Source organism: Acomys minous, assembly GCF_964271855.1.
Source record: "Acomys minous genome assembly, chromosome: 9".
Taxonomy (NCBI): domain Eukaryota; kingdom Metazoa; phylum Chordata; class Mammalia; order Rodentia; family Muridae; genus Acomys; species Acomys minous.
This window is the reverse complement of record NC_140490.1, coordinates 7,304,993-7,376,331: the sequence shown is the minus strand read 5'-3', so window position 1 is coordinate 7,376,331 and position 71,339 is coordinate 7,304,993. Positions and strand designations below refer to the sequence as shown.

General features: G+C 50.2%; 1 protein-coding gene across 2 annotated transcripts; it reads right to left on the bottom strand.

The window, feature by feature from the left end:
- Nucleotides 1-18,259: 18,259 nt before the first annotated feature.
- On the bottom strand, nucleotides 18,260-63,710 carry KCNK5 (potassium two pore domain channel subfamily K member 5). 2 transcript variants are annotated; one of them, XM_084794318.1, is made up of 5 exons: nucleotides 63,109-63,710; nucleotides 25,483-25,594; nucleotides 23,917-24,083; nucleotides 23,582-23,750; nucleotides 18,260-20,711 (listed from the first exon to the last, which is right to left on the bottom strand). In XM_084794318.1, exons 1-5 carry the CDS (start codon nucleotides 63,292-63,294, stop codon nucleotides 19,840-19,842), a joined length of 1,506 nt encoding a protein of 501 aa, XP_084650444.1. In that variant the 5' UTR covers nucleotides 63,295-63,710; the 3' UTR covers nucleotides 18,260-19,839. The 2 variants fall into 2 exon arrangements, with proteins under 2 accessions (XP_084650444.1, XP_084650443.1); XM_084794317.1 differs by lacking the exon at nucleotides 63,109-63,710 and adding an exon at nucleotides 54,698-54,899.
- Nucleotides 63,711-71,339: the final 7,629 nt, after the last annotated feature.

Here is a 71,339-nt window from a genome sequence, read left to right as displayed (position 1 = left end):
GTGGACTGGGCCTGTAGAGGCTTCGGTAGTATACGATTGCAGGGATGGAAGGCCAGCCTGGCACTGGCTTCGCCTCTCGCACTCCATGCTGGCTTCCCGGAAGCTTCTTGGCTAAGAGGTGAGTCAAGTTCCCACTCACTCCGTTGGAGTTGGCCCCTTCCACGGGCTCCTGTGTCCCCTCACAGCGGGAGAAGCAAGTGTAGGGTGTGTGGTGGGGGGCCCCCCCGCTGTGTGCTCACTCCCTGAACCAAGGCCAGTCAGGTAACCGGCGTAGGAACTCTTTCCCACCAGATAGTCTGATCTCGCAAAGGCCAAAACCAACAGCAGCCAATTCCGGAGGCTGCGGGGGACCCGCCCACCGTCTGGGCTGCTCACCCTGGCCTGCAGTTTGCAGTGGTTCCCTCTCAGGGCCTCTGCTCTCCTCTCCTGTTTTCTTTGAGGATCCGGGATGTGGGTGAAGCAGGGGGTTACCGGAGAGCAGTGTTTCTCAAACTGCTTACTATTGACACTTGGGGCTGGGAGTTCTGTCTTGTGAGGGACTATTCTGGGCCCTCTTCCTACCAGATGACAGTAGGCCCCACTCTAGCCCCGAGGTAGCAGAGATCATCCTGGGGCTCAGGGGAAACCCTACCAGGAAACCATCGGTGTGAATTGAAAGGTCGTATTTATCAAAGGAAAAATTAAGGATCAGATGGGAGGAGGAAGGACAGCACAGTTCCATGTACACAGCCCCCCGAAGATTACACAACCATTGGGAGATTTGATAAGGTAGCGATGGTTAGTCTGGGGAACACGGATCATCTTGGAATTCTAGCTCTGGCGCGCCCACCACCCTTGGCAGCCAAGCAGTTAGCAGCAGCTTTGAATGAATCAGTCCTAAAAGGGGAGACAGCGTGCCAGGCTCCCCCAGCTCCTCCCGGGCCTCCTGGTGCACCGGTTCTCCAGGGAGTAGGGAGTGAGTGTGCCGGACCTCCACAATGTCCCTCCAAGCTTTCTGTGGAAGGACTGTTTTCTCCTAAGACACACCCCCACCCCTCTACCCCCCCCCCCCACCGCCGCTCAGAGCTCAGAGACAGCAAACCAGCGCCCAGGAGGCAAGAGTGGAATTGTTGGGTGTGTAGGATTTCAGAGCTGCAGCAAGCACCTCAGAGAAACACGTTTTAACTTAAAAATAAATAAGTAAATAAATAAATGGTGCTGGGGATAGAACCCAAAGCTTTGCACAAGCTAGGGAAGCCTTCCACATTGAGCTGGGTCCCCAACCCAGAAGTGTACCCTCTTACTTTTTCTCTGGAGTTTTGAAAGAATATTTTATTAGGGGCTGGAGAGATGGCTCGGCAGTGAAGACCATTTGTTGCTCTTGCAGAGGACCTCAGTTCAGTTCCCAACACCGACGTGGCACCCACAACCAGCTATAACTACAATTCCAGGGGATCCAGTGCCTTCCTCTGGCCTCTGAAGGCACTAGGCACCCACGTGGTGCATAGACATATATGTACGCAAGTCACCCATGCACATAAATTCAAAATAAACTAATCTTTAGGTGGGGGAGTGTTAAATTTTGTTCATGTGTGATAAGTAAATAATAAATAATTAAATAGTGAGAAGAAATAATAGGAAGGTTATAGTAGATTTCATAAGAACCAAGGCATCTGCTAGCCAAATGAGACCAGGTAAGATCCTGCAGTTACAACCAAGGGAAGTTGAATATAGAAAAGATGTTAAAAGTATTAGTTATGAATTTTCACAGGTGTGGTAACAGTGCTGTGGTTACATATAGAATGTTATTAATGTTAGGATCTGAAACTGAAGTTTGGGGAGTTTTTTGGAGGGAGGGTACACTTCAGATATGGGTCTCTCTACATAGCCCTGGCTGTATTGGAACACACTATGTAGACCAGGCTGGCCTCGAACCCACTGAGATCTGCCTGTCTCTGCCTCCCAAGTGCTGGGATTAAAGGCCTGTGCCATGATGCCTGGCTTATTTTTTAATTAATAATTACATTTCTTAGTGTGTGCACATGCATGCCCATGGCAGGACATGTGTGTGGAGGTCCAAGGACAACTTGGAGGAATTGATTCTCTCTTTCCACTTAAAAAAAAAAATGTTGTGGGAGGGGGGGACAGGCGGTGGTGGCACACGCCTTTAATCCCAGCCCTTGGGAGGTAGAGGCAAGTAGATTTCTATGAGTTCGAGTTCGAGGCCAACCTGGTCTACAAAGGGATTATAGGACAGTAAGGCTACACAGAGAAACCCTGTCTTGAAAAACAAAAAAACAAAAACAAAAACAAAAATTTTTTTGTTTTGTTTTGTTTTTGAGACAGGGTTTCCTGGACTCACTTTGTAGACCAGGCTGGCCTCGAACTCACAATGATCCAGCTGCCTCTGCCTCCCAAGTGATGGGATTAAAGGCATGGGCCACCACGCCCAGCCGCTAATGATGTTTACAGTCAGTGCACATAGAAATTATATTGGGAGCATGTGCACACATGTGAAATAAATGTATAAACTCCCACAAAGGGCCAGGCGGTGGTGACGCACACCTTTAATCCCAGCACTTGGGAGACAGAGGCAGGTGTGATGGTGCGTACATGTAATCCCAGCACTAGGAAGGTGAGACAGGGAACGCCTGGGAGTCACCTGACGGTGGAGCACCAGCCAATGAGAGACCTTGTTTCAAGTAAGGTTGGGAGGGGTGTTCCTGAGGAACAGCTCCAGAAGCTATCCTCTGGTCTCCACATGCATGTGCACACACAAGAGTGTGCACCTGGGGGCTGCGGGGATGGCTCCGCGGTTAAGAGCACTGACTGCTCTTCCAGAGAACCCAGGTTCAATTCCCAGCACCCACATGGCAGCTCACAACTGTCTGTAACTCCAAGATATGACACCCTTACACAGACATACATGCAGGCAAAACACCAATGCACTAAAAATAAAGAAATTAAAAAAAAAGAGTTTGCACCTGCACACAAACACATAAACACCTACCCATGCAGGCACACACATACAAGAATTAATTTTAATGATATGTTATTTACTTTAAAATATAGTTTCTTCTAAATGTAAAAATTAATATTGTGTGTATGTATATGTACATGGTGGAGGAGTGCATGGCTCTCATGGAGGTCAAGGACAATTTGTGGGACTGGATCTGCCTTTCTACCTTTCTTGGGGATCGAACTCAGGTCATCAGTCTTGCATGGTATGTACCTGTACCCACTAAGCTTTCTTGCCAGCCTGTTGGAATTTTATTTTTTTATTGTTTTTTGGCTTTTTGATACCAGGTCTCTCTGCATAGCCTTGGCTGTCCTGAAACTCACTCTGTAGACTCGGCTGGCTTCAAACTCACAGAGATCCACCATTCTCTGCCTCCTGAGTGCTGGGATTAAAGGTGTGTACCACCACCACTACCTAGCTCCCTAGGGTATAGCTGATTGATAGTATTCTTCTTGCCTAGGATATAAGAAGTCCTGAACTCAACTCCTAGCTCCACCAAAACATAACAATAAGCTTGCATAAATGGTTCATATATTGTCAGAGAATAGCATTGATCCAGATGGAGGGGAAAGATATAAGTGTGCTACTTATTTTTTTAAAAAACCCAACTCTTATGGCTGGGCAGTGGTGGTGCATGCCTTTAATCCTTGCACTCAGGGGTTAGAGGCAAGTGGATTTCTGTGAGTTTGAGGCCAGCCTGGTCTACAGAGTTCTTGAAAAACAAACCAAACAACAAAAAGCTTTTACTGTATATTTATGATTCTTTTAATTAAACAGGAGTAACAATAAAAAGAAAATAAGCTAGAAAATTTTCTTTTCAATCAGGAAAATTGGGAGAGAAAGTTTACAATTGGAGGAATCATCTAAGTAGCCCACTTAGATGGCGCTTAATAAATGCAGAAAGGAAGCAGGGCGTGGGGTGGGGGGCGCACACCTTTGCCCTAGTACTCGGGAGGCAGAGGCAGGCAGTCTATAGAGCAAGCTCCAGGAGAGCCTGAGCTACACTGTCTCAAAAAATAGATAGATGATAGATAGATAGAGAGATAGACAGATAGATGTAGAAAAAAGTGACAGGTGTAAGCTTCTGAATGGAAAAATATGTTAATTAAAGCACAAAATAAAGAAATTTGGTGGGCATCCCAAGACTAACAGTGTCTCTGAACTTGACCACTACATCAGAAGCTGGAAAACAAAGAGGAAAGGCCTCAGAACTCTGCAAAAAAAAAAAAAAGTTTCCAGCTGAGCATGGTGGTACATGCCTTTAATCCCAGCACTCAGGAGGTAGAGGAGGCAGGTGGATCGCTGTGAGTTCGAGGCCAGCCTGGTCTACAAAACGAGTCCAGGACAGCCAAGGCTACACAGAGAGACCCTGTCTCAGAAAAAAAAAAGTTTCCAAAGTAATTAAATACCCGGCTAAACTATCAACAAAGATGTAGGCTAGGGAACTGGAGAGTTAGCTCTGAGGCTTAAGGACCTTTGCTGCTCTTTCAGAGGATCCAAGTTCGGGCTCCAGCACCTACACTACAAGCAACAGGGAGAAATATGATACCCTCTTATGGACGTCAAGGACACTTGAACTCACACACACACACACACACACACACACACACACACACACACACTACAAAATAAAATAAATATTGGTGCTAGAGTCAGTAGTTAAGACCACTTTTTGTTTTTCCAGAAGATCTGAGTCCATTCAGTTCTCAGCACCCACGCCAGATGGTTCACAATCACCTGTAACTCTGGCTCTAGCACACACACGGACACGCGCGCGCGCGGACACACACACACACACACACACACACACACACACACACACACACACACGTAATTAAGATTTAATTTTACTCTTCTACATCATTGTTCAGGAAACTGTCTTAGAGAGTGCCCCTTCAAACTAGGAAGCAAGACAAGGCACTGAGTTATGAAAACAGGCTACGGTGGAAGGAAGCGACAAAGGGAATTCCAAGTTAAAGGCGAAGGGATCTTCTGGAATAGTTAGGTACAAAACAGGCCCAGAGAGTAGCCATCCAGCTGAGAGCAGAAAGACGACAGAAGCTGGAAGAGATGTTTCTGTGGAAAGAGTGAACAGGACTGACAGAGAACCATTTACAGCTACAGCAGGACGTAGGGAGGGGATGCTCAGAACGTGCAGATCCAAGCCAACAGGAAAAACAGCAAGAAGAAAATGTCCTGGGAAAAAGAAAAAAGAGGGTGTAACCAGCTTTTTTTTGTAATATACATATTAATAACAATGTAAACACCGAATTGTGATCCAACCATAAATTAACATCTTAACTACACTGGCTAAAGGAATTTTGGGTGTGTATGTTGGGGATAGAATGGAGCTACTTCTTAGTGGTTTTGTTTTGTTTTGTTTGTATTTTTATCATATTGGAATTGTGTGTGCTTGCGAGCCAGTGTATGTACACACCAGTGTGTGTGTGTGTGTGTGTGTGTGTGTGTGTGTGTGTCTGTAGATAAACTGGCAGCTTGTAGAAGTCAGTTTTCTCCTCCCACCACGTGGGCCCTGGGGCCCTGGGGACTGAACTTCATCAGGCTTGTCAACAAGCCTCTTCCCTTTTTTCTTTTTCTTTTTCTTTCTTTCTTTCTTTTTTTCTTTTCTTGGTTTTTTGAGACAGGGTTTTTCTATGTTATCTTAGCTGTCCTGGAATTGCTTTGTAGACCAGGCTGGCCTTGAATTTACAGCGATCCGCCTGCCTCTGCCTCCTGAGTGCTGGGATTGCAGGCGTGCGCCACCACACCCGGCTTACAAGCCCCTTTTCTTACTCATCTCACCAGCTCTGACTGCGTTTTCTTTTGCTTAAATATTTTAGTTGTTTTCTGAGAACTTCATACAATACATTTTGTTCGTATGTAATCTCCCTCGGCTGCCTCTCCCCAGATCCATCCCTTGACTTTTCATCCAATTTTTTATCTTTTTCCTCCTACTATTGTCAATTTGTGCTACCCAAGCATCCTCCTGCGTGTGGCTTTCCATGGGAGCATGGTCGACAGGGCCTACGCTCTTAGGGAAAACTGATCCCTGCTTTCCCAGCAACTAGGAACTGCCAATAACTCTTCATCTAAGGGTGGGATTTCACAACCAACCCGCTTCTCCAGGCTGGTGTTTGGTCTGTCTTGGGCTTGCACGGGCTTTGTACACGCTGTCACAACTGCATGCTCATGAGTTCCTGGGTGTCACCCATCACCTCTGACTCTTGCACTTCCGCAATGATCTCTGAGCCTTTAGAGGTGGGAGAGCACATACATGTTGCATTTAGGGCTGGGCTTTCTGCAGTCTCTTAGTCTCTACACTTTGGTCAGTTGTAGGTCACTGGGTTTATCAGCATCTCCTACAAACAGAAGCCTCTCAGATGAGGCCTGAGAGATGCATTGGTCTAGGGCTAGGAGTTGGCTTATATTACATTCATTTACCAGGATAACGGTGGTAGTTCTTCCCTAGGGCCTATGACCTGTCTAGCTACAGGTTGTCAGCTCTACAATGGTGCCAGGTAGGAATTTAACCTTGTGGAGTGGGCCTTTAAATCCAACCCAAAAGTAGCTGTATACTTTTTATGTTGGTGAATGAGCCCAGGGACTCTCACATCCCCAGCCCTCATCATCTAGACTACCTAAAGTAGAATAGCAAAAGATCCCACAGGAGGCGCTAGAGAGAAGGCTCAGTGATTAGGAGCATTGCTGTTCCTGCAGAGGTCCTGGGTTCTCCAAACACCCGTATCACAACTGCCTGTAACTCCGTTTCCAGGGGACCTGATGTCCCCTTCTGATCCCTACAGGTCCCCCCACACACATGGTGCACATACCTGCACTCAGGCACACTCGTACACACTAAATAAATATATATATTTTTTAATTATCATGAGAATTTTTTTCAGGAGCTGGATGTTGCTTAGAAAAGTAAAGAGGAACCAGGAATTAAAAATATATATATATATAAACCTTGGACGTATAAAGGACAGGGCCTCTGGGACTGGTGTTCGGGAAAGGTGAGGAAGGCAGCTGCTGTTTCCCATTGTGTGGTATAATTTGACTTTCTGAAAATGTCTATGGCTATCACTTTGCTAAAAATAAAGGTTGATTTTTAAAGATTAAAAAAAAAACCCTGACCATCCATGGCAAGCCTGGGAAGCAACGGTTCCTCAAGCCTGCGTCAGCTCCCCTGGCGGCTAGAGGGAGCCTCGCTAGAGAAACTCCATCCTGCCTTACCTCATGACTCACAGGCTTCCATTGTTCCAGAGGCCTGCCACTCTCCCTCTGTGGGATGTGCGTATGCCCAGGTGGGGAGGGGGCAGCAGGAACCTTCTGGTACCCTTTGTTTGCTGTGCTGCTCCACAGCTGTCCCCAGAGGTACAGGCTTCCTTGCCAAGTGTCAGGCTTGGGGTGTCGAGTGCCAAGAAGGAGCAACAACAATCTTAAAATACCCCCTCCCCACCCACTGTTGGAAACTCAGGGTCACATGGTGGAGTGAGACCTTTGAGATCAGCTTTGTCAGCTTCTGTGATGGGTAAATACCTACTGTTAAGCTGAGCGATTTCAATGACAGAAGACTCAATACTTACTGCTGTGGGTTGGGTGCCAACTGAAAAATGCACTGGGTTTTCTTTGGTTATTTTTCTTTTTACAGTAATAGGTTTGTGACATTCCCTGTAGGGCAAGACCTTTGGGTATGCTAGGCCCTCTTGCATGCGTTGCAAACACTTTACTGAGCCATCTCCCCGACCCCTTCCTAACTGACTTCTATGTGACATGCTTTCTGCTCCCCTTTAACTCAACAGTCATTAAAACACTCCTCAGACATCTCCAGCTTCTGGTCAAAGTCCCTCAAACCCACCCCAAGTCCGTGCCCAGGCCATTGGTGACTGTCCGCAAGGGAGTGAATGCACCAAGAAGGAGCAAAGCACAGGCTTGGGACCCTGTGGAGCCCCTTTCGCCTGGAGACATCTCAGCAGCCATAGGCTATTTGGCCCTCTTTGGCTGCACAGTACTCTGGGATGCTTCCACAGGAACTTGGAACTCCACCTACAACCCAACAACACAGGGACCTATCCAGTCTCTCTCACAAAAGTTACTTGTGAGTCTTTCTGGTATAGTGCCACCATGGCATCTGCCTCTGGGGGCCAGGACTAAACTGGAACACTTCTGCTGAGTCATTAAAAACTCATGATTCCATGGGCTGTCAGGATGGCTCAGCAGATCAGGCTACCAAGCCTGATGACCTGAGTCATCCCACAGCTGGTCCTCTGACCTCCACTCATCTGTGTGCCACACATGTGTTGCCTCCCAAATAAACAAATAAATAAACAGGATGTAGAGATCTGTAGTTCCAACTTGTCTCTCCTGTGGACATAGACAGACAGACAGATGCACGCAAGCATGCATTTCGTTCACGCACACATGTACATATGAAGAAAATAAAAGCAAACTTTTCCCTAAGTTCCCTTGTAAAGAGCATGGCCTCTGGCTGAACTATACCATCCTAGGCTTATTTGAGTCTCTTCAATGATCGCTGCACCAGAAACTTCTCTAAGGACCTGGTTTTGAGCTGCTAGGGGCAGAGCCTTGGGGGAGACTCCAGACTCATAGGCATGGCATGCTTGGTGCCATGGCTGGGGGTACAGTCTTGGTTCAGGTGGGACAGTGGCTGCTGAGAGGATTCTGGGGTGGGGCTGAGGATCCTGCCCTTCTGCTGTGGCCGTGTCTGCCGAGGGCCATCAGCCTGTGTGGTACCAGATGACCCAAAGGATCAAATCCTTTTGTGATTAAGCTGTTGGATGGCAGACTCAGCAGGCAGCACAGGCATGTGTGGCACTGCCTTTTGCCTATCGTACCGCTGCTTGAGCCTGGTGGAAGAGGGGAAGGTGGGACAGCTTAATTACATACTTGTATAATTCAATGGAATTTTTTATTTTTATTTATTTTTATTTTTATTTTTTATTTATTTATTTTTTTTATTTTTTATTTTTGGCTTTTCGAGACAGGGTTTCTCTATGTTAGCCTTGACTGTCCTGGACTCACTTTGTAGACCAGGCTGGCCTTGAACTCACAGACATCCTCCTGCCTCTGTCTCCCGAATGTTGGGACTAAAGGCTTGCGCCACCACACCCAGCCTCAATGTGATTTTTTGAGACAAGATCTTGATACATATAGCCCAGGATGGCCTTGCATTTACAATCCTTCTGCCTCAGCTTCCCAACATGGAGACGACTCCCCATGTCCAGGGTTGGTAGAATTTTTGTGATATGTGTGTGCACACATGTGTGTGCAAGTGTGCAAGCAAATGGGTGTGCATAGAAACCAGATATAACCTTAGCTGTCATTCCTTGTGTGTTATCTACTTGGTTTTTTGAGACTTAGTCTCTCACTGGCCTGGGACACGTCCATTAGACCAGGCTAACTGGCCAGGAACCCCAGGAACCTCTATTTCCCCAGTCTTGGGATTACAAGTATGAGCAATCATACCATTATGGGGAACTGGGAATCAAACTCTGGTCCTACCATCTGGGCCGCTTCTCAGTCTTGTGGTTTAGTTTTCTTTTATTCTGTTCTCTTTTTCTTTAAGGGGCTGGTTTGATAGGCAGTTTGAAAAAAGTTCTGAAAAGCAAACCATTTGTTTCCCGCGAGCTGATGTTAAGCAGACTCCAGGCTCCTGGGTTAGGGTCTTTTTCTGTGAACTGTTGAGGGTAAAAACTTGAGTGTCTAGAGAGATTGAGGCGTTCTCCTTCCTCCCCAATCACCAACATCAGGTGTCCTAGGCAACTTCCATGCGATTTAACCAACACTCGTCATCTGTGTGATGTCAACAGCTCTGCCAGGGCAGCTCAGCTGGCCGGAGGCACAGGTGAGGGAATCAGAGAATAAAGACGTAAACACGGATTTCAATGCAGAGGGGAAACACTGGGGAGAGTGGCTTGGCAGGGGTGCAGGAACCACAGAGGCCAGAAGAGAGTGTCAGACCCTCCTAGAGCGAGCTGGAGTTACAGGCAATCCTGAACCCACTAAATGTGGGTTTTGGGAATTGAACTTGGAGCCTCTGGAAGATCAGCAAGTGCTCCTAACCTCCCAGCCAATCCTCCAGCCCCAAACCAACTTATTTCGGAGAATAAGGTCTCTCACTGAACCTTGAACTCGTGGATTCATTTAGGCTGAGCGGTCATCAAGCCCGAGAGATCTACCTGTCTATACCTGCCCAGTACTGAGATGACAGGTGCTCATTGCTGGGGATCTGAACTAAGGTCCTTGCTTGGACACCAAGCACTTTCCAAACTGAGCCGCCTCCGGAGTCCCCTGGTGATTCTTGAGTTGTCATCATTGCTGAGCTGGGCTGGGCTGCTGGCTCCACCTCACTGGTTTTGCACGCTCTGTGGAGATGTGGCTGGGACTCTGTTCTGGGCACTTTTCTCTTGGAGCTGGTGAGTTGTGGCCCCATCTAGAGCAGCGGATAAGTGCAAACTCAGGGTTCCCAGCTGAGAGCCCAGGCTCTGCCTCTCCCTGTGCGACTTTGAGCCTCGGTTCTCTGCTGAGGATGATAGTATGGGCCTCATACAGTGTGGTCGGTGAGTGAATGAGACCCTGTTCAGAGCCCACAGTCAGTGCCTGAGTGGAGATGCCACCACAGTTGTTGCTGTCGGAGCCTTGGCAGCCCTAACAACCCAGGCTCCACCTCTCATCTTTATTAGGCCATCTATACAGTTTATATGCACTTTGTGTTTGAAGGAGCCCTTGAAGGCCGGAAGAGGAAGTTGGAGCTCCAGGAAATAAAATTACAGGTGACTCTGAGCCACCATGTGGGTGCCGGGTACATGGAGAGTTCAAGGCCACCCTTGGGTACATGGGGAGTTCAAGGCCACCCTTGGGTGCATGAGGAGTTCAAGGCCACCCTTGGGTACATGGAGAGTTCAAGGCCACCCTTGGGTACATGGAGAGTTTCAAGGCCACCCTTGGCTAGAGACCCTGTTTCAAAAAATAAAATAAAGCTCAGCTTTCTTGGCTTGTTCTCTTCTTTTGACTGTCTCTCTCTCCCCCTCCCCCTCCCATTCTTGCCATGTGATGTTATCTACCTTGAAGCCCTCACCAGAAGGCCATGCCATTACTATGCTGAGATCCCCAACACTGAGATGAATAAACCTCTTTCCTTTATAATGTACTCTAGCTCAGGCATTTATGTATTTATTTGTTGGTTTATTTTTGAGACAGTTTCTTTGTGTAGCCTTGGCTGGACTGGACTGGCTCTGTAGACCAGGCTTGAATTCAGAGATCAGCCTGCCTCTGCCTCTGCCTCTGCCTCTGCCTCTGCCTCTGCCTCTGCCTCTGCCTCTGCCTCTGCCTCTGCCTGTGCTGGGATTAAAAGCATGCACCACCATACCCAGCTTAGCTCAGGTATTTTATTGTAACAAAACAAAACAGCCTAAAACCCAGGCTCATTACAATAGCTATCATTTCTTTGCTCATAATTCTGCAATGTATAGAACGGCTGGCTGTGTTCCTTGCAACATCATCTAGGGTTGAGATGGTCGTGATGTTGTCCAGCTTGGCCATGTACTCACATGATTGGAGTTGGGCTTCACTGCTCAAGGAACTTGCATTTCTTAGATTGTGATCTTTCTCCCAGAGCATGGAAGTGTCAGACCTTCCTAACATACATGCAAAGCCAACAGAAATCACCTTTTTTATTTTATAGACCAAAACAGCCAAGGTGGGCTAGTTCAGTTCTAGAGTTCCTCTCCATAGAACAGCAAAACAAGCAAGCAAATAAAAATTAGGCACATTTAGGGAGGCTCTTTTTGTCGGGGAAGTAGCCAGTTCTCATCGCTAACAAGCTAGCAGGGAGAAAGATGCTTGTCTGAGGCATCTGGCCAGTACAGCCTGTCCCACACATCACGTGTGGAGGAAAGTAAGGACAACTCCCCTGGGGCCCTTCTCAAGCACTGGAAGTGGGCACTGGTGGGAGAAAGAAGTCCTCATCCTTAAAGAAACCCGCCTATGGGGAACGTCCTCCTGTGTTTTTACAGAGGAGCCCCTCCCCCCCAGCAAGATGGAGCTCTGGCTTCACCCAACATGACTGGTTCAAAAGTACATCTCCAGATGGCCACTCCAGCTCCACCAGGGGTCTGACATCTTCTTCTGGCTTCCTTGGCCACACACACACACACACACACACACACACACACACACACACACACACACACGGCATTTAAATGCATTTTTAAAAGTGTATCTCCGTGGCCTCTTCTCCTTTCTCGGCTATCAGCCCCACCTCCATTTCTGCTACTTAGGACCATCCCTCAGATCTTGCCTGAGGCCTCGCTCTCCTGGGCCCCAAATGAAGGCACCAGATTCCCTAGTTTGCAAAAGAGCCTTCAGTTGGGCTGTAAAACACTGCACCTATCTCTACTTTAACTTGTTGAGCAATCTCCCACGTAGGAATGGGTGTGATAGGGCTTTGTAAACAGTCGTCCAGGGCTAGTGAAAACAGAAGAGATATTTCAGAGACCCACTGGAATTTGGGGGCCATGGGGAGTCTGTTTCCCAATCATCTGGGGAAGGATGGGGAGGTGCACAAAAGAGGTTTGGAGCAACAGCGCTCTCAGGAGGGGAGAAATCAGGCAGGCTGTGTCCCGGTCCTGCCCTCTAGACTCAGGTGACTTGGTATAAGATGAGGTGACTCATCAGGCCACCCCGGGCTGCCACAAGGTCCCTCAAGTTCATCCACCTGTCTTTGTTGGGACTCGCCCCAGCAAGCTTTCCCTCTGGTTTGGCCTCTGCCCCAGCAACAGAGGGACACAATTGCCAAGGCAAAGGGTGGGACTCGCTGGCCATTCATGGGGCATTTTTCAAATACCGGAAAGCAGGGTCCATCCCCATGCAGCCAAGCCAGGAGAGTGGGTGCAAGGGTAGGAGAGAGGGGACTTGAACAGGCAGCAGCAGTTTGAACAAAGGTGGTTTCCTGAAGGGACACTGCCAGACAGGGAAAGACACCCAGCCCAGACTCCCCAGCCTGATTGGTGGCTATGGAAAGTTTATAGCAGATAGCCCCTGCAAAAGGGAAGACCAGTGAAGAAGTGGAGTGTGATTTACATGAGCATCCTGGAGACTCATAGACTAAGTACCGGGGCCTGCGCCAATTGTACATGGGCTTCAAAATTGGGAATCTTGGACCAGCAAGACAGCGCAGCTGGTAAAAGCGTTTGCTGCCAAGCCTGGTGCCCCGAGTTCAATCCCCAGACCGCACAGAATGAAAGGAGATGTCTGTGTCCTGTAAGCTGTCCTCTGACTTCCACAAGTACAATGTGGCCACCCTCCTCCCCAAATAAATGGGTTTGTTTGTTTGTTTGATTGTTTGTTTGTTTGAAATCAAGAACTTGAGGCTGGGAGTGGTGGCGCAGCCTTTAATCCCAGCACTAGAAGGTAGAGGCAGGCAGATGCTGCGAGTTCCAGGCCAGCCTGGTCTACAAAGTGAGTCCAAGAGAGCCAAGGCTATAACACAGAGAATCCTTGTCTTGAAAAACAAACAAAACAAAACAAAACAAAAACCCAACAAAAACAAAAACAAAAAAAAAACCCAAAAACGAAAAAAGCCAAAAAAAAAAAAAAAAAAAAAAAAAAAGAAAAGAAATCGGGAACTTGCTATTCAAACCTGCAGAGCAGATGGGCAGAGCTGAGACCACACTTCAGGGGTATCCCAGAGAGAGGTTGTCTTTGCCGGAGACCTCTCCTAGAGCAATCTGCCAACCTGGCCACTATCTTCCCAGACTGTACCTTTGGCTTCAGGAACTTCCCAAGCATTCCTGCCCTTGCCAGGCCCATTCCAGAATGAGGTGACACCCAAGCTGTACCTGCACCCTGGCAAGGTGACCCTTTGGGGGTCTCACAGAAAGACAGAAAGGCAGCTGGGGCAGAGAGTATGTGTGTTGGTTTCTTCACTTTTGGCCGACTGCTTGAAGGTCAGAGCCTCAGCCCCTTCCAACAGATTTTCAGGGCCTCTTCCTTATCAGATTAGGGGCTTGCTGGAGGGCGGTGTGAGGAACAGGGGCGCAAGTCTGGGCAGGTGTTTTCTGCCACCTCACAGTTGTTTGAACTCAAGAAAATTACTTTCTTCAGCTTCTTCATTTGTAAAATGAAGTTAATAACACGTTAGGATTAAAAGGTACAGATAAAAGAGCTCCTAAGGCTTTTTAACGCAGTGGATGCTGCCTAATGCAAAAGCTTACAACCAATCAAAGTGCAGCGAGCAAGTGTCCGTGGAGAGCTCAGGCACAAATGAGACGTATACAGCAGAGCCCCGCCCACAAGGCTCACGGCCCATCACGGAAGAGCCCAGAACTGGGGCAAGCAGTGCTTTTTGAACATGACAGGACCACTGCACTCATGAACACAACAGCTAGGGTTGCCTGCGCCAGATCAACCCAGTCCAGCACCCAGCATGGACGGGGGATGGGCTCACCAGCCCCATCCCTAACTGAGCAGCTGTTGACAACTGATGACTACAAGGGAAAGCAGAGTCAGTTTTCTTTAAGGGTGTGGCCCTGGTAGGTCCAATGCATGGCCTCCCACCCATGTGCGCTAACTGGACTCAATGGGTTGTTATTATTATTATTATTATTATTATTATTATTATTATTATTATCATCATCATCGTCGTCGCCGTTGTCGTCATCGTCATCGTCATCATTTTCGAGACAGGGTTTCTCTGTTTAACAGCTCTGGCTGTTACTTAAAAAAAAAAAAAAAGGATACCAGTGCCCATCACACTCTGAAAGGTGGCCTGCAATGGGACATAAAGACGCCACACACACCCCTTGATGCAATCCCACACCCAGCTGCCCAGAAAGGCCTGTGCCTCACCTAGCACAGGGCAGGTGACTGGTTAACTGTGGCTGCAGAGCAGAGAGTGCAGCAATACTGATGGAGGGTAGGGAGCTGTCTCTGGCTAGGGCGGGAAGGCTTCTGGAGGCTGCTGGGAGGGACGGCCTCCTGGAATAGGAGAGACACCATGGACTTCCTGTTGGTGTCATTCATCTGGAACACTGACCCAGGCTGAGGATAATTCAGTGGCTTCACTGTGGGGCTGTCCCTGTCAGTGTCCAGTGACTTCTGAGCCTGCCTGCCTCCCCCAGTACTTCTCTCCCCTCCCCCCACATCTATTCCCTCCCCCCTGTAGTATTTCTCTCTGATTATGACTTCTCAGGAACTTGGGGAGCCTGGCTAGGGCTCTGCTGTAGCTGCTGTCCAGCCTCTCCTATTTATTCAGAAAGTTCCACATTAAGCTGGACGGTCTTCAGCGTGTTGATAATCTGCAGTGTGCCCCTGAAAGCCCTATCTCCAGTGCACAGTGCCAGGTGCGGTCAGGGCAGGAGGGCTGTGGTTGTTTTAAATGGCAACTGTCAGGAGTGTGAAGCAACTTGGTGCTAACCCAAGGGAGTTGGTGTTAAGATGCTGTTATCTTCTACCCTGGGATTAAAGGGGTGCACTGCCACGCCCAGCTTGATGCGCTTAAGGTCAGGATCAAACCAGAAATCCTTGGACTTACATATCTGAATGCCTGCCGGGGGCGCGGGGAAGGCCATGAGGCAGGAGGGAAGAGGGGAATGAGAGGAAAGGATAGGCAAACAGAAAAATTTCCAATTCAAATGTTTATTTTTGGTTTTTTAGTTTTTCGACACAGGGTTTCTCTATGTAGCCTTGGCTGTTCTAGACTCACTTTGTAGACCAGGCTGGCTTAGATCTCACAGCGATCTGCCTGCCTCTCGAGTGCTGGGATTAAAGGTGTGCACCATCACGCCCTGCTCAAATGATTATTTGTGGGAGTTGTTTCCAGGGCCACTCTGGACACCAAAATCTGAAGGTCCTTTCTAGAAAATGGCACAGGGGCTGGGAAGATGGCTCAGCGGGTTAAAGTGTCATAGTTGGCTGTCTTTCTGTGGACCACACCCTCACAAAGTGTTCATTCCCAGATGCTTTGCCCTCCTGAGTACTGGGGTATCCGATGTGGGCAACCATACTAGACACATTTTTTAAAAAGGTGTGTGTGTAAACTTGGACACAGGCAGAGTTGACGGCCAAACTCTGCCAAGACAGGGTAAGCAAGTCTTCAATAGTTAGTTCCTGCCTCACAAATATGTCTGTCAGATATATCGGGCCAGAAGGCTGAAGATGCTTCAACATTATGGAGAGTTCTGGGACTATTCAGGTAGAAAACTGTCTCTGTGATCTTCTGATTTGGAAGGCTACTAACCTGTACTCCCAGCATACTCAGGTAATCAAGTTTATTCCTTCCGCAAGTCTCAGAAGGAGTTGAAGACCAGGTAGCTTAGTTTTACAATGAAACTTAGTTGTTTAGGAGTTAAGATGTTTTTAGGTCTAGCAGATGTTTTAAGTTGATAATGACAAGATGTGATGGAGATTGATTTACATTCAGAAGTTTAGGCTCACCAATATAGGAAAGATGTTTTCTTCAAGGCTGTCAAATACAAATAGCCAAAACACTAAGAATGTAACAGTTATATAATTCCTGATTGTGCCAGGGTTCTTCTTGCCATAGGTAGTTTAGTGTGTGTGTGTGTATATATATATATATATGTATATATATATATATACATATAAATAATATAAATGTATATGTAAAAAAACTGTTTAATACAAATTTTAAAAAAGATGTGTGTATGTGTGTGTTTTCTCATTAACGTGAGCACATCATGTACAGAGCAATTCTCTCCAACTTTCTATTTTTTGGTTTTTGGAGACAGAATTTCTCTGTGTAGCCTTGGCTGCCCTAGACTCACTTTGTAGACCAGACTGGCCTTGAACTCACAGCGATCCGCCTGCCTCTGCCTCCCGAGTGCTGGGATTAAAGGTGTGCGCCACCACGCCCGGCTTCTCCACCCTTACTTTTGAGGGTCTCATTATTATTATTATTATTATTATTATTATTGTTGTTGTTATTGTTATTATTATTATTATTATTATTATTATTATTATTATTATTATTCCACTGTGCTAAGCATAAAGCTCCCACCTGATTCTGCTGCCTCCAGCTCCCGTCTCACTGCAGGAATGCTGGGGCTCTAGACACTTCATGTGGCTTTTAACCTATGCTCTGGGGATCAAAACTGCATTCATGGCCACTTGGCAAATGTGACCTGTGAGTCATCTCTCTAGCTCACTTTTTTTTTTAATTAAAAACAAACAAACAAGCAAACCGGGGTGCTCAAGCCTGGTTGCTCAAGCCTGGTTATATGTTTTCTGTTTCCAAAGCTCCCTGACCTGGGAAAGTTCTGGAGACAGGAGGCCCTTCCAGTGACGCCAGAACAACAACAAAACACTAGCCACTTTCTCATCCCATCACCATGGCTGTGGACAGGCTAAGATCTGTGCTGCCTGGGTTCAAAGCCAACCTTCCTAATTTTACTAATATTTACCCAGCTTTTGTGCTTTAGAACTGTCTGCTTCCTGCTCCATCAGCTTCTAGGACAGGACTGCTGCAAGGTGAAGGGCGCTACTTTATGTTTTATTGGGTGAAAAATCTGTAGAAAAAGTATCTGGAGCAGGGCGGTGGTGGCACACGCCTTTAATCCCAGCACTCGGGAGGCAGAGGCAGATGGATCACTGTGAGTTCGAGGCCAGCGTGGTCTACAATGTGAGTCCTGGAGAGTCAAGGCTACACAGAGAATCCCTGTCTCGAAGAAAAAAAAAAGTACCTGGAAGCTAGTGAGGGGCACACTTGGCCACCACCATCCTACCTGTTCTGATTAGAATTGTCAACTTGACACTCCTTTCTGACAGGAGAGCCTCCCCTGAGGAACTGCCTACATCAGCTTGGCCTGTGAGCACAGCTGAGGGAGACGCCTTGATTATAATTAAGGAAGAAGAGTTCAGCCCACGGTGGGCAGCACCATCCCTAGGCCCAGGTGGTCCTGGGCTGTGTGAAAAACTCAGCTAAGTGAGAGCCTGTAACGAGGCATAAATCAAGCCAAGCAAACAATGCTCTTCCACGGTTCCGGAAGAGCATTGCCCTGGCTTCTTTTGACCGGAAGTATGTGAGCCAAATTAACTTTTGCTCAGGTTGCTTTGGGGCAGAATATTGTTGCGCCATCAGGTAAGTCAGAAGGAACACCTCCTTTGCCCTTTCCTAGATGCTCTTGCCTGAGTTCTTCCCTGTCCTCCACTTCTGCTCTATCCTAATCCTTCTGACTCTCCCTTGCTCACCCCACCCCCCCACATACCACACAGCAAGAGGGCTTTGTTCATGTGTTTTATTGTAAAAATGTTAAAATAAATTACATCTGCCTTCACCACCAGAACATGCACACAGTGTGGGCAGGGTGGCCGGAGGACCTTCAGCTTAGGACACCTCACAGGCGTCAGTCAGGCTGTTCCTCCCACCCTGAGGCTGGCGTGGCCTCTACAACCGCTTCGAGAATGGTGGAGGTACGGACACACACCTCTCACTGTCATAATATGTGGAGGGCTCTGGCCCTACATGCCCCTCGGCGGAACCTACGTGGGGCAGGGGGAGGGGCTGAGGCAGGTTATCAGGCGAACTGGGAACTCGTGTCTCCAGCCCTGCACCCAGTGACCTAGAGTGGTGCTCCTCCCTAGCTCAGCATGAGACCCTGGCTGATGTCACCACAGAAGGACAAGCTGAGCAGGGAGGGTGACAGAGCGCCCAACAGACGTCCATTCCACTTGCCAGGAGCTTGTACTTCACAAGCTCTGAAGCCAGTGACAGATTCTGGGTATAAAAACAACAGTTCAGTTTAAAAAAAAAAAAAATTTAATAACAGAAAACCATTTAGGCCAGAGCGGGCTGGTCGGAGGTTGAGCATCAAGGACTTAACACAGCAGCTAGCTCCCAGACCTCACCAGGAACATCTGGCCCAGTAAGATTCACATTTTCTTTTCTCCCCAGCCCAGATGTGCACACACATTGCCCATTGGCACCCGCACACGCTAACACCGTACAGCGGCTGGAGGGGGAGCTCAATTCACAGTTCTACCGGCCAGGAACAATTTAGCTTCACCCCACAGGCCCCACTAAGCGAGGAGTGAGGGGGAGAAGCAGTGAGGGAATCCGCAGGGAGTGTGGGTGCCCTGGCAAGGGCCGAGGGGCCTGCACCTCATTATCTGAGCTCCGTGACAATGCCCAGGGTTTCCATGGTAACCCATCTTTCTCTTGCACTTCCGGGGCATAGAAAACCTTGGGCCTGCTGTTGCTCTACGGAGGGATTCTGAGGTGGGACATACCCCTGGGACACACATCCCCCCTCTCCCACAGCCCCTGCCCTGAGTTTGCAGTAAGGGGCGTGCTGGGTAGTGATGAGTGGGTGGGCAGAAGGGTCCTGCAATGCCCCAAATCCCATCCTATCTGTGCCCTCCCCCCTCCCCCCCTCCTAGAACATTTGGGAACTACATACCAACCCTGGGTCTCCTTCCAATGCCAGACACAAGGGGGGGGCGCTGCCCGTTAATACTGGTGAGCGCAGCTGAAGCTCCTGGCCTCAGAGAACCGTGTGACAGTCAACCACCATGGTGGAGGGCTTTAAGCAGCGGACCCAGGCCCTCCAGAGTGAGTGCTGCGGCCTACATGCCTCCAAGTGAGCAGATAGACTCAGCAGGGCAGGCCTAGGACAGCAGCCTCCCTACTGAGCCACTGAATGGAGGAGGCTTGTCCTGGGCCAGCCAACTGGAGAGAGGACAGAAGGAAAGGCAGGTCCCTGGCTCCCCATCATCTCCAGGGCCCTCTCTCCGGGATCTGGCCATCACAGGACAACCCGGGCGAGGGGAAGCCACTGGAGAGCGGGTGGGGAGCCAGGCCCACCTCACGTGCCTCTGGGGCTGTCTGCCTTGCAGTCATTCAGCAGCTGCTCGTAGGGCACGGACAGCTCCGACTCAGTGCTGGTGAAAGTGGACTCATCGGAGGAAGGGAATTCGCCCGTGCTGCTCGAGGGCGCCTCGGCCATAGGCCCCGGCTGAGGCTGCTCCTTTGAGGTCAGGTTGTCCTCCACGGATGACTTGGAGGTCTCCTCATCCGAGAGGCCGGTTTCTTCATTTTCGAAGGTAATGCTGGCATTCTGGAAGATGAGCGGGTGGTAGTCCAGGGCTTCCCAGGGCTCACCCTCCTCACTGATGCGGTCCAGCTGGTTAATGAACCCTTCCGAGGTTGGGTAGCCATCCTTGGGGGCCTGTGCCCTGGCCTCCTCACCAAGCGGCCTCGACACGTGCCCTTTGTTTCTTAGAGTCTGAGATACCTCCTCCAAGCTGGGCACTTGACTCTTGGAGTAGACCACCAGGGGTGCCAGGGACGCGGGGATGGTGGGCAGCTCGTCCCCTGGAGGTCCCAGCCCCCGTCCAGGTCCTGGGAGCTTCGCCCCACCCCCATTTGTTTTCATTGCCTTCTGCCCAATCTGCTTGATGAGGTCATTGTAGGTCTCCTCCTTTTTGGATAGGAAGCTGAAGATGTTGACGTCCTTGGAGGCCGCACTTCCGGCCATCTGCAGAGCCTTCCGGGAGTGTGGGGAACTCTCAAACGACTCCTTCCGCCGCCGCCGCCTCTTCTTAATGGCTTTGTGCACTTCCACAAACATGCTCACCTTCCAGTTGACGAAGAGGGACAGCCAGGCCAGGCCCAGGTAGATCCAAAGCTCCACAAAGTAGCGGTACAGGGCATGGTAGCTGGCACTGGGGTTCACACCTGTAAAGACAGGAACCCCAGAGGGTCAGCAGGAGCCTACCAAAAGCAATGGCCAAAGCTGTGCTGTCTGATAAAACCCCTATATGCAGGGCACAGTGTCCAAACAGGGGTTTGGGAGCAAACTTTTAATCCCAGCACTTGGGAGGGAGAGGCATGTGGATCTCTGTGAGTTCAAGGCCAGCCTGGTCTGCAAGGGGAGTGTAGGACAGCCAGAGAGGTTACACAGAGAGACGCTGTCTCAGGGAAGAAGGAAAAAAAAAAAAAAAAGAGGTGGGGGGTGGCTATAAGATTGCTCAGGAGGTAAAAGTGCTTGTAAGACAGGACCCGGAGTCCCAACATCAGAATCCACAGAGGGCTGCAAAGATGGTTCAACAGTTAAGTGCACTGATTGCTCCCCCAGAAGATCCAGGTTCGATTCCCAGCATCAACATGGTTACTTACAACCATGTGTAACTCTAGTTTCAAGGGGCTCAGACATTCTTTTTCGGCCTCTGAAGGCACCAGGCATATACATACGGCACACAGATAGACATACAGGCAAAACTTCCATACACTTAAAAAAATTAAAAGAATCCACATAAAAGGCCAGGTATAAAGCCGGGCATGGTACACACACCTGTAATCCCAACCAAGGCTACACAGAGAAACCCTGTCTCGCCAGGTATAATGGAATACAGTTATAATCCAGTGCTAGACAGGGGGCCCCCCGAGCTTAAACACACACACACACACACACACACACACACACACACACACACACACACACACACACACACGCCTAGACTGCCCTCACCTATCTATCTTTCTTCCTGAATGACTATATGGTTCCAGCCTAGCGCACCTCTGAGCCTCAGTCTCTCCGACTGCAAAACATCAGAACCGAGGCCACTTTAAGGGCTGAGAGGAGTTAAAGGGGCTCCCCAGAATGACTGTCAAATAACTGGCTCATAGGTACTCCCGTCATGTCTCCGCTCCGCCCAGCTAGTGAGTGCATCACAGCTCAGTTACAAACGGGCTGGAAACTCGACATTGGGGGTGCTGGCAGCCTCAGCACTGGGGAGGGACTAACTGATTTACTAGGAATGATGCCGGTGGTTGGGTCAAGACGACCCAGGAAGCACTGACCTGGCAAGAGCCACTCTGAACTGTCTTTACCCCCTCCAGGGCGGAGTCTGCCTCCCTGCCTCTGCCCTCTTCTTCAAAGTAGCACTTTGATGATGGATTGACCTGGGTGGCCCCAACGTTCTGCACCCCTCTGTGAGGACAGGCCCCTCACAGAGTCTTGCCTACCCTCACCCCACAGCTCCAGAGGTTCTTTTCCCTTCTAGAAGTAGTTCCTTCAGGGTTGGGTGGCACAGCTCAGTGGGCTAAGGTGTTTGTTGTGAAGCCAGAGGGGCCAAGTTTGACCCCTGGGACACACGCAGTAGAAGGAGAACCAACTCCTGAAAATTGTCCCTGACCTCTACATGGGCTAAGCCACAACATACACATAAGCAAATGTGATTTTAAAAGATACCCTAGACAGGCAGTGGTAGGGAACGCTTTTAATCCCAGCACTCAGGAGGCAGAGGCAGGTGGATCTCTGTGACTTCAAGGCCAGCCTGGACTACAGAGTGAGTCCAGGACAGCCAAGGCCACACAGAGAAACCCTGTCTCAAAATAATCATAGATAAATAAATATATACATAATATGTATTAAAAATAAAACAATACAAAGATGTCCTTTATAACTTTATATTTGCAGCCACCCATCTGCACCTTGCCTTCCAAGATGGGAACTAAGCTTAAGAACCTGGAAAAAGGACCCTCCAGCCCTGATTAGGGTCTCCCCCAGAGCAGGAGCCAGCGCCCCTGACTTAGGAGGTGGCCTGCTCTGAAGGCAGTCCTGCACAGGGCTCCTGATCACAAGCAGAGTCTGAGAATGGCAGCAGTGACGACACAGGCTCACATAGCTGGCTTCTACCCTCGGCCTCCAGGAACTGAGACAGATTCAGTGTGCTGTATTCCATGCGGTGGCTATTGTTACAGACACTAAAGATGGGTAGATGGGTCTGGTGTCTCGCTGGAGCTCCAAAGCATGGCTAACGGTGCCTACCACTGGGCTTCGTAATACCACAGGCTTTCCCCCTCAGCAGCCTCTGGGCCCCTGAGACTAAACAACGATAGGGTTGTGCCTTTTAATTTATGTCCAGACAGCAGGCAGGCTTCAGGAAGCTGGGGTCAGGAGTGTTCACTGAAGCAAGCGTCCTGTTCCCTCCACCCACTCAGCTGCCCCCTCACAGCATTCCACACAAAAAGGGGCAGAGGCATGACCTCCACCTGCCCTCTGGGCAAAGCAGCTGGCGCAGTGACCTCTGGGAGCAGAGGTGGAGGTCAACAGGGAGGGCACAGGCTGCTACTGGCTCAAAAGGGTTTCAAGAAGATTAGGTAGCAGGCGGCTATGCCGGCTACAGGAGCCAGGCACTGAGCATGGGTGGCTGGGACAGGCGCAGGCCTTCACACAAAGGGGACAAAGAACCTCTTCATTGCCTGTGGGGATTAAGCAGAGGAGGACGAGGAGGAGGAGGGAAGGGCTGAGGGGGCAGGGCAGCCGAGAGAAGGCCTCCCTTGTCTGGGAGTCACTCTCACTGTGCGCGTGTGTGTGTGTGTGTGTGTGTGTGTGTGTGTGTGTGTGTGTGTGTGTCTACCTCTGGAAAAAGGCTCAACCCTACATGTATGAGGGTGAATCCAAGTTGAGTTTGGGGGCGGGGTGGCAAGGAAGCAGGAGAGAGATGCAACCAAGAGAAGAGAGGACACCTATCAGGTGCCCCAGCAAAGGCTTGTCTTTATGGTGATGTGGCAGAGGTCAGAGGAAGGGGGCAGGGACTCACCAGCCACAAAGTCCCCAAAGCCAATGGTGGAGATGGTGATGAAGGAGTAGTAGAGGCCCTCGATGTAGTTCCATTCTTCCGTCACCATGAACACAAAAGGTGGGATCACCAGGTGGACCAGCACGCCCCACACGATGAAGATGGCCGTGCATGTGATCTGAGCCTTCCTCTGGCAGGGTTGGTGGGAAAGCAAGTCAGCTGTGGGGAGAGACTCCAGGGTCCCCGCTGGGACAGAGCCCAGAGTGCTGCAGTGGATCCAGCGGGACAGGCGTCCTCCCCTCCCGTGTCACGGTCCCTCCCACCCCTTAACTCCGTTTCTAGGGTTAGGGACGTACCAGGCTCACTCCTCTCCTGGTAAGAAACTGGCCCAGCCTCTTGGCACGTCCCCCGAAAAACTTCCCCAGGGCACTGATCCATGTAAGGCACAGCGGCACTCCGAACAGACCATAGAAGACACAGAAGAGGCGCCCCGCTGGGGTCTTGGGAGCCACGTTGCCATAACCTGAGGGAGGATAGAATGAAGACAGGGACACGTCACAGCAAAGATCATGGAACCACTACCTCCAATCCCCCAACAACGACAACACACACACACACACACACACACACACACACACACACACACACACACCCCAGCTTGAGTAAGATTAACAGATCCTGTTCTAGGATAAGTAGTATTTGCTTTGGTCATGCTCTGACCCTGGTCACTGAACCAATTATTCCTAGAATAGGGGCTCTGTCCCCTCCATTATATTGGGATCTCCCTGTGGGGAGGGACTAGGCCCACCATCATTAGGTGCTCCACTGGTTCCTTGCTACTGCTATGCAAATGAAACAAAGATGCCCCGCCCTTGCTGAGTAGGTAGCCACTCAGAGTGCCCCTCCCTGCCCTTATGCAAATGTTCCTGAGGACGTGTAGTCTATGAATCTGAGCATCAGTGGCTTGGTTGGGCAGAGGGGCAGCAGTAATACAGGCGGGCGAGTCTGGAAAAGTCCACTGCTGCTCCCTGCCTTCCTGTGCTGAACTGCTCACTTTGGAGACTCTTCCTCCTTAGAGGCCAGCTGCACATGCAGTGGTCCTGTGCATTCAGCCCCAGGGCCAACAGTCAGTACCAAGAGTCAAGCAGTAGGTGGGAGTAGCTAGCCTGGACTCCAGGCCAGTGTGAGCAGCCACGATTTGATTACCGTATGCCAGAGGGCATGCACTAGAACTGTTGGCTGAACCTAGCCAAGCCCGATAAGGTGGAACACAGTACCTGCTTTAAGCCACGTACCCACGGAATGCTGGAGCTTTGTGCACTGGGCAGTCTATCTAACCTGTACGGCCCTGGCCATCAGGCTATGCCAGTGCGTCGGCTTCAAGGGTCCATGGAAAGGCTGAGTGAGTGTGATGGCCTGCCTGTCATGCTAGCACACAGTGGCACAGATATGGGATCCCTGGAACAAACTGACTAGCTAGACTAGGTGGCTTTTTGACTTAGCTAGAGACCACACCTCAATATGTAAGGTGGAGAACATGCAAAGAAGACACCCGATGTCAACCTTGGACCTCCATATACATGCATCCACGCACGCGCGCGCGCACACACACACACGCATGTGCCCACACAAATGCAAGCAGAAATAAGAAAAATACAGAGTCTAAATCTGGACCTATGACAGTAGGTGCATAGAGATACGGCCAATCACTCAGGACTTACTAAGTCCTTCCTAATCAAAAGGCGCGTGTGTGTGTGTGTGTGTGTGTGTGTGTGTGTGTGTGTGTGTGTGTGAGAGAGAGAGAGAGAGAGAGAGAGACTTGATGGCCAACACGGCTTCAGTCACCAAAGCTGGATTTCTGTAAGGTTCTGTGGAGTGAGGGATGTGGCCCTGGGTACCCTGAAGATCTAAGGGGGACTTACCAATGGTGGTGATGACCGTGGCTGCGAAAATCATCGCATTCGGCCAGTTCCAGTTGTTGAAAGTCTGGTTCCCTGTGATGGCCACACCCTGATCTGCAGCATCAGACACTACCTAAAAAGAGAACCACAGGGAAGTTCAGGGCAGGTGACAAGAGATGTGGCTCAGTGGTAGAGTCCTCCTGGCCTAGCACTCATACACACTCTAAGCTCCTTTGCTAACGTGGCATTAGCCTGGCATAGTGGCAGGCCAGGCCAGACTGGTCTACAGGGCAACTTCCAGAACAGAGAAACCCTGTCTCCAAAAACAAAACAAAACAAAACATAAAACAAAAAAACAACCCTCACAACCCCCTCCCTCTCCCCCAAAAAAGAGAGCAGGAGAATCAAGATCATCCTTCGAGGCCAGCCTGGGCTACCTGAGACCCTGCCTTAACCACCACCACCAGCTACAACAACGCATCCTTTAACTACCACGGCGCCAAGGTGACGAGCTGTGTCTTTATTAGATAGATGAAACATTTTAGAGAGGACCAGGTGAAGTTGAAAGATCTACTCAGGTCCACACAACTGAACCAGCCTCCTGGTTCGAAAAATCTGACAGAAACGGAAAAACAGAAACCTGTTCCCAAATCACCCACAGAGCTGAGAAAGCTTGTACAACAGGCTGCTGGGAACGGCGCTTTTTCCAAAGAGTCTCCAGGTGGTGCTGGTCCAAGGGACTGAACGCCAAGAGCCTCGGACGAGACCGTTCCACCTCTCTAAGAGGGCGGACGCAATGCCGTTACCTCAGAAGTCCCCTACACTTTACCCTCCACTGCCTGGGAAGGAACTGCCAACCATTTTCACATGGGATGGGTAGTGAGATCAGATCGCTATCCTCTTGAGGCCAGCTAACCATCCTTTCCTGATGCTGAGGATGCTCTTGCGCCTTCATCCTGACAGGCTGCCCTTCCCTGGACCCCTTCTTTTCTCTACCCTGGGCTGAGCAACTGACGGGCAGGGACAGATCAACAGGTGGTGAGTATGCTTCAAGGGGACCAAAATTGTGTTACCAGTCCCCACAGCTTCCAACAGGCTGGAGGCCCCAGGGCAGGCGTCATCTACCCCGGGAAGTACCAAAGCTGGTTCCACATGCCCCTACATCAGCTCTGCCTACCACTCAACTCAACCTACAAATGGCGCTGTCTCAGCTGCCAGAGCCTGTATCCAAGAGTTGTGGCCCCCACCCCCACCCCAGGGGATCTAAATCTGGCATTCAAGTTCTGTCATTTGAGGTCAGCCTCAGGGTGACCTATCAGACTAGAGACCAAGAACCCAGCCAAATTTCCTATAAAGTCCAAGCCACGGACGGCGGGGAGCAGAAAGCGAGGGACGGAAACAAAGGCGAGGTGGGGAAGCCATCATTTCTAAGCCACCCGAGGCATGACTGAGGTTTGGAGGGATGGAGGGAACGCATGGATGGCTCCGAAGGAATGCAGAAGCAGCAGAGGCTGTGTAAATGGATCTGCGTACTCGGTGAAGAATTTTCCATGATGACATGCCTGCCCGGCACCCCATCAGACCACAGGCTGCTTGCTGCCCTACCCCCTACTGCCATTCCCCAAGCTTAGGAGCCATGGAAAGCAGGCTATCTCACACAGACACCCCCTCAGGGCGCTCGGGTCTATTCAACCTATATATAAGAGCATCTTAGATGCTACAGACCAGTAGGACCATCCAACAGGTTCTTTCTTCAATTCTGGGAGATTGAGCCCAGGGCCTCAAACATGCTAGGAAATGGATCTGGTACCAAGCCATACCTCTGCCCCCTATTTAGCTTTTAAAGATCTCTGTCTGCAGTAGGAGAACGAGGAAATTCCCTACAGCCCCAAGTGTTGACATCAAACAGACGGGAGAAAAGCCAGAACCATTTCAGTCTCCACCTGTTATCAGATAGAAATCTTAAACCAGACAGCCTGAAATGAAACCGAGAGAAAGAGTATGCGAGAGAGAATGGAGATGTGGCTCCACTGGAGAGTGCACACCTAGCACGCGTGAGGACCAGGTGGCACACTTGCGCTTGGAAGGTAGAAGCAGAAAGAAGGGTTAGTAGTTTAAGGCCAGCCTGTGGGAGAGGCTGTCTCAAAATCAAGTCAGCAAGGAGCTGGACAGATGGCCCAGAGGCTAACAGCCTGTGTTATATTACTCTTTGAGGATCCCAGATTGGTTCCCAGCCCCAGGCCCAGGTTGCTCACAGCTGCCTGTAATACCAGCCTCAAGGAGACCCTGAACCTGGCCTCCAGGGGCACCTTCGTGCATGGGCACACACTCAAATGCTGAAACGACCAACTAGTAGAATGCCTCTAATTTGGATCTAAAATGACATCAGGTTACTACCTCCGGCCACTCCCATGGAAATCCCAGGGAACAAGAAGGGTGTCAGCAAAGCCGCCTGTGTGCTTTACAAAAAGAAAAAGGGTAAACTCTAAGATAGTCTGTGGTGGAAACCAGGCTGGTCTCAAACTCCCCCTTCAGTCTCCCGAGCGCTGGGCTTGCAGGTGTGCACCACCACACCTGACTCTTGAAACCTTCCACCTGGGGGGGGGGGGGAGACCTGAACATCTGGAATGAGTCGGGTACACTTCCTTCACAGAAGTGCTGCAGAGCCTTGATGCCACGTAGAAGGTCCTCGATGCCAGAGTAAGCAAGGCAGCTGCAGGACGCCTTCAACATACTCTTATGGACAAGGCGGAAATGCCAACTGGAGACCAGTACAGTGTCTGGCTCTATTCAAAGGCAGCTAAACATCCCCTAAACAGAACTCTCAATATCAACTCAGACGGAGGTCATGGTCATGCCCAAGGCGTGGCCTCTACAATGGCTTCTTTCACTTACTCCGTGGTACAGTCTGGTCGGCAAGAACTTACCACTCCCGTGGGCAGAAGATGCAAAACTAAGAGCCAGTGCGGAAAGGGGCGATGGCTACACCACCACAATGAGGGAGCACGGTGGGAATTAATACAAAATGAGTGTCTTTCCAATTTTCAAGTCTTCACACTTTGAAGCTGTAAAGGCCAGTGGAAAGGGCTGGAGAGAAACGGCTCTGTGAGTACAATGCTTGCCGGGACCTGAGTTCAGATTTCCAGCACCCACATGGACGCTGGAGTGGGGCAGTGTGTACCGTATACAACCTGTGCTGGAGGCAGAGCTAGGAGACAGGCGGACCCATGGGGTTTGTTCCAATCTAGCTGAAACAGGCTGGGCCCGCTGACTGACCCTGTCTCAAGCAACGAGGGAGAGAGCCGCAGGGGGATGCACTCAATGTGGACCTCTGGTTTCTACAGGTACAGTCATATTCGCCCTCAACACACACACACACACACACACACACACACACACACACACACACAAAAGTCAGTATAGGACAAAGGGGAGAGACAGTTCTTGGTCTCAGCTGGCTACCGATGAACAAACACAAGGGTAAAAGGTAAACTCCAGGGTGTGTTATCTGTCAGAGCGGGAGACACCAAGTCCATTGTGCTCCAAGGTCAGGCAGGCCACACGTCACAGTCACACACAGTTCCACTCTGTGTCGTGTTAATCAATGAGCTGAAGGCCAAGAAAAGCCATCAGTGGATAACGATCAGATTCTTGTACTGATAAGTGATTAGGTCGGGGTGAGCATCATCCATTAGGAGACTATGTGGGACACACAGAACAGGAGGTCTTACATGGGACCAGCTGTGGTTCCTGGAAGGTTGGGAGCCGATGTCCACAGCGGGCATTGCATGTCAGACAAGATAGGGGATATAGCTGTGAGCAAACAGAATCTGTCTTCTCACGGGTTTGCTCTAATGGCTGACAAAGAGACGATGTTGGCATGAAGTGGATAGCGGGCCAAAGGCGCTAAATGCCATTGGTAGCGCTTACAGGATAGCCATACCCATGATGCCTCACTGCTCCCCTGGAGACATGCTGGCTCAGCAAAAGTGGCCTGTGATTTGGAAATCAGTGAGGAAAAAAAAAAAAAACTAAACAGCCACCTAAAACAAGAGCTGAAAAATCCAGGATGGCACGGAGAATGGCAACGCTGGTGCCCCTGCCCTCACCCCACTGGAGGCGTGTCCTCGGAAGCTAGCAGCCACCTCAGCCTCTCCCTGGGTTATTAGGGGCCACTGCTCACCTGCTTTCCCCGTGACTCGCATGAGTTCTCCTGAGTCATCCATCAAGGACAGATATAAAGATTCATTCCTAAGGGTCCCTAACCCCATTAAACGCCACGACGCCCCCTGCAATGGCGGGGAGGCACCGCACTCTAAAAGCAAGGGCAGCGGACGTGCACATTTGCGCTTGTAGCCTGTGGAGACTTCAAGCTTCTCCCCACTCCACTGCTTTAACAGCCCTGGGGCTCCCCAGTGCCCCTCACTGTTTCTTGTCCTGCCAACCACCCCCCAAATATGTATGGCCGGAATTAGAATCCGCATGGTTCCTGACAAAGCCAGAAAAATGACAGGGGTGGGACACGAGAGTGCTGCGATGGCCAGACACCCCCTTGGCTTGGACTTTGACACATCCAGCGCCTACCTTGCTCTTCCTGGTCCTGCCAGCTATCACTTGGCATGGAGCTGAGGTCTGCATGTGAGCTTGGGGAGGGCGGCCAGCTACTCGCTTCCCTGCTGTGTGGAGAGATGTCTGGTGGAGATGCGTGGCTGGCCACAGTTAGGATCCCACAGGGTGAGGCAGAGGCCTGAACCAGTCTCCCAGAACGGGAGAGTTGACCCGGGACGGAGGCCATCCCTGGGTCAGGAGAGGGCCGTGGAGGAGTCAGGCAAACCATGTTACACAAGGTGTCCTGTTCTTGGGGTTAGGGAAACAGCTTTCACGGGAGGAGGTGGCCCCTGTTCGTTTGCAGTATTCTTTAACTTGGCTCCTAAATGCACAAGAGACAATATTTTCATTCTCCTCCTAAGCCTGGAGGGTGATGGAGAGGGAGCCGAGCCTGCACAATCCAGGCCAGGCTCCTGTTTGGGGACGGAATCGAGTTCCCTGCTTGTCACCTTCATCATAAAGCCCGTGTGATTTATTGAGGTCTTACTACGTGCCAAGGGTTGTGCTCAGCATTTTATGTGCCTTTTAGCTCATTTAATGAGGACAGAATTCTGCTGGGAAGACACTATCATTTTTTCCACGTTGCAAATGAGACTCTGGGGCTGAGACAGCAAGGAAAAAGCCAGAGGTCGCAGTACTAAAAGCTGTAAGGCGAGGACTAGAACCCAGGGCCACCTGGGTCCTAACCACGGTGATCCTGTCCCCTTCCTCCACAGAGGCCACAGGAAGGAGGCCTATGCACCCTTCCACCCTTTCCCACCAGCTGAAAAAACAGTGCCCTAAAGGCTGCCGAGCCAGCCAATCCCACCCAGTCCTCCAGAGAGCCAACATCCATACCCCGACTCTGAACCATCCACACCTGTCACACAGAGTCCGGTAGGACTTTTCTTTGCATGGGGCAGGGGAAACTGTGGCCCAGGCATAGGCCTATCTGGAGATTCCAGCTAACCAGCATGCATTCAGTATCTGGCCTTACCCACAACTCAGCTTCCTGAACACAGACCCCTACAACCTGGGTTGTATCTTACACAGGCCTGCTCCCTGCAAAACTGGAGGCCTACAGTGCTCTAAGAGCCAGAATCCTTACACTCTCACGGGCTGCCTCTGGATTCCTTCTTCAATCCTTTGTACTCACACGGGTCCCTCTGGTCTGGAAAGCCTCCTCACCTGCCCACAGTGCTTGGAGATGGCAGATGTCGGGACCATTATTAGCCTGTTTTAAAGATGAGAAAGGCAGGCCCCGGTCTAAGGTCAGTGGTAGAGCTGGGATGTGAACCCAGAGGGGAAAGGAAGAACACAGATTAGGCTGTTCAGTAGCGTGAAGCCAGGTTTATAACACATTCCCCCAGGCAACCACAGAGGAAATGTTAAATGTCACCGGGAAAAGGTGAGTCCCCTGTAATATAAGCTCCAAGAAAGAAGACACCCATATTCCGGGAGCTCCAAAGAATGGGGTACTGTGGCCTCAGCTCATTTGTCTTCTGATGCCCACACACCCAACCGGCTGCAAGCAGTATTATGAAGTTGTATTTTGTTGTTGTTTTAACAGGGGGACTCACTGTGTGGCCCTGGCTGGCCCGGAACTTGCCATACAGTCCAGGATGGCCTCAAAACTTCTCCAGAGATCCACCTGCCCTTGCCATCTCAGCCCTGGGATTAATGGCATGCACCATAGTGCCTGGCTATAGTTGGGTTTTAAACACTTTTATCTGCAGCAAAGTAGAGGCTTTTGTCCAGCAGAAAAGGGCAGCGGGGTGTAGACCCCAGAAATGGTGGATGTGCAGGATAAGGCTGAATACTGGGTTGGGGAAGACTGATGACCTGCAGCCTAAGGGACGATAAGGATGAGGTGGCGAGGGGGAGGGGGGGTAAGGGGCAGGGCGCACGGGAGGCCACAAGCAGTGGCTGCTGCGCTAGGGGAATACCCATGGGGTGACCTGACTGTCCTTCCTGCAGGAAGGATACCTGTCACCTCAGGAAACAGTGGATATGGCGAGAACAGGAAAAGGAGTATAGAAGTCCATGCAGACTGATGTATTTACTACCAGCTGGCAATGCGGACTGATGTATTTACCACCAGCTGGCACTTCGCTGACTCTTTGGCCTCCCCTCCTTTACAAACACACTTACCCCCTAGACACAGACAGTCCACTGCGGCGATGACAGACCGAGCCATCTCAGATACAGGCTGTCCTCACAGAACCAAGTTGGACCTACCCACCCAGGACTGAGCTTGGACAGGGTCTCCCCAAAGGCCAGCAACAAGACTTGAGTGAAGTACTTGGCTTGCATCTTCTCAACACACGAGGAGCATCCAGGACCCAGTGAGAGCTGGCCGAGCGTGCCTGCTATCGGCATGACAGCTCACTTGCCTTTCTCTGTCTAAATTGGGAGCACAGACACTATAGGCATGTGCGATGCAAGCAAAGGCTGCTGGCCCACAAGGATAGGAGGGAGTGGCAAACCACGCACAGGGCTACGTGCCTAGAATAGAAGGCAGAGCCAGTGAGAAGAGGTGACAACTGTCTACTTCTTTCTTTTCCTACATCATCTCATCATTTGGCATCCTCGGGCCACATGGAGAAAGCACTGTGTCTCCATAGTTAGGTGTCACGGGCAGGAAGAAACTCAAGACACATATAAAGCACCCTACCAACCCGAGAAAGAGGAACCTTATGTTGCCCTGCCTCCAGTTCTGAGCCATCCTCACCAGTTTGTCACCCAACTAAGCAAACAGAGCAGGGTGTTTCGGGGAGTAGGTGCCAACACTGCATTCCTCAGGTGAGGCTGAGGCCAGGAGGGGACAGCTGGCCTCTCCCTTGCTGTCCCAAGCTTCACAATCAACACACGGTGGCCTGCCACTGGCCTCACAGCTGCTGGTTGCCCATGTCCACGTGGGTTTCTAACACGACCCCCTCCAGGTGAGAGGCCAAGGATAGGTGGAGTCCCCATGGGGAATGGAGGGGTTCTCTTTACAACAGTGCACAGCTAGACACTCTGCAGGTAAATAAATATATAGAGTTTGGGCCTACTGAGTATAGCAATCATTTTTTTTTTTTTTAAAGTTACAGACAGGTATAGGTCAAAGGAGAGACATCCCCAAACCACCCTTCATCCTTCAGTCAGGTTAGGAATCAGCCTAGCTAATCAGTGAGCCTGAGGAACCCAGTGAGACCAATCTATCTCAATTATGAGGTGGGCGTCCTTTGAGGAAGAAGATGCCTGAGATTGACCTCTGGCCACCATACACACGCACACACAAGTACATGAGCATACACACACACACACACACACACACACACACACACACACACAGGTCCTTCATCATCTCCAACCCAGCCCAGCTCCGGCCAACTCTATCTCTTGAACCATTTTCTCAAAGCTAATGGGGGTTGGGGAAGAGGTGCTAGGCTTGCTTATATAAGAGGCTTGCTTATACCATCTTAAAGTTTAAAATATCATTTCCTGCAGATATGTATTCACATATTTTTCTTAAAAAATTCCCCCAAAGTTGCTGGACAGTGGTGTTGCACCCCTTTAATCTCAGAGCTCAGGAGGCAGGCAGATCTGTGAGTTCTATGAGTAAATTCCAGGACAGCCAGGGCTACATAGTAAAACCCTGCCCTGAAAGACAAGATTAATGAGTTAATTAACTAATTAATTCGTTATCTCCATGGTGATGTACACCTGTGATCCTAACACTCCAGGGGAGGGAAGTAGAGAATCAAAAGTCCCGGGCCAGCCTGGGCTATCCATCAAGACTCTTTCAAAAACACCCACCAAAATAAGAAAGCAATCTCTCTCAAAGCAAAACAAGAAATCAAAACAGAACAGAAAGCTTTAGCAGCTGCCTCTGTGGCAGGGTGGGAGGGAGTGGGAACTCTGGGGCTCAGGCCTTCTGTCATTCTGCCTGAGCAAGGGGTCACAGTGCAGGCAGATGGAATCCCTGGTATTTTCTTCGCTGCCTTCTCCCCAGCCCAGGGTGATTGGGGTGTCTCAGGGGCAGCCATAGTTCAGAGTAAGGTATAAGCAAGAGTCCAGTGGTACCACCTCCCTCCCTGTGCCAGCTCACAGGAGTCTTGCCTTACCCAGAGAAAGGGACAGATGATGCATGGCTGGGGGGAGGACCACACCACGTTGCCCCTTCATCGGTGGCTGCTGTTACAGCAGTGTGCTTACATGTTACAGCATATCAAGACCTGGAGACTCAGGGGCGGGCGTGGTGGCGCACGCCTTTAATCCCAGCACTTGGGACGTAGAGGCTGGTGGATCGCTGTGAGTTCAAGGCCAGCCTGGTCTACAAAGTGAGTCCAGGACAGCCAAGGCTACACAGAGAGACCTTGTCTCGAAAAACAAACAAACAAAAAAGACTCTCCAGGAACCGCTAGCCTCTCTCTCTGCCTACATCTTTTCTACAAAACAAGACCTGACCATGACCTCCTAAAACACCAGTTCTCAACGGCGCAGACCAGCGCCTTTCCTCATCCTACTCTTTGTCTTCTTTACCATCATCGAAAATTGTGCACTAGCCAGTCGGTGGTGACACACGCCTTTAATCCCAGCACTCAGGAGGCAGAGGCAGGTGGATTGCTGTGAGTTCGAGGCCAGCCTGGTCTACAGAATGAGTTCCAGGACAGCCAAGGCTACACAGAGAAACCTTGTCTCGAAAAACAAAAAGAGGAAAAAGAAAAGAAAAGAAAATTGAGCACTAGCCCAGTTCCCATGTCAGGCCTGGTTTGCCTCTGTCTTCCCCAACCTGCCTCACACTGGAGGGGAGGTCCTTTCCTTTCTACACTCATGTTTTGTCCTTGAAGGAATGTAACCAGTGCTCACTCACCCTGCTGTTCTTTCACCCCACTGAAGAAGCAACCAGCCAGAGCACACCCCACCATGCACAGGGCGCACACACACACACACACACACACACATGTTGCCATGGTGAGACCCACACCTAGATTTAAACTTTGAGGCCCAGAGACCAAGGCAACCCATGAGACAGGGTGGAAAATGACACTCTCTACATGCTTTCAAGGTCCCTATAAAATTATCCTACTTACCTGTGCATGCGTTTTCCAAGACAACATAGTAGGTACTAGAAAACGGGGAGCTATGTATTACTTGGACCAATGGCACCACGGTACTGTAGTACCACACACAGTGACTAAGTGAGTAACAGGTACGTAGTGGACATAGTGTGGATACACTGGATGAGAAGGGGTGATTCATGTCTCAGGCAGGAAGTAGCAAAGAGCCTGAAATCTCACCATGTGACTCAGAGGTTAGTTAATGTTGATGAATTTCTTCTGGAATTTTCTGTTGAATACTTTTGGACCACAGCTGACCATAGGTAACCAGAAACTGCAGAAAGTGAAACTACAACGGAAGACGACTGTACTGTGGCTTCTTGACCTGGACAGTACCTTAACACAGGGAGGAGGAAGCCTTTAACTTTTCTTACCCCCTCCACCCCACCAGAGAAAATAGTCAGGGCTTGGACTGGAAAATTGATGCTTAAAAGCTGTCCCAGGGAGTTCTAACAATTGTACAGCTGATTTTCACACGCACCTGGGTGTGTTCTGTATATATGGATTTGTGCGAACATACATGTGCAAAAGTGTATATGCATGTGGAGGCCGGAGACTGTGTCCCTCAGCATCTTTCTACCTTCATTTTTTAGGCAGGGTCTCTCACTGAGCCCGCGGCTCACAGACTCAGTTAAGCTAGCTGGCTAGAGAGCTCCAGGAACCCACCTGTGTGTGCCTTCCCAGGGCTGGGATTACAGGCACATGCAAGCTGGATTTTCACCTGTGCAGCTGGATGTGAACCTGGGTTTCCCATGGTTGCTTGGCAAGCATTTCACTGACTATACCATCCTCTGACATCCTCTCAACCAGTTTTCCTGAACCCAAAGGGATTAAGGTCTGCTTCGCCCCCTCCCCCAGAGTCAGCACTTGGTGTGTGACTGTCCTCCCATCCAACTCTGGGAATCCCCTGCCGTCCTCACGGGCCATCTCTCAGCAACCTCTGTGGGGCTCAGAGGCATCAGCTAGATCTCACGCTCTTTCGAACTCCGGGACCGGGCTTGTGCCAAAAGAGAGCAGCAGGCTTTTAGCAGTAACTTCTGGGTTTCCGACTTTCACAAGCCTGGGAACCCTGTCCTCACTTGGAAGGGACAAAGCAAACAAGGCAGGTGGCCCTGTCCCCATTGTTCTCAGCCTATGAGATGGTCACCTGCCCTGTTGCTGGCAGCCAGCATTCACTGCTCCCGTGAATGCAAAGTCTGGCCAGGACTGGCTGAGCCAGGAGTTCAGTGAAAGGCTGGGGGTGGGGGGTGGGGGTGGGGGTCTGAGCTCAGAATTGAATGTCAGCAAGGACACTGAGGCACCTGGAGAGCTGGAAATCCCTGTGTGTGGCGGCAGCCACAGAGCACAGCTGCTTGCCCAACAACTGGCCTACAGGAAAGGGCCCTTCCCTCCCAAACATGCACACCAGCTGGCCCCTCTGGAGCCAAGCTCTTAGAATTTACCTGTGGCCGACAAGAGGGGGCATCGCTCGTCTCCCCACAGCATCTCTGAGCCCCCAACTAACCACCACTGCCCTCCCAGGACAAGCTAGTATGTGTGTCCTGTCAGAGATGCTGGGCCTTGGGTTTGTGACTTCATCCCTTTTTCACCCCAAGAATCCAGAGCCCCAACTCCTCTCTGACCAAAGCCAAGAGGGTAGGTATCCCAGTGTGTGAGGGAAGGCAGGAACTGCCTTCAGTTAGGCCTCGCAGGCCCACTAGGCTGAGGATTGCTAGGAAGAGAAGCTTCTAGGTTTAGGGCTCTGAGAAGAAGCCCCTGTACTGAACTTATCATTTCCAGACAAGCAAAGGCCTCTCAGCCCTGCGCACTCACTCTCCTGTGTCAAACGGTAGGAGCTTGTGTGTTAGTCACTCCCTCCTTCCTCTCCTCCACACAGCAGGCCCCAGCACCTCAGGCTTTCACACCTCTCCGTGACCCCTTTCTGTAGCACAAGACTCTTCAAGGGGAGCCCGAATATCCTGGGATACCCCTCTTATCCCAGTAGATTGAGGAATCTGTTGAGAGGGTCCATGATGTGGCGTGGTTGAAACCACACAGCAAGCTGGTGGCCGAGCCATAAGAAGCCCCAACTCCTGGTGGAGGGTCCCTTTCCAGAGAAAAACCTGACTTTCCAGTGTCAACCCCAGGACTGTATTGGGCAGGTCAGAGGAATGCCAAAAAGCACCGTCTTCTGGGTGTGTGTTGTGGCTGTTGCACTCTGGAGCTCACAGCAGAGATGGTTACCTGCACAAGACTATCAAGTCAGCCAGCAATCCCAGCATGCATCAGGGAGGCGCTCATGAGGGTCCGCCCACCCCTAGCTGAGGAGCCAGGCAGTTGACGCCTGCTAGGAAAGGAAGGATTATTTTCTTAGGGATTGTGGTTTAGAGTAGGTTGCCCAAATACTAATTAGGGGACATGATGGTGGCAGGAGGGGCACCCGTGGGGGGATTACGGAGAAAGAGGGGGAGTTGTGGCGGATTAAGATCAAGAACGTAGTATCCACATATGGAATTGTCAGAGAGAAGTTTGCCGTAAAGTTTAAGAAAGGAGATTCTAGGTAGACGTGGGTGAGTAACCAGCACAGGAGCTACGGCCACATGCCTTTATCCAGTCCTCGCTACATCTCTAGGGTGCGCACACTTAGGCTCCCTGCTTCATTCAGTTCAGTCCGACCTTGAGGAGAGACCAAAGGAAGCCATCCGCGCAAGATTTCTAAAAACAGCGCCTTCAGCAAGCTACAAAGGAGGTCACTGTGGGAACCGCTGACTAACCATCACCCCATCCATGGCAGACAAGCTGGGAGAGAGCTGGTTCATTGGCAGCTCAGGCGCGCCTGCTTGCCTCCTGACACATATGTCCAGACGGTCAAAGCCCTAAGTGTCCAGTTTGGGATCCTCCCTTGGGAATAATAATTCGAGGGCAAAGGTCCTGGATTTGAAGCAGACATCCCCAGGTTCTCACCCCACAAGCAGGCCACCTGGGGCATACCCTGAGACCACACCCATATCTATAAGACAGGAAGGCCACGGTGCCACTTGGACTAGGGCGGAAATCAGGGTGCTGGACACACAGCACGAAGGGTCTGAGAGGTACTTCTGTTCTGAGGGCCTGGGTCTGCGGTGTAAGACTCTGTCTCTGGTCTCTCGTCACCACCCTGAAGGTCAGAGAGGGCTCAAGTCTGGTGGATTTCTGCTCGTGTGTTCCTGTAGGCACCTGGCCGCGGATCATCTCCACCATCTCCTCCTCCAGGAGGGGCCACCGTCCAGTCCTTCATCTCACCTCATCACGCTGCCGGGCATCTGTTTATCTGACTCATTATGTATACTGCCTAAATGGGTCAGAGCTCAGAAGGCAGATGTCACTCACACCATTAAACCCAAAGCAGAAACCCCTGAGGACAGCACTCCACATTAACCAGTGGATGATCTGCCTGTGGGGGGGCATGTTGTGAGCGCAACCATGGCTGAGGTGGGTGGGGTGCACTACGAGTGCAAGGGGTGGGAAGGGCTCCCAGGCCCCGGTGGCTTCCCCCCTGCCAACTCCTTGTGGACTTTGGAACTGGATTCTAGAAGAAAGAGATTGGGTGGAGAGGGGAGGGTGGGACTGAGCAAGGGATGGCCAAGGTCGTTGAAGGTCCACAGGTCGTTTGGTGCATGCCACTACCTTGGGCCCACCTGGGAGGAGAGAAGGAAGCGCTTTCAGACCCCTGCAGCGCCCCAGCTCCCAAGGCCACCAGTCCTGTCCTGTTCACTTAAGCGCAGCTGCCTGGAAGGGTCTCCCAGCTCCTGCCTCCCACTTCCAGGTTATACCCACACCCTTAGGACTCTGGCTGACTCTATCCCATTGTGTCCCTCAAGAGATGTCACAGACAAAGTAGCAAGCTTCCCCACCTGCAAATACATCCCTTCTTCCTGTGGCTGTCAGCCTGGGTAATGAGTAACTAACTCTACCTACCCTTAAAGGCTGGGTTTCTGATGATAAGGGGTTATGAGGCCGCTCATTGATTATAACTTGTTTAAGATGACCAGTGGTTAAACTGTAAACCTCATCGCTAATTAAAAAACAAATGCCTACAGGGGTGCGAGGTACCCCCTACTAACTCCGGGAAGCAGCCTACCTGATTGCTTAGCCCCTTCGCACCCAAATCTGTCCTCTTGAGAGGCTGTCATTCATTCATCCATGCTTCAAGCATGATCTTGCCCCATCTTCTCCACAAAGCTCCCTGCCGGCTCCTTCTGAGAGCCAACCACCTGTCACGAAACCCTTTCCTTATTGCCTGACTCCAACCTAACCCCACCAACCCCCCCCCTACCCCGCCCCCGGCTGTGGTCCAAGCCCATTTCCTCTACTTTAGTCACTGGCTGGAGACAGACAACAGCTGGCCTCCATCCTCTCTGGAATAAATTGTACAAGAAACTGCCAGGAACTGGGCACAGGCACCTTGGCATGGATGGTACTCTGTGGGTCAGGAGAAGGAGGGGCAGTGAGGAATGCTTTCTCTGCCTCAGTGGCTTCTGAGACCCAGACTCGACCCCCTAGAAGACTAAGTCACAGCTAAGACTATGATACCCCCACAACCCCAAAACCACTGGATAAGAATACAGGGAACTATGACCCTGAACATGACCTATGAATATACATATGACTCTCAAATCTCATGGGGGGGGGGGGTTCTGTCTACAAGACTCTCCCAATTCAGTGACTGCAGGGATGACATATAGAGGAACCCCAAACATTGTGGGGGGAAAGTGGCCCCCCACCACTCACCGCCCCAACATGTGGGAAAGCAGAGGGGCCACCCAAAATAGCTGGCTCTGCTTTTCTCCTCTATGAACAGTCTCCCGCCCACCTATTGTCACTGGCCAAATACAGTGTGGGACGTGACCAGGTTCAGCACAGTGCCATTTTGTACTGAGGTGATGGAAAAACACAGCCCAGGCTCTTCCAGGACAGAGAAGCTAGGCTGAGGTGAGGGCTGCGGGTAGAAGCTAAAGAAACCACCCACCTTCACTAACCTGGGGCCCAGGACCAGGGACAAGCTAGGCAACAGGAAATGGAAACTTTGTTGCTGGCACAGCACAAGAATCTTAGCAGAGACAGAGGCCCACAGCCAAAACTAGGGGCCAGAAGGAAGCAGGACCCTGCCCAGCTCCCACACCTGTCCTCTCCTTCCCCCAGGGCCATGGACAGTTTTGTTTTGTTTGGTTTTTAAAAAAACAGGATCTGGCTAGGTAGTGAAGACTAGCCAGCCTACAATTTGCTGTGTAGCCCAGGCTGGCCTCAAATTCTGTGATCTTCCTACCTCAGCCTTCTGAGTGCATGCTGTGTTCTTCTGACCAAGCTACCTAATAAGGCCTTTTTCTTTAAGCAACTACCATGAGGAAAGCAAAAACAAAAACAAACAAACAAAACTCCAAAACTTTTAGATTCTTCCCAGACCCCTGGCAAGCCCTCAGGTCCTCCTGATGACCACGCAGCAGACAGGTCTGTCCAGTGCTGCTGCCCAGTCCCCTACCACTGAATGAATCATGGCTTCAGTTTTTTCACTTATAAAAGACATGCATCTTTAATCCTCCCAGCACTTACTTGGGAGGCAGGGGCAGGCAGGATCTCTGAGTTCAAGGCCAGCCTGGTCTACAGAGTGAATTTCAGGACAGCCAGGGCTACACAGAGAAACCTTGTCTCGAAAAACCATAAACAAACAAATAAACAAACAAACAAGACTAAACTCCAAATACTACCACCTCCACAGCAATTCACAGGATATAGTCCTCAGCATTAGAGCAAAACGGTCTACAGCAAGCATGAGCCAGGCAGATGTTCCTCAACCACGAACATGTAGTTTATAGATGTTAGGGGTTATGGGGAAAGGTGGGCTGGGTGTTGTCATGGAAGACTGAAGGAAGATGTCACCCGAGGCTCAGGCGGAGAAGTGTCCTCCTCAGAGCAACAGGAAGGGCTGTGTTGGAATCGCCAGAGGGTCCATCTATCCTCACATCTGCTGAAGCAGAAGTCCCCCAGCTGGGCCAGCAGTCCAGGCTGGAGAGACGGCTCCTCAGTTAAGAGCACTGGCTACTCTTCCAGAAGACCAGGGTTTGATTCCCAGCACCCATGTGGCAGCTCACAACCATTTGTTAACTCCAGTTTCAGGGGATCCAATCCCCTCTTCTGCTTTCTGGGGGGACCTGGCACACAGACATACATGCAGGCAAAAATGCCGTGCAAATAATAAAATATCTACATTAGTAAAAAAAACTAAGCCAGTGTCCGGCTTCAGGACACATCCTGCCCTCTTCAGGGCCTTTGGCCCACCCCATTCTAACATGAGGTTTCTGGAAAACAGGGTGAGACCAGAAGGGGAAAGACGGGAGGACAAGGACGGCTTTTTCACCTCCATTCTCCCCAGGCGTCTCTGAGCCATTCCTTTCTATGGAGGGACAAAGGGGCAGCTGTGTCTGGCTGCTGCAAATGCCTTGCCAGCCAAGGGCCAGCACCCCACCCATATGCAGGGCAGTCACTCAACCCATTTAACCCAAAAAAGGTGGGACCAGAGCTGTGGCTAGATGTTCCCTTTGCCATGCAGCTTGGAACGGAGCCAACTGATTCATTTAAGGCTTTGCTGAGCCACAGCCATGTGCCCAAAAAGGAGCAAAACAAAGGCAGTACAAGCCACTGCCTGCCCAAGAGGCTCTGTAGCCAAAGCAGAGGCCAGGCTGGCCGAGGGAAGAGCTACGCAAAAAAGATACCATGAGAGGACAGAGAACGAGCGAAGCAACCAGGATAGGTCAGTCCCTGGGGCGCACACTCACACCCTTCAAGAGTAAACAAAAGTCAGGAGGCAAAGGCACGAAGACAGCAAGGCAACTAGGCATGGTGGCATAGGCCTGCTACCCTAACGCCCAAGAGGCCGAAGCAGGGGTCTCGTAAGTACAAAGCTAGCCTGGGCTGCACGGTAAGAATCTGTTGTAAAATAAAACTAAGCAGACCCTATGGGAAAAGGCTAGGAATAGAGGAAATCCCTTAGGCATATACTCCACCCATCCCTACCTTAGGGTCCCCTAACAGCCCTCCCCAGATAAGGAACACAGATGACTAGGCACATGCAAGTATGTAGTATTACCAGTACCTTCATGTTGTAAGCCAGTGGCTTAGATATGATGTGAGCCCCCTCCCCCACCCCACCCCACCCAGACTCCACTCCCACCCCCTGCAAGGGTTCTTGAGCTGAAATTTAACCTGCATGGTGAGATGTTAAGAGGAAATTTAATCCAACTGTGGTGTTCTGAGCTGTGCCTTAGGGAGGGGATCAGAACACGATGTGGTCATCAGGGTGGGGCCCCTATGAGTGAATCTTAGTAGCTTTCTAAGAGAGCAGATATAACACACACACACACACACACACACACACACACACACACACACACACCACAGTCTCATACACTGATACTTGTTTTTCAGCATGTGCTATGACGTATCACCTCCGGATGCTGCCAGCAAGAAGCCCATCGTCAGACACAGCCCTTCGACAACGGGGCCAGAACTGAGCCAAAAATCAACCTCTTCTCTTCGCAACTTTCAAAGTCATCTGTAGTCGCTGTATTACTGGCAACAGAACACAGACCAGCAAGCAGTCCAGCAGAACTCTCTACACTAAGAGATAGGCTCATCTGTGCAGTCTCATGTGGCTACTGAGCGCTTGAAACTCAGCCAATAACTGAGCAATGCAATTTGAACTTTCTTCGTGTATTCGTTTAAACAGCTTCAGTGAGCGGTATCATAGTAACAATCCCACTTGTAGACACCATATCAAGCATCTCCTCCTAGGTGTGGATTCCTTCCCTGGACCTCAGGCTGACTAGGCCTCAGGCCACCGTCAGATCTTGCCTGAGCTCCCATTTCCTGTGAGATTTCTTGGGCCCCCAAGGAACGTGGCGTGCTAGAGGTATATAGGAGTCAGGACCTCACTTGTTCACTCCAGAAGTGTCTTCCCTTGTGCAAGATACCCAAACCAAACCCCAGGAACAGCTATACAATGGAGCCATGTATGTGCCTTTCTTGGCCCTCATTAGGTCAGATGACCGGTCTTTAAACTTGGTGTGCATGCATGCGCGCGTGCTTGTGTGTGCATGTTGATTTTGGCTGTCTTCCGCCTCCACTTTCCCTTTATTTTTTCAGATAGGTTCTCTCAATAAGCCCTGAGCTCCCTGCTTGGCTAGCAGGGCTGGCCAACAAGCTCCACCAATTCTCCTGTCTGCTTCCTCTCCCCTGGAATCAGAGGCACACACTGCTGTGGCTGGCTCCATCCACAGGCGTGGGAACCTGAACTCGGTTATGACAATGGAGCCATCTCCCCAGTTTCATCTCAAAAGCTCCAAACCTATTTCCACCAGGTCCCAAGTCTCTAAGTGGCATTACTGCTCAGCAGGCTACTCGGTTCTAGAAAGTTCTTGTCATCCCAGGCACTGGGTTCCAAACAGGTTACACTCTAGTAACTAAACTGAAACATCTTGTCCACTGTTCACTGACCACTGAAGGATACTGGCTTTTGGAGGACGTTCTGTTAAAACCAGCTTTGTGTTCCCCGCACATTAAAAACACAATACAACTGCATTACAGAAAATGTGCACGGTAGAAAGAGAAAGCCATCAATAATCCAGTTTCCAAAGCGTGGCCCTGCTTGGCTTCTGTTTTTAAACTGAGTTTCTGTGACTCAGGGCTAAACTCACAACCCCCCGGCTTGTTTTTGTAACTCTGAAGTGTGGCTTGAACCTCAAGCCTGCTTTTAAAATCACTCAGTGGAAACCACCATGTCCCAAACAGCTCAGGCATCGGGGCTTCCATTCGGTCTGAACAGGGGCCACCCATGCCACAGGCAGAAGCGCACTGATTTGATCAACAAATAAACACCGGCTGAAACGCGGGAGCAGAGCCGTGGAGCAAAGAGTGCAACGGTTATGAGGACAGATGGGAAACTGGCTTCAGGAAGCTCAGTGTGGGGGGAAATCTTAAGCACAGAGAAGGGCTGAGGTCAGTGCTTGCAAAACAAACAAAAGAGAAGATATATAAATGACCAATGACCCCCCCCCCAACAGAATGAGCAGGGCAGCCGATGGCACAGAGCCTCAGTCCCTGGGCACTGTAAAGGAAAGACTGTCAAAACACACCTCTGCTCATCTTTAGTGTGCTAGGTAGCAAGAGAAACCTTCTAGAATAGTACCCCAAAGTCCCCTCCAGGCTCCAGAGCTGCACCTCCTCCGATGGGGACGGAAGGGCACTGCCAGACAAACCCCTAGGGAGGTGCTGACATACCTTCCCCAACAACCTACGGACCTGACCTGTCTCACAGAACAAGATGTCCCAGCCAAGAGGGTGCTGCACAGACGTGGGGCGGCTGTGTTGTCAGCCCCCAGGGTGCTTGCTGGATGGGGAGAGTCTGCCTAGACCACCTTCCGGGTTGAAGGTAGGCATACTGAAATTTGCCTAGGGAGGCCTGGGACAGCGCTGTATCTGGGACTGGAGGCTGCTAGCAGGCCAGGAGGAGGAGGGGAACAAATTAGCTTGGCTCCAGCCATTTATTAATGGTTGGTCATTAATGATTACCCTCCTACAGGGTCTCGGGTTTCAGATGCAACGGGGTACAAGAGCCCTATGGAGAGGGCAGGAAAGAAAGTGGACATAACAAACTCCAGAACAGTGTGCTGAAAGATGGGGCTCAAAGGAAGTCAATCAATCCCCAGACCCAGCATCAGGGGATACCACCATAACACCCCAACCGACGTGTTCTTTCTTTCTTCTCTCTTCTTCTTTTTCTTTCTCTCTCTTTTTATTTCTTTCTTTCTTTTTTTTTTTTTGTTTGGTTTTTTTTTTTTTTCGAGACAGGGTTTCTCTGTGCAGCCTTGGCCATCCTGGACTCACTTTGTAGACCAGGCTGGCCTCGAACTCACAGTGATCCGCCTGCCTCTGCCTCCCGAGTGCTGGGATTAAAAGCATGCGCCATCACGCCCGGCTTAAAGAATTTATTTAATTTTATTTTATGTGCATTGGTGTGAGGGTGACAGACAGTTGTGAGCTGCCATGTGGTTGCTGGGACTTGAACCCAGGTCCTTTGGAAGAGCAGACAGTGCTCTTAACCACTAAGCCATCTCTCCAGCCCCTAACCCATATTTTCTTACTGGGAGGGTCTATGGTGGCTACAGTATGCTATGCTTGTACCGGCTTCTGAGTACTGTATGGTAACTGCCCCAGCAAACACTAAGAACACTGAGCCCCACCGACCTCAAAGGGTAGAGTACATCTACTATTTCTCTTTATTCCCACAGCCCTTTAGGCCAGCACTGAGCATACATCTGGCACTCCCTGTTTAATTGGCCTTGGTGAGCAAGTCTTTGGCTCAGTAGGGTTCAGTGACCTGGCCTGGTCACACAGCAAATCTCCTGAGGCTCCCCAAACCTAAGCTAGTGAGTCCCATGCGTTGGGCCGGCCATTTCAATGGATATAGGGCTGGCCAGGCGTCCAGGAGAAGGGACTTGGGGTGTGTGGTAAAGCTGTTAATCAGGGCAACCTCCCTCTTCCTGCTATCTACTTTGGGGGTGCTGACAAGACACTCCTGCACCAGCCTGCCCCACTTAGCCTGCTCAGCACTTATCCCCTTGGCAACTCTGGAGGGGAGGGGGGGCAGGGATGCTGGGAGGGGAAGGGCAACCTTCCAAAGCCAACATTGGCAGGATGCATTCCACAGCCCAGGGGACAGGAGTTTTGTTTGAACAGCAGTGGATGGGGAGCAATGGGTCTAACCGTCCTTCTACTCCAGGGTCTGTGGACAGGTGCCTACCTCCATCCTGCACGGAGGATGGGGCCCAGGAGCAGCAAGAACCCTACAGTAGACACAAAGGCCATCCTGGCCAAAATAAACACCCATAATGTTCTCTTCCCCGACCTAGCCCCCTGCACACTACAAGCAACCTATCTGTCCCTGGCAGGACTGTGTCCGGATGGCATGTGAACGAACACCAGAGAAAACACTACAGATTCTCTCTCAGGTGCTAACCAGTGTCCTATGGGGGGGGGGGGGCGGGGCGCGGGGAGCCAAGTAGAGGTGCCTATCACAAGTGCAGATCTAACTGACAGAGAGGTGACAGGTGACACTTCACAACTAGGAGATAATTACACCTCCATTCCAGCTCCTTAATTTTGTTTGGGTTTTTTGTTGTTTCTTCTTCTTCTTCTTCTTCTTCTTCTTCTTCTTCTTCTTCTTCTTCTTCTTCTTCTTCTTCTTCCTCCTCCTCCTCCTCCTCCTCCTCCTCCTCCTCCTCCTCCTCCTCCTCCTCCTCTTCTTCTTCTTCTTCCTCATCTTCTTTCTCGAGACAGGGTTTCTCTGTTTATTAGCTCTGGCTGTCCTGGACTTGGACTCACTTTGTAGACCAGGCTGGCCTTGAAGTCACAGAGATCCGCCTGCCTCTGCCTCTTAGGATTAAAGGCGTGCGCCACCACACCCCACTAGCTCCTTAACTCCTGCTCATGGGGTCCTTTCTGACTGTCCCCTGGCCCACAGTCTTGCCAAAGGATAGGCGGCTAACAAGGTGTATGAAGGCCAAGGGTCCCTTAGGGGTGTTGAAAATAGGGGTGAGGAAACAAGCTGGAGTATAGGCACTGTTGACAGCTCTTACATAACCCAGGTTTTCCCAATTTAAAAGTTTTCACTTCTAAAGTGGTAAACAGACCTGTATATGTGGTCTATTACAGCAGAATAAGGTACCTGGGTATCTATCAGAAACTCCAAAGAGCATTGCTCAGGGTAAGTCCTGAATCTAGGAGCAACCGGGGAGTGTGAAGAAGACATGGGTCTGAAGAGGGCGTGGGAGGTAGGGGGGGGTGTAGCTCAGTTAGAGTGCTTGCCTAGCGTGCACATGCTTGCAATTCCAGCACTCTAGGCAGGGGTTCAAGGTCATCCTGTGATAAGGCAAGTTCAAAGCCAGCCTGGGCTACCTAAGACTATCTCAACAACAACAACAACAAAAAGTGAGCCTAGCAAGTCTCTAAAATAAACAGCAGGGCTGGAGAGATGGCTCAGAGGTTAAGAGCACTGACTTGCTCCTCCAGAGGTCCTGAGTTCAATTCCCAGCAACCACATGGTAGCTCACAACCATCTATAATGTGACCTGATGCCTTCTTCTAGCATGCAGGTGTACATGCAAGCAGAACACTGTATACATGATAATAAATGCAATTAAAAAAAATAAATAAAATAAAACAAACAACAGCCTGCTGGCTCCAGACTCAAGCCTGGGTGCAAGCAGGTAACTAGCTGGGTAATCCTGGCTAAGTTATTCAACTTGTGTGCAAGATTTCTTATCTCAAACCATTTATTGCTGCTGTGTGTGTGGCTGTGTGCCCCACTTTGTCACCCCTCCCAAGTCATCTCTTAACAGTGGATCTCAAAGTCCCCCGGCATAGTGGCACACGCCTTTAATCCCAGCACTCCAGGAGGCGGAGCCAGAAAGGATCTCCGTGAGTTCAGGGCCAGCCAGGGCTACATAGTGAGACCCTGTCTCAAAAAGGAATAACGACAGCATAAATTGCAAAAGCTCTTTGCCCAAGTAGGGGTGCATGTCACGGGCACGCAGGGCTGCAGAACTGCCTCTCCTCCCACAGAAGGTTGACCTAAAGTCTACTGTCTGCCCAAGGTCCACAAGGATCAGCAGAAAGCATCCTAATATCTCAAGATCAGCAGTCAACCTCCCTGCCCCCCCCCCCCGAGCCTCCACCCCCAGGCCACTGGGAGGAGTTGTTGCCAGGGGCCTTTTCAGTTCGCAGGGCCAAAATTCCTGGCTGCTGGGGCAGTGACCAGGAGAGCCACCGGAAGGTGTGGCGATCACCTCTGACAGACTGACCTGCCCTCGAAGGCCACTTTTCCCCAAAGCCTTTTCTTCGTTAACTGCCTGCCCCCCAGCTGTAATTGCTCCTCATTTCTCTTCCCCACCCCTGGGAAGCACGGTTGTCTTAGACAAAGTTGTGTAACTTTCCCTAAAGGGCTAGGCCTTGGCTCCAGCAGCCTGGTTGAACAACGACTAAGCTCTTACAGTCTTAGATTTTTAAGCTGTGCAGCCAGAGAGGTGCCCTCAACGTGAATCACCCCCTGCAACCTCCAAGACGGGCTGGAGACACCAGCCAACAGCTCCTTGGCTGCAGACTCACGGGCAGCTGAGTGGAGTGCTGGAGAAAGCCCCCCCACCCCAGGGGCGGGTCTCAGTGAGATCCCTTCTGTCCCAGGCTTTAGCCTGGTCCCTTGCTGCACCACTGGGAACTTCCCACACTAGCAACAATTACCTTTTCTTCCATCAATGCTCACCCGCAGGGAAGCTAGCCCCCACAGATCTCAGGGAGGGGTGTGCTGGGCAGGTTAAGATAAGAAGTGAGGCATAAGCAGGCTCTGCACCCCAAAATACAACCAATCCCTTTGTGACTTAAAGGCAATGTTATAAGAATGTGGAGGGCTACAAAGATGGCTTGTCGTGTCGTTTGGGTTCTCAGAAACCAAATGACACCTGACAAGGTCATCATCTGAGGCTGTAGTGAGAGGGAGACAGAGACAGGAGAATTCCCAGACGCCGGTGGTCCAGCTGGCCTGCTGTACCAGGCAGTGAACAAACGCGTCTCAAACAAGGTGAAAGCAAAGAATTAGCCTTCCTTCTGCACCATGGCACATGCACATTCACACACACACACAGTGTGCACAGACAACCAAGGATACCAAACATACATGCACATGCACGCGCGCGCACACACACACACACAAAGCTTTTTGTTTAGAAAGGGGCTAAGAAGTATCTCTATGAAGAAAGGCCCAGAGCCAGACCCGAAAACACTACTGCTCCCCATCCAAAACATCCAACCTGCAGCCCACAGGCCATGTGCATCCCGGGATAGCTATGCATTTCACCCAATACATTTGCAGATCATGTCAGGTAATGCCAACAGGTTAGACAGTTCTGCCACCGGCTTAGTCACTCCTCACCAGTTGGATTAGAAACGGGATGGAGTGCATTCTGTGGTGGTCCCTCCCAGTGTCAAGCCCTCGGAGGAGGCAAAATGAAAGTGTCAAATGAATGATTCTGCAGCCCCTTGGAAAACACGGAGGGTGGGTTGGGCACAAAGCCTCCATCTGCAAGCTTTTTTAAAAACTAGGTCACCTGGGTGCTATAGGGAACACCCTGCAAACACTTCTGCCCCCTCCCCTCCCTGTGTGGTAGGCCAAGGGGTGGATAGGCCCAACGTGGCTGTGGGGTAGATCTGTCACACCACAGACACACTATCAGCTAGAGGGCCGCCTCCTCTCCTGCAAACATGCCTGGCCTTCTCAGAGCTCCTCCTTGCAAGGCTCTGAAGATTAAACATGGGCCTTCCTGATGTACCCAGAACACAGCCTAAGGGCATTCCCTAAGCAGCAGGAAGGACCTGGCCCGAGCTGCTACATCCTCTGAGACATCTAGAACCGCATGTGGCGTGTGCTCAGGCTTAGTCAGTCTGCACTCGGCACGTGCTTCTTATCTGCTGCAAGAGGGCCTGGACACGTGTACTCTAGTTCCTTGAAAGTAGAAACCTGAAGGCCAGGACTTGGTGACCACAGTCTGGGCCTCCAGCAACTCAGGAAGAGTTTGGGGAAAGTTTACATAACAAAAGATGGCAGGCATGGGACGGGGCGGGGCGGGGTGGAGCTGGGAATGGGCGGTTCCTCTGGTGATAGACCTGACTGGGAAAGCTGTTTGCTGGTAACTCCCATCGAAGGGGGTTAGGGTCAGGGTTAGGTGACAGCAGGGAGCTGGGGGGGGGGGGGTAGTGGGGGGGGGTGTATGCACTGTTGAGTTTGACAGACCCACTTCTTCAAAACTCCAAAGAGTGGTGTGGCTAGGTGCTTACCATCTGGCTAATTTATAGAGCTAGGGAAGGCAAGTTAAATTCCAGAAGGGTGCAGAATTAGGACTTCAAGTTTCAAATACATATAGTGGGTGCGGTGGAGCATGCCTTTAATTCCAGCAGTCCGGAGGCAGAGGCAGGAGGACCTCCGAGAGTTCCAGGCCAGCCTGGTCTACAAAGTGAGTCCAGGGCAGCCAGGGCTACACAGAGAAATCCTGTCTCAAAAAACCAAATACATAGCTAATTTAAAGCCTGCCTTTATATGAAAATCCTGCTTCAAAAATATCAAATCCACCCATCCCAGAAAGGACTTAAATGCCAGTTTTGACAAGCACAAACACACACTGAATGCTATTTACATGGAATCTTTAAAAAAGTCTTCTCAAAGATGAGAGCAACTGTCAGGTGGGGCCTGGTGGTGCGTGCCTTTAATCCCAGCACCCAGGAGGTAGAGGTAGGTGGATCGCTGTGTGTTTGAGGCCAGCCTTGTCTACAAATGGAGTCCAGGACAGGCAAAGTTAACACAGAGAGACCCTGTCTCGAGAAAACAAAACAACAAGAAGAAGAAGAAAGCAAGTAAGCAGGCAGGCAACTGGATTTTGGTACTATGTTCTGATAATTCCCACACTTAAGAAACTGAGGTAGGAAAGTTACTGCAAGTTCAAGACCAGGTGGGGCTAGCCAGTAAAACCTGGGACTGAAGAGATGGCTCAAAGGTTAAGAGTCCACACTGCTCTCGCAGACGACCTGAGTTTGGTACCCTTGTTGGGCAGCTCACAACCACTGTAACTCCAGTTCCAGAAAGATGGCCTCTGCAGGCATCCGCATACTCATGCACTGACCCACGCCATACACATAATTTAAAAGACAGCAGAATAGTGGTCTGGGTTGCATGGCACGTGTGACTAAAAGTTACAATTTATTATCGAAGGCTTTTCCATTGCATGGAAAGGAATAGTAAGGGTACAGAAACTCCGTCTTTGGCCATCACACATCATACACATGTACTGAATTATCATACTGTATGCACACACATATACAACTTAAAAACACTTTTTAAAAGTCTGTTCTTCTTACCCAGTAGCCCCTCCTGATGTAGTTTGAGGTGACAGAGTCGGGTGGAGTTGGCAACTGTCTCAGGGTTTATATTGCTGTGATAAAACACCACAGTCAAAAGCAAATTGGGGAGGAAAGGTTATTTGGCTTACACACTTCTACATCGCTGTCCATCCCTGACCATCCCTGAAGTAAGTCGGGGCGTGAACCTGGAGGCAGGAACTGATGCAGAGACCATGAAGGAATGCTGCTTATCAGCTTGCTTTCTTAGGGGGCATACAACCACCAGCCCAGGAGTGGCATCGTCCTGTATCAACCATCAATCAAGACCCTGGCCATCTTGTGGGGAGCATTTTCAGTTGAGGGTCCCTCTTCCCAAATAACCCTAGCTTATATAAAGTTAACATAAAACTACCCAGCACAGGAATAAACTTTTTATTGCATGTAAAATGTTTTATTGGGTATGGCATATTCAAGTCAGAACACAAACGTGGAGGTCAGAGGGCAACTTTCAGGAGTCAGCTCTCTCCCAGGTTTTTTCACCTTTACCTGCTGCGCCATCTCACTATCCATAAACATTGGTCACTTCTTTCAAAGCCTGTGAGATAGCAAGGCCCGTAACTAACTACAACTCTACCTGGCCAAAGTCACCTCGCTTCGGAGGCCTGGCCTCTTCCTCGTCAGACGCTCGGGAGAAGGTGCGCACCACTGGGCACCTGGGCAGGACAGGACATGAAGCATATACTTGCCTTCATACTTGGACGTCTTGAGAACTGGGCCTGGCCACACGAATCTGGGGACAGGTAGGTGTGGTGTGTTGGGACAGTCTCATTTAAAGAGACCCAATCCTTGTCCAATAAATGAACGAATATGAAGTAGTAAAATCCGGCCAGGGTCACACAGCACAAACTATTATAGAGAAGCCTGGGTGGGGACTCCGGTTATGACCAGGTCTTGTCATCACAACGGCTCAAACGCCAGTTTCCTTTCCCCACCTGAGTACAGGTGGACTCAGACAAGCAGAGCAGCCTTGAGGTGTGTGGTGCCCCGGATGAGGCTGGTAAGACTCCTGCCTGGCCTACAGGGCCAGCCTCCAAGCCACACAGTAAGGGTCAAGGCCACCTACTACCCTGCATGGATAGGTCCTCCTAGACTTCAGACAAGCATCCCCTTTGTACGAAGGACCTGGTTAAACAGCTGCAGTCGTCAGTTGACAGTAGGGCACGGGGGAGTGGGTGACAACAGTCAGAGAAGTACACAGTCCTGCCTAAATATTTCATCAGGAAGCCTAAATATTTAGATGGGTGAGAGGGGAAAGAACGCATATTGCAAAGCTAATCAAAGAGCCCTGGCCACCAAGAGAGTAACACGAGCGCTGGTACTGCCTGGCCCCTAGGGAAGGCCCAAGGTGGCCTCCAACCCTGCATGGCCACTACCTAAGGGCGATGGTCCTGGGGCCACTTGGTCCCAGATTTAACCAAGGCTTCAAACAGGAAGGGAGAAGTCAACATTTCAAGCAGTGGTTGGTACCCATCAGGGAGTGAACTGTGAGCTAATCTGGAGGGATTGGAAAATGGTGGGGGGCACAGAGAGTAAGGACTTGGTGGGTGTCCTCATCCTCCTTGTCACCAGCCTCTAGATTAAGACCTCAATGGAACTGCTGGAGCCTGTCCTGCAGATCCAACGCTGAAGGATGTCCATGACCCAGGGCAACAACCGGATATCCGAGAAGAGTCCCGGTGAGGATCCAGGATTGATAGTGTGGCAGAAGCCTGAGGCCTCGACCCAGAGCAGTAACTCATTACAACCAACATTTGCAAGAAGTGTGGGCAAAAAGGTACACTGTGGGATACACACACACACTGTGACACACTCCTTTTGAGGAGGTTGCAACAGGGAGGGTGGGTACAAAGGGACGGGGAGCACCCATGGGGGTTGGGGTGCATGATGTAAAATTCACAATGTATCAATAAAAAAATAAAATTAAAAAAGAAAAAGAAAAACTCAATGCATGCTGAGGCCTGTGGGCAGAGTTCAAAGACAAGATCTGCCATACTTAGGTCCCTGCTGTGTGCAGTAGGCACTCTAATAAAGCTGCTGTGCATGAAGGCAGTGGAGTAAACCACTGTCCCATCCCATGGAGGGGACAACTTGCTCATGGTCACACCCACCAACACCCTGAATGCTTAGCCCTGCACATCAAAGGTTTCTGAGACAGCAGGAATATGTGGCATTTTTTTTTCTTTCTTTCACCATCAACACAGCAGAATGCGTAGCATGAGGTGTGGATGCCAATCTTCATTCTCCAAATTGCGAGGCCTCAGACACACGCTACAACCTCTGTAGGTTGTACCAATTACTTTTCTTGTTGTTGTAACCTGCTACCTGACGGCCACTGAAGGGAGAAGGGTTTATTCTGACTTGCCCGAGTCAAAAGCATACAGTGCCTTATGGCAGGGAACGCATGCGCATTCCAGTGTTCTAAACTCTACCAAGATGGCCCATTAAGCTCTGCTTACAGCAAGCACTCTGGGGCTTCGCTGGACCGCAGCTCCAAACTCTTGTACATTCCTCACGCAAACCAGTGCCAAAAAACCTCCAGGTCATGTGACCAGGGTTACCACAGAAATGTCCCCCAATTCCTGGTACCGATTTACCTTTCTCACTGCTGTGACAAAATATCTAAGAAAGGCAATTTAAGAAAGGAAGGGTCAGGCTGGAGAGATGGCTCAGCAGTAAAGAGCACTTGCGGCTTTTGCAGAGGACCCAGGTTCAGTTCCAAGCTCTGACAGGGCCGCTTACAACCATCCATAGTTACGGGGCTAGGGGATCTGCAGCCCTCTGCTGACTTCTGTGGACAGGGCACCAGACACGCACATGGTGCACATACATGCACGCAGGCAAAACATTCGTACATATAAAACTTTATACACATATTAAAAATAGAAATAACTTGCCAGGCATAGTGGTGCGCACCAGTAATCCCAGCATTCTGGGAGGCAGAAGCTGGTGGATCTGAGTTCGAGGCCAGCCTGTACAAAGTGAGTCCAGGACAACCAAGCCTGATACACAGAGAAACCCTGCCTTGAAAAACTTTTTGTTTTGTTCTGTTTTGTTTGCTTTTCAAGGCAGGGTTCCCCTGTGTAGCCTTGGCTGTCCTGGACTCGCTTAGTAGACCAGGTTGGCCTTGAACTCAGAGATCCACCTGCTTCTGCCTCCCTTGCTGGGATTAAAGGCGTGCGCCACCACACCCAGTACCAAAGAAATTCTTAACAGTCTCCCCCTTGCCCAAGCCCAGGCTCCAGTCAGAGGCTCTACCACTCACGAGCAAGACCGAGGCTTAGTTAACAGCAGAGAGCCTCATCCTTTTACTTTGGCATATAGATTCAAACGAAAGCAGCAGTTACACCTTCCTAAGTCATAGTCCTAGAGACACAGAAAATGCCCCAGTGCCATGCCTACCACAGATAGCAGAGGCCCACAGAATGCTCAGACCTGCTAGCCACACTCACTCACCACTCTTTCTTCCTTAAATCAGAGACTAAGGACCCACGTGTCCATGACGCACGACTGGATGCTCCAGGTCCACTCACCAACACCAACCTCCTGGCAGCTCCTTGTTCTTCCTCCTGAGGACCAGGGTTCCCCTGGGGACACGGGCTCAGTATTTTTTCAGAGCCTGATTCCCCCAGAGACGGGGTTCTTCTACAGACTCCCGGAAATGGCAACTGAAACCTCCAAGACCCTGCAACCCCCGGTCCTCCCCTCCCGCCAGCCTCCGCCATCTGCTACCCATCACTCAGCACCTGAGCCTGCATTTCCGCTCACTTCACCACCCCAGTCCAACTTCCTCTCCTCAGCAAGGCTGAGCTCAAGGGCTCTAAGCTCCTCCAGTTTTTTGTTTTTGTTTGTTTGGTTGGTTGGTTGGTTTTGGTCTTGGTTTTATTCAAGACAGGATTTCTCTGTGTAGCCTTAGCTGTCCTGGACACGCTTTGTAGACCAGGCTGGACCCAAACTCATGACGATCCACCTGTCTCTGCCACGAGTGTTAGGATTAAATGGCGACCCTCCAGTTTTAGGCTTCCCTGCACAGAAAAGCTGGCCAGAAAGAAAAAGGCCTCTCTGTGTCCCACTAGGGTTTCTGGTTGCCTGGGGGTTGGGGTTAAGCCTATAGGCTTCCAGAAGAACACGGACAATTCCATCAAAGGACAATTGGGAAAGTCAGGCTGCTGTGGAGTGTCAAGGCAGACTATCCCAGACCTGGGCCTCCACAGGGACTGGGCCCATAGCAAAAAAAAAAAAAAAAAGTGCCTTAACTGAAGTGTGGGGTGAAGGCAGGGGGCTGAAGACTCTGGGGGTTTCTGGGAAAAGCCACACTCCTTTTCACCAGAAGCTGAAAGGAAGGAGGAGGCGCCCTTATCAGAACACTCAGAAAGTGAATGGCTCAGCCTACGGAAATTTAATTTCAGTCAGAATATTCCACTGTTTGCAAGTTGTAAACGGCTGTGAAGGAGAGAGCTTTCTGTAATGCTATCCACTGCCCTCCTTGAAAACGGCAAACATTTGATGGAGTTCAAATTCCTTGGCTAAACTCACAGGGTTCTGGCATCTAACCCTCACCTCCCTGGCCTGTGGCTACAGGTCAAGCACCATTGTGCAAAACTATACCTCCCTGGGGGCTTTGGAAGGGATACCACTATACCACACACACACACACACACACACACACACACACACACACACACACACACACACAGAACTTTTATCTGTTTCTTTAAAATATTTCGTTGAGGCGCTGGAGAGATGGCTCAACAGCTGAGCGCACTGGCTGCTCTTCCGGAAGGATCAGGGTTCAGTTCCCGGCAGCCACAAAGACCCTCACAATGTAACTCCAGTCCCAAGCGACCCGAGGCCCTCCTCTGCTCTCCTCATCCACTGCACGCACGTGGTGCACAGACACACATGCAGTTAAAACACCCATACACATAAAAAATGGCAATAAAATGAAATACCCAGTTGACAGTTGGGATGTGGTTTGGTGACAGTGCATTCGCTTAACATATGCCAGGCTTAGGGTTCCATCCTCCTCAAGGCAAAAATAGAATGCAAACAAATTGGTTTGACAGAGACCCAGAAGTGAGATGACCGCATTATATGGCAGGACTATTTTTAACTGTTTAAAGAACCTCCATACTGTTTTCTAATGGCTGTGCCATGTTACACACCAAAAGACAAACACCCCACGATTTATCTAGCCAACCTAGTTGAGGGCAGCAAAAACCATTGAAACAGGAAGTATAACAGTAGTTGTAGTGGCTGGGTGGGCAGGGCGGGGGAGAGGTGCTGGTCAGTGGGGCATTTCCGTTCTACAGAAAGAAAAGGTTGTCAACACAGATCTGAGTCACAACAGTGTAAACCTCGCTATTGTCACTGAAGGATACACAAAAACTGCTAAAGATAGTACATTTGACATTTTGTTTTGTTTTGTTTTTGTTTTTTTGAAACAGGGTTTCTCTGTGTAGCCTTAGCTGTCCTAGGCTGGCTTTGTGGACCAGGCTGGCCTCGAACTCACAGTGATCCGCCTGCCTCCCTTAGTGCTGGGATTAAAGGTGTGTGCCACCCCACAAGGCTTAAAAGTAAATCTTAAAAAATAAACCACACACAATAACGTACAGGTCTTTTTGATCCTTTACAATGCCATTTGGAAGTTCCCTGTGTCTGTGCGTGCCAGCACTCCATGGGAGGACATCTGGGGGTTCAGTCCTGAACAGGCTGGCCACCCTTCCTCTGAAAATCTAAACCATTCCAAAAGTCAGACCTTTCTGAGTACTGACGGGATGTCTCCAGTGGAAAATTCTACACCTGCCTTCGCATGTTGAATCAAAACGCAGGTGCACTACAGTCCATAAGAATCAGTCTCAGCCTGTGTGTGTACAGGCTGCACATGAGACAAGAGTTTCATGTTTTGACTTGGGCCCCGTCCTCAAGCTGGTCACGTAGCTGCAGACACTCCAGATCTGTGACAATCCAAATAACCTCTGGTCCCAAGCAAGGGAGAGCAGGACAAGGGTGGAATGGACACAGACAAGTGGCAGAGACATGGGGACCGGACTCGGCCAGCTGGAGAGACACGGACGTGCTCCCCTGTTTCCCCAGGGTTAGGTACCTCACGGCTCCACAGATGACCCCTGCTTCACCCCTGTCCTGGCGCATCACCTTATATCACCACTCAGGGTCAGCACCCCAACATAAAGACTCCCCTAAGGGTTCTTTCTCGGAAACCTAGCCCCTCTGCTCCACAAAATTGCATTTCCCTTCCCTCCTGTACACCCCAATCCCTCCCCCAAAGCATCCGGTCACACAGAGCGCAGAGGCTGTGCCCAATTTAACAGCAAACAGCCAAGTTCAAGGTGGAAAGCCTTTGGCCCCAGGTCAGGGCCAGCCAAGCACAGCATCCAAAAACCAAAGGATTGTGTTTCTTTTAAACGCCAGTGTATAAATAGGGCAAAGCCCCAGGAAAATATTTAGAGGTGACAATCACCACCTCCTGCAAGCTACCTCCTGGGAGCCTCCACCACCCCACTTTCAACCTTCCAACGTGTGCATGCGAATCCCTACCCTGGACGGTTCTATGACTGTGTCATCGAATCCTAATGGCTCCATTAAAACTCCCAAGAGGGTTCCATAAAAATTCACATTAACTAGTAAAACTCTAACCAGTACAGTTAACTACCGCAGATTTTTAGGGGGCAGTTTTTGTGGGGGTGTTGTTTTTTTTCTTAAGTGTAACTTGAAACAAAGTAGGTGTTAGTATTAACCCTCTGTTCCCCTAATCTGAGCTCAGCTAAGTCTTCCCCCAAGTATTCCCAATATGCCTCCTTTTAAACATTTTGTCAGAAGTCATTAAGCAGAGTCCACAGCTTTGTTTTCTTATAATTTGGAAGAGGACTGGTGTTAGAAACAGGTGTCAGAATTTCAAAACCCGGCGTTGTGTTGAATATGCATGGAGTATGAGAGGTTTAAAAATGAAAGGAGGAGCCGTGCGTGGTGGCGCAGCCTTTAATCCCAGCACTTGGGAGGCAGACGCAGACGGGTGGCTGTGAGTTCGAGGCCAGCCTGGTCTATAAAGTGAGTCCAAGACAGCCAAGGCTACACAGAGAAACTGTTTCTCAAAAGAAAAATAAAAGAAAAAAGAAAGGAGGGGGAAGGGGAAAAATTAAATAAATAAATAAATAATTACTTTTTAAAAACAAAGAAAGGAGAAGCCGGGCGTGATGACGGAAGCCTTTAATCCCAGCACTTGGGAGGCAAAGGCAGGTGGATCTAGTTGAGTTCAAAGCTATCCTAGTCTACAGAGCGATTCCAAGACAGCCAGGGGTACACAGAGAAACTCTGTCTTAAAAAACCAAAAGAAGCCAGATGTGGTGGCACACACCTTTAATCCCAGCACTCAGGAGGCAGAGGCAGGTGGATCGCTGTGAGTTCAAGGCCAGCCTGGTCTACAGGGCGAATCCAGGACAGACAAGGCTACAAAGAGAAGCCCTGTCTCGAAAAACCAAAACCAAAACAGAAAAAACAAAAAAGAAAGAAAGAAAAGAAAGGAAGGAAGGAAGGAAGGAAGGAAGGAAGCAAGGAGGTATACATGGAAACCCTAGAATCTAAGAAGCCTGGAGGGGCTGGGGTGTACCTCAGTGGGGGAGTACTTGCCTAACATGCAGAGGGCCTTCCATTCCATCAAGTGCCATATCAAACAAACAAACAAACAAACAAAAAAGACAAATTGTTGAGTTTGGGTGGAAAGTGGTCATCAGGATCCAAGAGCTTTTCAGAATAGGTCAGCTGTATCAGCTGTCCAGATAGGGTTCACTCTGGGTACCAGAGCAGAAAACAAGAACAGATGCCAAGCTCTCCCAGTCCCAGAAGACCCTGGGCCTTGGGATTCCCGCCTGGCGACCCTCCCTAGGTCCACTGCCTACTTTGACTGACTAGAGCTCACCTCCTGCAAGCCCTTCCTCACCAGACTGGATCCCACATTAAGATGCCTCAGTAGGGATGCACAACACAGCTTGCTTAACCTTCTCCCTACAGACCCAGATGGGTTGTCAGCCTGTCAACTCAACTCAGTCTGGAGGGAGAAGGAAGAAGAACTTCCAAAAACAGCCATGCAGAGAAGCGAAGGAGGAACGCATAACTTCAGTGACAGACAGTGCGGGGCCAGCCAGGCAGCCACACCGCGGAGGCCTGCATGCCAATGCCTGTGGGGGGGGGGGGGGGGGACAGAATTTCCCAGCAATCCAGTCAGTTAACTCAGCTCACTTAGCGAAAGCAATGCTCCTGCAGTGGATACTGCTTGGGGGACGCTCCCATGGCTGAAACTGCTGCCGTTGTGGCCACTTGAACTCCTCTGGGTGTCAGCTGCCTTATCTTAATCCATGAGGTCACCATAAAGCACCTGAAACAACCCGGTAGAGTACTTGGCAGGGTGCGGTCCTCAGGAGCGGCGCTCCGGCTCCGGAAAACTCAGTGAAGACTTGCGGCAAGGGCCAGCCTGCTTCTTCTTCTATCCATTCCTTCTTTCCTGGAGCCCCAGCAGCCTGCTCATGTTGCAGATGAGGAAACTGAGGCTACGGTAACTTAACTTGTTCAATGAGGAAGTGGCCCAGCCAGGGGGCAATATTCCATATTACCTTATGCCGTCCCATAGAATAAGGATAGTTTTAACCACAGTACCCAACACAGTAAATGCACTATAAATGCTAATTTCCCTTGCTGGGTTTTAAAAAGATGAAGAAGACGGAGGAGGAGGAGAAGGAAGAGGAGGAGGAGGAGAAATACTTAGCAAACAGATAGGAAAGCCAGCCACCAAGGATCTGGTGAGGGCAAACATGGAGGCACATGCCACAGGGCTGAGGCAGGGTGTTTATGAATTCAAAGGCAACCTGCACTACATACCAGGACCTTGTCTCAAAAACTAAAATAGAGGAGAATACACATTTTGTTGTTGTTGTTGTTGTTTGTTTGTTTTTCTGAGGCAGGGTTTCTCTGTGTGGCCCTGGCTGTCCTGGAGCTCACTCTGTAGACCAGGCTGGCTTTGAACTCACAGAGATCCACCTGCCACCATCACCACCCAGGCAAGCATGCACATCTTTAATCCCAGAATTTGGGAGGTCAGGCTGGTCTATATTATGAACCCAAGGCCAGACAGAACTACATAGTGAGACCCTGCTTCCACAAATGAATAAACAAATAAATAGATTCATTTAAAAACAACTAACATAAGAGCTGGAGATGAGCCTCGCTGGGTAGAGTGTTTGTCCAGCATACACAAAAGCTCTGGGTTTTCCGCCCAGCTCGCCATTCACACCAAGTGGTTGTACAAAGGTGAAGGCGGAGGAGCAGGAATTCCAAGGCCATCCTCAGCTATATGGTGAGTTCCGGGCCAGCTTGAGCCACCTGAGACCCTGTCTTTTAAAAAACAAAAACAAAAACAAAAACAAAAAAACTAGTTATTACCTGAGTGGAAGTTCAGATAGTTTTGAAGGCAAGGAGGACAGCCATGGGGTCCCAGGTTGCGGGGTAGGGGGTTAGGGGGGTAGGGGGCTGGGGTGCACTTGAAAGGCAGCCTGTATGTGGCTAAACCACAGCATGAGCAGGGGAAGAAAAGGCTGACAGCATCTTCCTAGACTACGTCCTTTTTTCCGTGTTTTTGGCTGTTCAGCCTACAGCTTGCAGCAGCAAGCCCCCCCCCCACATGCATAGCTACCTCCAGCTCACACCCCAGGAATTTTCAACTAAGGGGCTTTGTGACAACCAGAGCTAAAACCCAGGACCTCAGGTGGAAAATACCCAGGCTGCCACAGGCAGCCAAATGGGAAAGATTTTTTTTTTTCCTTAAACCAATTTCCTGAGTGAGGCCTGAGGCAGCGCCCCAAGTCAGAGATCAGAAAGCAGAGAGAGGCAGATTTTTGCAGATTAAGCTGAGGCTGGCAAATGCTTTCATTGGTCCGTTTTCACTTCTTGGGTTTTTCCTTTGAAAGGAGGGAGTTTGCCCAGTTGGAGTTGACAAGGCTGTTGTTCTTTTTGGGGGGGGAGGAGGGAAGGGTGACAGGCCGTCCTTGTTCATCCAAGCATCTAGAATCTTCTCCAAATCACACTCACCTGATGTTGTTCCAATTCTTTTTTCTAAAAGTTACCTGTCCGCTTAGGGGGCGGAGGTAGTGCTGACACACAAGAGCTTAAAATAAAGGGCATTTTGTTTTGTTTTGTTTTTTTCTAAACACCCCGCGGGAAACAGCCTGGCCTGTAGCTACCACCCCACCAGGCTGCGTAACCCCTGGGCACCCCCTCCCCTTCCCTTCTTGTGTTTTGAAGTTTATTTTCCCACATTTAGCCTTGATTTTTTTTTCCTTCCTTCCGCGGAGGAACAGCAGGGAGGGGACCCTTCGAGGGCACCCCCAGTCTCATCACCACCCCCTCTAAACAAAGCCCAGGGGTAAATTACACCAAAACTCTCCTCCTGGGATAGTTTCCTCTGGGGAAATCATAAACTGACCACCTTCTTCCTCAGCACACCCAGATGCAGCAGGACACTCAGCAGCGGGGGACAACACTTGGGTATTTCCAGAACCCCTTGGAAGAGGAGCTAGACCAACCAACGATGCATCTTTTGAAATTCACTCCCAGCGTCACTGTCATGAACACCCCACCCCAGCCCACCCCCTGCAACTGCATGGGGGGGAGGGGAAGATCTACTCAAAGGCAACAGTACACCAGGAAGTGCAAAGCTGTCTCAGGCCTCCTGAGAGCTCATATCCCATCAGGCACCTGAAACATGTCTACCTCTGTGAATGTCCATCCGAGATCTGAAGGCAAAATAGGAGGTAGTACCAGTAAGATGTGTTCAGGTTTTCTCACAACGTAACAATAGTCTAGGGGCAAGACAAAGATGAAGATGGATTTGTTCCCGTTTGACAAAAGAGGAAACTGAGGCTGGAAAGTGAGCGACATGAGACGAGACAAGTGCAAGGAACTAAGGGAGGTGATGTTGGTCAAATGTACCAGGTCAGATCTACAATGGCTTGGACAGTCTAACCTGCTATTTACTCCTACCGCTATTGAGAGGAGGCCAATCCGCACAGGGAGGGATCGTTGGGGCTGAGTCCTCAAGAAGCAGAGAGGGACCTCTGACCCCAAGTTGACTCAAGGTTCCAATTGAGATGGTCAGCCAAGTTTGGCGTGCTGAGGTCAATGCCGTCCACTGGGTGTGTGCATTCTCAGATAAGAAACTCCACAAGCCAACGTCGCGGAAACTTTCCCTCACTCAATCTCTCCTCCCTCCCTAAAAAGGGACTACCTGGATTTGGGTGTTCGCCTGTGCAACCTGCTGCTTTGACAAATTTAACGCCGAGTCCTAGAGAGATGTCTCTCAGCTTGGTAAGACTTCCCGGAAGCTTGGGAGCGTCCCCAGCATTCCAGCCACAGGCCTTCCTCCAGGGCACTTAAAATCCGAGCCCCCCGACCCCACTAAAGCAGCGACCAGCGGGTACGTTTTTGCCCACGACGGGATGGGGACCCTCTCTCTGCCGCATTCAAGTTCTTAAGATCGAGCGGGCGCGGCAACGGCCCTGGAGCAGGAGGTGGAGACCCGAGGGGTGGCACCCGGCTCCGCTCCCGGACTCCGGGAGCGTCTCCAAGGAAAGATAAACGCCTTTATCCGCCCCACAGTTTCCCTCCAAAAAGGGAGGCACCCACACACCCACACTGAGACACCGCGGGGCCCAGCTCACCCTGGAGTCAACCCCAAATTCTCTCGGACCGTACTAGGTTCTGCGTACAAGTCTGCGCGCGTGGGGAAACCTCTTGCCTCTGAAGACAGATCTTTGCAACCTGATGGGGCATTCTCTCCCCGCCACCCCTAGACCTCTCGCTGGGCTGGGGCGGGGGGTGAGTTTCGTCGAGGGGGGTCTCCCCTTCAACATCGCTGTAGCCCCAACCGACGCCTCACCTGTAGGATCTTGTCCAGGCCCTCTTGGCTCAGGCACGGAAACTCCTTGAGTAGATGCAGTTTCTGTGTATAGTAGTTTTTCTTGGCCTCCTTCCAGTGCGGCTCTTCCAGCACTTCGAAGATCGCCGCCCCGATGGCCAGGTAGAAAATGATAGCCGAGGTGAGCAGGGGGCCCCGGTCCACCATGGCTTTGGAATGGCCACTTCCTGGAGAAAGAGTCCCCTATCTCCAACAACTCCGGGTCCACCGGTCCGGCAGCCCTGGACACAGCTGTTTGAATTTGGAGCTCCGCATGCGCAGTGCCCGGTACCCCCCGCGCGCCGCTCCCGGGATAGTTGCTTGGCCAAGTTGGCTCCCTGAGCGCTGGGAACTGCGTGGATCACGCTCACGCAGGCTAGAGTGAACTCACACCTGGAGGGGCTTGGGGGCCACCCCCAATCTCTCGATCCTGAGAGGTAGGGTGAAACTCAGGACCTACACCGGGAGACACGTGTGCCGCCTCGGTGCGCGCGACAGTACGCCGAGCGCGCCTCCGCACCGCTCTTTAAGCGGCGTCCAGCCCGCCGACCCTGAAGGGGGTGGGGTCCAGAAAGGACACGCCCCTCTCCCCGATCCTGACCCGCCCATCGCGTCTGAAGTCGCTGCAGCAGCCACCCGGCTGGCTCTCCACGCTCCAGGCTAAAGCTGCGTGGTGCGACAAAACCTCCACGACCCGCACTGTCGCAGGATTTGCGGTCTGCGGGACTCCAGTAGCGAATTAGAAATTGATGTAATTAGCTAAAACGGCCGTGCACCTTACTGATGAGGTCAGAAATATATTGTTAGAGTTACTATCACGTCCAGATGGTTCTTTCCAGAAAGCTTAGGTTCCCTAACTATTCCTGAGGCTCACACACTTACCTCTCTGCCTGGAGTAAGGGGATACGATCTGAAGTAAGATTACCAGGAATTATCCTAACCACAAACGGGTGAAGCACCAGGTCATCTGTGCTCTCCACACGTCTGAGAGAGGCAGCAGGCAGCCACACACCCACACTACAAGGACCTCTTCCTTACTCCCAAGCCTACTTACATTTACAACACAGAGGGCCAGGCGGTGGTGACACACGCCTTTAATCCCAGCACTCCGGAGGCAGAGGCATGCACCTTTAGAATCTCCATACATTTGAGAGTAACCTTGTCTACATAAAGAGTTCCAGGCCAGCCAGGGATACATAGTAAAACCTTTTCTGAAAATAAACAAGCACTTGATAGTAAGTAGAAGGTGTGAGTACATATGTCAAACCCCGTCTCACTTTGCTTGCTTTTCTGAGCATTTATAAACTCTGGGCAGACTACGTGTTTTTACATGTGTCATAATCAGGTTAGGTTCACTTGCCAGTAAAGAAATGGGAACCCTGGCAGAGTGGTTTGTGCAGCCCCCACTAGCCAGAGGGTGGAAGATGTGGGCCCACAGACTGTGCCTGACCTCAGGCCTCCGTGGAGGCAGGTGCAGCAGAGGCCAGAGTCCCTAACACTGCCCCCTGCCCAGGGCCTTTTCTTTTTGTGGGTGATTAAATCTTCACAGGCCAAAGGGTGCAAGACCGTTCGTTATCTGTGGGTCCCCATATTTTGCTGGAGCTGAAGAAGGAGGGATGAATCTACATGACTGATCTATCAATCATTTAGACGGGGCCTCACTCTGTGTGTAGCTCTGGCTGTCCTGGAACTCACTCTGTAGAGCAAGCTGGCCTCGAACTCACAGTGATCCACCTGCCTCTGCTTACCATATGCTGGGATTAAAGGCGTGGCCACCCGAAGCCAGCCTTCAGTCATTGTTTATAGATCTTGCTTTTTGATTTTGAGCATGCCCTGAGACAGAAGCCTGAGCAGGAAACAAAAGGGGGGAAAAAAAGCCCCAGGCTTCCAGGGCAGGACTAGATGACTCGTGACTGCTACGGCAAAGTCCGTTTCTAGCGCCCCCCTGGCAGCTCACAACAGCCTGTAACTCCAGCTCCAGGGGATCCTATGCTCTCTCCTGACCTCTGTGAGCACACACACACACACACACACACACACACACACACACACACACACACATCAAACTTAAAAAAAGAAATATTTTTAAGAGAAAAAGCAAGCCGGGCGTGGTATCACACACCTTTAATCACAGCACTCAGAGACACAGAGGCAGGCAAATTGCTGTGAGTTCTAGACCAACCTGGTTTACAAAGTAAGTCTAAGACAGCCAGGGCTACACAGAGAAACCCTGTCTTTAAAAAAAACAAAAAACAAAAAAAGAAAGAAAGAAAAAGAAAAGAAAAACAAAACACTCAGGAGGCAGAGGCAGGTGGATCACTGTGAGTTTGAGACCAGCCTGGTCTACAAAGTGAGTCCAGGACAGCCAAGGCTACACAGAGAAACCCTGTCTAGAAAAAAAAAAGAAGAAGAGGAGGGGGAGGAGGAGGAGAAGAAGGAAAGAAGAAAGGAAAGAAAGGAAATAAAGAACCCAGGCTTCATAATTTTGGATCCCAGAGACCTACAGTGCCCGATCCCTTAGGGTGCTTTTAGCCAAGGCTTAACCTGGACCAGCTCTTAGGATGACTCTTCTCCAGAAGATCCCCCTATCCACCCTCAACAGGTTTCTCTTCTCCACCTGATGTGGTCTGAACCCCAGTTTCACAGCCTTCAACTGGCTATGGAGACCAGACTTCTGTCCCAAGTGTGTCCAGACTTCTCCAGGGCTGGTGCTCCCCTTCTTTATGATAGAGTCAGGGGCTGCATAGGGTGTGAACTCTTCCACCAACATGTGGTAAGTGCGGGTTGAGAGGTCACCTGACACTCCAGAAAACTCTCTACCGTTTCTGTCTGCCTTGGCAGCTGAACTCTCTTCCTGGGAAGGAAAGGGGCCTCTCTCTTCTTATTTCCACTCCACTGCCTCACAAAAACACTGCGCATACACTGGAATGAGTTGATCTCTATTCAAAGTGCTCCCTTCCCCTCCCCCCCAGAGAGTACATATATACATGGAGGTCAAAGTCAGCCTCAAGCGTCATTCCTAATGTACTCTCCAGATTTTTTTTATGTATTTCTATTTGTTTGTCAATGTGGGCCTTTATAAATTTATGTGCACCTGTGCAGTGTGTGCACACACACAGGATGCAGGAGCCCACGGAGGGTGGAAAGGGTACTGGATCCCCCCGCAAGGACCACTTACTTGTAAGCCTCCGTGTAGGTCCTGGGAACTCGGGTCCTCTGCAAGCGCTACCAGCACTCTCAGCCTCTGAACCATCATCTTTCCGGCCCCCAGTTTCACTTTTTGAGACGGCCTCTCACAGACCTGAAGCAGCTGACCATTGGGTTAGAGTGGCTAGCGCAGGGTCCAGACACCATGTCTCCTGACTTCTCACCGCCAGGATTCAAGCATCCTATCTACCCCCCTCCACCCCCCTCCACCCCCCTCCACCCCCTCCACCCCCCTCCATCCCCCTCCACCCCCTCCACCCCCCTCCACCCCCTCCATCCCTCCACCCCCCTCCACCCCCTCCATCCCTCCACCCCCCAACCCCCTTCACCGCCTTCTACCCCCCTCCATCCCCCCACCCCCTTACCCCCCTACCCCCCACCCCCGCCGCCTACTCCATCCTCCTCTACCCTCCTCCACCCCCTACCCCCTCCACCCCCTCCACCCCACCCCCACCCCCACCCCCGCTTTTCCTTTAGACATGGGGCCTGGGTGTTGCGCTCAGAGCCTCATGCTTATATAGCAAGCACCTCTCCAACTGAGAGCTATTTCTCCAGCTCTGTTATTCAACATGCCTCCATTTTTAATTTCTCTACTTCCTTTCTGTGCCGCCGTCTCCTGTTACATTTTCTTTTCTTTCTTTCTTTCTTTCTTTCTTTCTTTCTTTCTTTCTTTCTTTCTTCCTGGCTTTCCCTGTGTCCATCTTCCTCTTCCGTAGCTCCAGCCCTCACCTTTCTGAGTGTCCCCACGCTTGCTCCTTTTCTTAGCTCTCTCCTCTCCTGCCTCTCGCTCTCCTGTTTGTCTCCTTCCCGCTGGAACGTGTTCCTTCTTTATTTCCCTTCTCCTTAGTCTCACATTTGGCATCATGTTTTCCCAAGGAGACAAGGAACAGACCTGGTTGCATGGACAGTGTTTACATGAGCTCTGGCTATTTTGTTGTTGTTATTGTTGTTGTTGTTGTTTGTTTGTTTGTTTGTTTTTTAGAGACAGGGTTTCTCTGTGTAGCCTTGGCTGTCCTGGACTCACTTTGTAGACCAGGCTGACCTCGAACTCACAACATTCCACCTGCCTCTGCCTCAGGAGTGCTGGGACTAAAGGTGTGTGCCACCACACCTGGCTGATTTAATTTTTTTTATTTAAGTTTTATTACATTTTATTTATTTACATATGTATGGATGTGCATGCAGACATGCTTGCTACAGAGTTCAAGATGACCAGGAAAAGACCTCCAGAGTCAATTTAGATTATAATTAGTCAAATTTATTAAAACTGCCAGCAGGGCCACAGTCTCTAACCCAAATCCAGATTTGCCATGAGAAAGTGGTGAGGGACGGGTTTTTTGTTTGTTTGTTTGTTTTTTTAAAGATTTGTTTATTATTATGTATACAGTGTTCTGCCTGCACATACACCTGCACACCAGAAGAGGGCATCAGATCACATTATAGATGGTTGTGACCCACCATGTGGTTGCTGGGAATTGAACTCAGGACCTTTGGAAGAGCAGGCGGCGCTCTTAACCACTGAGCCATCTCTCCAGCCCAAGGGATGGGTTTTTAAAGGCAAAAGCCACAAGAAAACCAAGGCAGGTTACAAAAGCCAAAATCAGTAGTTAGTCACATGATTTCAAGTAGATGGTCGTTGCTGTACATTTTTGAGTGGTTGTCAAGGAATCAGAGTTGCAGGGAACTTATCTTTGAGAAACTTGAGTCAGAGGTGAATGGATATCAGGTACCAAGATGGATGACCAGCACAGAATGGAGTTGCTTTAGGCATCACATGCTCACAAGCGCTTTCTTCCACTGAGCCTTCTTGCTGGCCCTGACTGTACTGACGGTCATTTTGGAGTACTGTCTCCTAAAAGGCAGATGGGTTTTGAGAATGCCATAATGTCCCTGAGTCCCTCTTGGAGGACTTGGCAGACTGAACACCTGCACAGCCCAAGGTCATGGCACGCTCTAGCCACCAAAGCATCCACGCCCAGTTTTGTTTCTTCCTCGTTACTAATAGGCAACTGGATTATCCTCTTGGTAAAACAAACACTTGATAATCCTCTCATTCCTGTGTTTTAGACGCCCCTTCACTTATCACAGCCCATTGGGGTGAACTCACTATAGCCTGGAGACATCTGAAAGCGCATTTACAGCCCCCAGCCTGCAGAGCTCCGGAATGGAGCATTGCAGTCCTGGACAGCGGGTGGATCGGTGCCTTCCCGTGGGGACTCAGTGTCTACAGGGAGCTGTGGACAGCGGGTGGATCTGTGTCTTCCCAGGGGAACTCAGTGTCTACCAGGAGCTGTGGCTAGCTGCAAGTCAGTTCTGGGCAAAGGATTGTGGATCTAAATTGGAAATATGGATTTTATTAACGTGTGACCACATTTGTTTGTTTGTTTGTGACAGGGTTTCTCTATGTAGCCCTGGCTGTCCTGGAACTCATTCTGTAGACCAGGATAGCCTCAAAGGTAACAACTAGGTATTTTTTTTCTGAGGCAAGGTTTCTCTGTGTAGCCTTGGCTGTCCTGGACTCACTTTGTAGACCAGGCAGACCTTAAACTCACAGTGATCCACTTGCCTCTACCTCCCAAATGCTGGGATTAAAGGTGTGCACAACCACACCTGCCTAGAGCCATTTATTTTTATTTAAGAATATTGCTGTGTCTATTAATTTTCCTCTGCAGATCAAGTCTGATCAGAAGATATACAGAAAAAAGTCCATGAGAAACATAAGCTGGTTCAGTAACACACACACACACACAATCACCAAGAGCTTATTTCCTTAAAGACAAACAAACAAGGCAAGCCTGGTTTACAAAGTGAGTCCAAGACAGCTACAGCTACACAGAGAACCCCTGTCTTGAAAAACAAAAACAAGCCAGTGTGGTGGCACGTGCCTGTAATCCCAACACTCGGGAGGCAGAGGCAGGCAGATAGCTGTGAGTTCGAGGCCAGCCTGGTCTATAAAGCCACCCCAGGACAGCCAAGGCTAACACAGAGAGACCCTGTCTCAAAAAGCAAAAGACAAAAAACAAACAAACAAGGACTGCAGAGATGACTCAGATTAAGAGCACTGACTACTCTTCCAAAAATCATGAGTTCAATTCCCAGCAACCACATAGTAGCTCACAAACATCTATAATGATATCTCATGTCCTCTTCTGACTTGCAGGCAGAATATTGTATACATAATAAATAAATAAATTTTAAAACAAACAGACAGTCAGCACCTTTAATCCCAGCACTTGGTAGGCAGAGACAGGTGGATCTCTGTGAGTACGAGGCTAGCCTGGTCTACAAAGCGAGTCCACGACAACTAAGGCTACACATAGAAACCCTGTCTCAAGAAACAAACAAAACAAAACACAAAAAAACTCAAAACAACAAAAACAGAAACAAACAAAAACCCAGAAAGATGGCACAGTGGGTGAATGTAGTTGCTGCCAAACTTGACAACCTAAATTCAATCCCAAGGTCCCACATGGTGAGAGGAGAGGACCCCACAGCACACAACCCACACCCCACACACAAATAAAATGTAATAAGCAACAATTGCGCAAAAAAAAAACAAAACAACAACAACAACAAAAACCCACACAGTGGAAGTCCAGTGCTTTTGCTTTGTGATTGTTTGTTTGCTTTTTGTCAATTTGATGCAAACTAGATTAACCTGGGAAAAGGAAGGTTAACTGAGAAAATGCCTCCATCGGATTGGCCTCTAGGCAAGTCTGTGGGGGTGTTTTCCTGATTATTGGTTGATGTGAGAGGACCCAGACTACTATGGGATGCCATCCTTGGCCAGGTGGTCCAGGACAGTATAAGGAAGCAGGCTGAGCAAGCCATGAGGAGTGAGCCAGTAAGCAGTGGTCCTCCACGGCCTCTGCTTCAGCTCATTCAGTTCATTCTGACTTCCTGTCATGGTGGATCATAAACTCTAAGGTGAAATAAACCCTGTCCTCCCCAAGTTGGTTTTAGTCAGGTTTTTGTTGTTGTTGTTGTTATTGTTTGTTTTTGTTTTGTTTTGTTTTTCGAGACAGGGTTACTCTGTGTATCCTTGACTATCCTGGACTCGCTTTGTAGACCAGGCTAGCCTCGAACTCACAATGATCCGCCTACCTCTGCCTCCCAAGTGCTGGGATTAAAGCTGTGCGCCACCACCGCCCAGCTTTGGTTAGGGTTTTATCACAGAAAGAGAAAACAAATTAGGATAGGCGCTTAACTGAGCCAGGAGAGTTGTACGATTCAAGCTAGCTTGGGCTATACAGTGAGTTCCAGGCCAGCTGGGCTAGAATTCATGTCTTAACCAGACAAACCCTATTTGCTTTCAACTCGGAAGGGCAATAAGCAATAAGTTTATCCTATTTTCATTCTTGTTATATTGGGACAATAGTCAATGCCTTATGAAATCAATTATGTTGTGAAGCTACCAGTTACCTCATTAACTTGCTCTATTTCTCATGGATCACTTTAACACTTGGGGACAGGGGCCTCGTGTTAAATCCCTGTCTCCAAATCCCTCCTTTCTAAATTAGAACGTTTGTTGTTGTTGTTGTTGTTGTTTTGTTTTGTTTTTAAACAACGAGTTCAGTATCTATGACCAAGTGGCATACTTCTTGTTTTATATTTACCAGGAAGAAACTCACAAATAGCAATAAAGTTTTTTTGAAAGAAGAAGAGGAGGAGGAGGAGGCCAGGCATGGTGGTGAACACCTTTAATCCCAGCACTTGGGAGGCAGAGGCAGGAGGATTGATGTGAGTTCAAGGCCAGCCTGGTCTACAAAGCAAGTACAGGACAGCCAAGGCTACACAGAGAAACCCTGTCTCTAAAAACCAACAAACAAACAAACAAACAACACCAACCGAGCCAGGCATGGTGGCGCACACCTTTAATTCCAGCACTCGGGAGGCAGAGGCAGGCGGATCTCTGTGAGTTCGAGGCCTGCCTGGTCTACAGAAGGAATTCTAGGACATAGAGGGCTACAAGGAGAAATCCTGTCTGGAGAAACGAGTAATAATAA

Bases quoted from the DNA above. Each gene is read 5' to 3' on its own strand.
- KCNK5 (XM_084794317.1), bottom strand. From the start codon at position 54,889: ATGGCGGAGGCTGGCGGGAGGGGAGGACCGGGGGTTGCAGGGTCTTGG. The intron at 23,751-23,916 runs GTACGTCCCTAA...CAACCCTGCCAG, and splicing joins CCAGGAGAGGAGTGAGCCTG to AGGAAGGCTCAGATCACATG. The intron at 20,712-23,581 runs GTGAGTCCCTGC...CTGTCTTTACAG, and splicing joins CTTTGGGGACTTTGTGGCTG to GTGTGAACCCCAGTGCCAGC.